General features: G+C 41.8%; 5 protein-coding genes and 1 long non-coding RNA gene across 12 annotated transcripts in view; 1 reads left to right on the top strand and 5 right to left on the bottom strand.

Annotated features, from left to right (window-relative positions):
• Positions 1-17,904: 17,904 nt before the first annotated feature.
• Positions 17,905-25,217, bottom strand: socs9 (suppressor of cytokine signaling 9). Its single transcript, XM_053423591.1, has 2 exons — positions 22,388-25,217; positions 17,905-20,464 (listed from the first exon to the last, which is right to left on the bottom strand). The coding sequence occupies exon 2, from the start codon at positions 20,318-20,320 to the stop codon at positions 18,692-18,694; it is 1,629 nt and encodes a 542-aa protein (XP_053279566.1). The 5' UTR covers positions 20,321-20,464; positions 22,388-25,217; the 3' UTR covers positions 17,905-18,691.
• A 183-nt stretch (positions 25,218-25,400) lies between these two features.
• Positions 25,401-34,516, bottom strand: LOC128440765 (protein Smaug homolog 2). Of its 5 annotated transcripts, XM_053423586.1 has the most exons (14): positions 34,141-34,364; positions 33,481-33,620; positions 32,385-32,913; positions 31,759-32,229; positions 31,320-31,562; positions 31,082-31,191; positions 30,675-30,761; positions 30,109-30,382; positions 29,931-30,016; positions 29,563-29,678; positions 29,213-29,411; positions 28,616-28,742; positions 26,688-26,771; positions 25,401-25,858 (listed from the first exon to the last, which is right to left on the bottom strand). In XM_053423586.1, exons 3-14 carry the CDS (start codon positions 32,578-32,580, stop codon positions 25,830-25,832), a joined length of 2,022 nt encoding a protein of 673 aa, XP_053279561.1. In that variant the 5' UTR covers positions 32,581-32,913; positions 33,481-33,620; positions 34,141-34,364; the 3' UTR covers positions 25,401-25,829. The 5 variants fall into 5 exon arrangements, with proteins under 5 accessions (XP_053279561.1, XP_053279563.1, XP_053279562.1 ...); XM_053423588.1 differs by lacking the exons at positions 33,481-33,620; positions 34,141-34,364 and adding an exon at positions 34,450-34,516; XM_053423587.1 differs by lacking the exons at positions 33,481-33,620; positions 34,141-34,364 and adding an exon at positions 34,375-34,450.
• Positions 34,517-36,576: 2,060 nt separating this feature from the next.
• paf1 (PAF1 homolog, Paf1/RNA polymerase II complex component) lies at positions 36,577-41,675 on the bottom strand. Of its 2 annotated transcripts, none has more exons than XM_053423583.1 (14): positions 41,392-41,675; positions 40,704-40,736; positions 40,507-40,599; positions 39,748-39,869; positions 39,583-39,649; positions 39,400-39,501; positions 39,194-39,299; positions 38,879-38,947; positions 38,604-38,707; positions 38,395-38,511; positions 38,147-38,275; positions 37,800-37,905; positions 37,451-37,532; positions 36,577-37,320 (listed from the first exon to the last, which is right to left on the bottom strand). In XM_053423583.1, the coding sequence occupies exons 1-14, from the start codon at positions 41,436-41,438 to the stop codon at positions 36,860-36,862; spliced, it is 1,638 nt and encodes a 545-aa protein (XP_053279558.1). In that variant the 5' UTR covers positions 41,439-41,675; the 3' UTR covers positions 36,577-36,859. The 2 variants fall into 2 exon arrangements, with proteins under 2 accessions (XP_053279558.1, XP_053279559.1); XM_053423584.1 differs by having other exon boundaries at positions 40,704-40,733.
• Positions 41,676-42,063: 388 nt separating this feature from the next.
• On the bottom strand, positions 42,064-45,427 carry LOC128439937 (uncharacterized). The gene is made up of 4 exons (XR_008338462.1): positions 45,288-45,427; positions 44,014-44,150; positions 43,367-43,411; positions 42,064-43,274 (listed from the first exon to the last, which is right to left on the bottom strand). It is a non-coding gene; the product is annotated as an uncharacterized LOC128439937 (long non-coding RNA).
• A 7,264-nt stretch (positions 45,428-52,691) lies between these two features.
• Positions 52,692-61,753, bottom strand: taok1a (TAO kinase 1a). Of its 2 annotated transcripts, none has more exons than XM_053422549.1 (20): positions 61,443-61,753; positions 58,557-58,772; positions 58,286-58,357; positions 58,096-58,197; positions 57,948-57,993; positions 57,724-57,820; positions 57,508-57,621; positions 57,299-57,390; positions 57,031-57,124; positions 56,829-56,910; positions 56,542-56,709; positions 56,220-56,420; positions 55,988-56,116; positions 55,467-55,703; positions 55,235-55,363; positions 54,888-55,091; positions 54,511-54,750; positions 54,143-54,355; positions 53,790-53,972; positions 52,692-53,536 (listed from the first exon to the last, which is right to left on the bottom strand). In XM_053422549.1, exons 2-20 carry the CDS (start codon positions 58,686-58,688, stop codon positions 53,006-53,008), a joined length of 3,066 nt encoding a protein of 1,021 aa, XP_053278524.1. In that variant the 5' UTR covers positions 58,689-58,772; positions 61,443-61,753; the 3' UTR covers positions 52,692-53,005. The 2 variants fall into 2 exon arrangements, with proteins under 2 accessions (XP_053278524.1, XP_053278523.1); XM_053422548.1 differs by lacking the exon at positions 61,443-61,753 and adding an exon at positions 61,222-61,427.
• Positions 61,754-67,277: 5,524 nt separating this feature from the next.
• Positions 67,278-70,788, top strand: part of tsr1 (TSR1 ribosome maturation factor) — a 7,583-nt gene continuing 4,072 nt past the window's right edge. Inside the window, exons 1-6 of the mRNA XM_053422533.1 lie at positions 67,278-67,453; positions 68,305-68,408; positions 68,493-68,721; positions 69,256-69,390; positions 69,525-69,973; positions 70,362-70,506. Coding sequence (XP_053278508.1) covers positions 67,336-67,453; positions 68,305-68,408; positions 68,493-68,721; positions 69,256-69,390; positions 69,525-69,973; positions 70,362-70,506 — 1,180 coding nt within the window. The 5' untranslated portion in view covers positions 67,278-67,335. The remainder of the gene's footprint in view (positions 67,454-68,304; positions 68,409-68,492; positions 68,722-69,255; positions 69,391-69,524; positions 69,974-70,361; positions 70,507-70,788) is intronic.

Below are 70,788 nucleotides of genomic sequence, written 5' to 3'. Positions count from 1 at the left end.
TGATTCCCCAATTCAATTATGAGAACGCCTTTGCAATGTCATTACCACTGGCTTCCCACTTTATTTACCAAGCCCTGACATGACAGTGATAGTCGGGAATGAGAGTCTCTGCTGAGGAGGAGATGGAGATAACAGGATGATTCATGGTCTTTCAAAAGAGGTCACAGCTTCCTGTGCTTTTTTTTACGACAGGAATTTGGGATTCCCTCAGTGCATGCAGTGAAGGGCAGCGAGCCAAGCGTTCCACTTGGCATACACAATTAGTTGTGGTGAGGATAAGGACCAAACACCTCACCTCGAAAACTCATTATCCCGGACCCCAGTGGTGAAGTCTAGGCTCTCTGATAAGCACAAATGGAAAATGTCTTATTTAGGAAAATGCACACATCCAAAATCTGTAATATTAGGAATTTAATTACTGTCAGACCATGAAACACAACAAATCAACTGTGACGACAAAATACATATGAATGTTTATAAGACTAACCCTGGCAATATGAGTTTAAAAAAAATAAAAATAGGCAAGACACACGTTGTCCAATTAGGATGCTGGAATTCACCTCTAATAAAACAAAGGGATGTGAAGGTTAAACACGAGATGTTCCCTCGTCCGCCCGGTTTCTAATTACTGGGCCAGAGCGAGAGAGAGCCGAGCTCCCGCAGCCGCCTGGTGACTGCAGCAGAAACCAAATCTCCTCTGCCTGTCTATTATAATGAAAGTGACCAGACCCTCAGGTACTGTCAGTGTGTCTGTAGGGGAGGGGGGGGAGTCGAATTCTAAGTTTAACCCACCTTTTCCTCACGAAGCAAACACTGTCTTGATGTCTGGGGAATAAACCAAAGATAGCCATCGGGGTGTGTTGTCGTGTTGACAATGTGTAAATGTGCTGGGGTTGCACTCATGCACATCTTGACACTTGTATTGAATAGACAAGATCATTAATTATGGCTCCATTTTAATAAGCCTGTCACTGCCTCCTGGCTAACAACCTACGTGATGATGAACTGCAGAACAGCTGCATACACCGCCATCATTGGAAAGTGTTGACCAATGGAACGTGATGCTTCTTGTTTGTCACAACTGTTTTACTCCTTACTGTTTTGTTTACCAGAGCGATGCAGACTTCTTTTTTTAATTATTGGAGGGTTTTTTTAAAAGCTTGCAGATACAGTACAGATATTTAACTGCTGCATTGAAATTCAATCTCATCAGATAAACCGAGCACGGCTGGGTTCATGCATCGCAACGTTTTCCAACAGATGTGATCAGTTTCCATTTTGTGGTACACCCACTCACTCATAGAAATCGTATTTGACGCAGTTTTAGTTTGGTTAGAAACAGCTTGCCTCTTACATTTGCTTTTCTTTTTAATTTAATATATGTTAAACTTTTATTTGATTAAACTTTTCATTGAAACAGTCTGGAAAAGTATGAAAGCGGTATTAAAGACAAAAAGAGCAACTAATCCATTCAAGTCATCAGACAACATAAAACCAGATGTTTCCACCGGCACCTTACATGAAGTAGAGCTCTGAAATTAACGCTGAATATCTGAAAGTTGATAAAAAAAATGTGACAATGTGAAAAATATTTCACAACATAACAATACTGTTAATTAACCTGATGTGGTGTAATAGGAATGTGAGAAATGAGAATAAAAGTATTTTTCCTTCAGTAAAATACATTTTTCTTTATGGTTTATTTATGTCCTCCTCAGTAAAACAACATACAACACAATGTGAAATTCACCAAAGCTGAAAACAACAGTTGTTCACTGCTACAGCACCGATTGCTCGATCATGTGGTGAGTTTTGTTTTGCTGAAAATCACACTGTCCAATCTTTCTTCATTTGCTGCTTTGCGCTCGTCCATGCAGAACGGATGCAGCCAAGATATTTTGCACGATGACAACACAAACAAACATGGAGGAGAGCGAGCGTGACACAGAACAGGGGGGAGGGGGGGGTAATTCCAGGAGAAACAGGAGGACGGGAGAAGGAGCAGCCGAGACAAAACGTGGAGCTTGTACCTAAATGTCTGAGACAGACACACACAAGAGATTCAAACACCACTAACCTCTTTTAACACCTTCACAAGAATCATGTCAAACAGCACAGAGAGAGTTGACAGAGGAGAGTACAGTGCAGCCGAGTGCTCAAAACAACGCCCCCACACACACACACACATACAAGCAGAAAAACAGTTTCACAACTACACATTTGCAAAGACAAGGCCCCAATGTGCAGGCTAGAGACAAGGAGTAACATGTGAGTCCTAGTAAAGCTGTGCGCTGATATCTGGATATGATATGGACTCTACTGGGATATGAGATTTTGGTCGTATCACACCTCTAATCCAGTCCAGCAGATAACAGTGTTGTTGGGACGCTGCAACATGCAAATTGTCCACCAAAGACAACACAGATAAGCAGCCAACCTGCCCAGAGGCGGCTGGATATTGAGTCACACTGCCGCTATCCCATTAAACGTTACCTTTTATCTGGAAACCCCCTGCCCTCGTAATTATCCGTAGTTTGGAACTCAAACACGGGCAGAGCGTCCAGTGCTGGCAAACAAAACTCTGAGGGACAGTCAGTGTTTGAATCGTATGAACATTGAGTATAAGATGTACTGAGGGGGCATTCGAGAACTTACACTGATCTAACTTTACAAAGCTCAACAGCACAGTTTCATTTTCTGAAGAGTGATGTTGATTATCAACCATAATGTCTTTACCACAAGTTACCAGATGGTGAAACAATGTGACATGCTCCTGTAGAAGCCTCAAGTTTGTGTGATATCAAATGTGTTTGACGTAGAGGTATTACACTACCCACAATGCTCAGTGATGTCTGTGAATGATGGAGCTCACTGTCACCATGGAGTGTTCACCACAACCGCAAGAATCATCTGGGCTATGATGGGATGTCACGTTATGTTTACCACAGCGCCAACACGGTTTATTTTTATAACAAGTAGCAGGTTTTTATTTAGAGATGAAAAGAGTCAAAGGGATTGAAACTCAAGAAGAGAAGTGTTAGAAGTCGTTGGAACAGGATCATTTGCATCGGTTTTTTGCAATTCGTAGTTTCTCAACACTCAATAATAATTATGTAAACACTCCTCCGCCCTTACCTTTCTTCCACTTTTCAATATTATTAAAATGTTTTGCGATGGTGATTCATCTCGTAGCTGCTCGGCCCGGTTCCAAAATCCCAAATCCTTTCTCCGAGGGGTTTTCTGAGACATCAATGAAGAAAATGAATGGGGGAGCCGTTCCAACAGTGGGCGCTCACTGCAACGCTCAATTAGATGCATCTATAGAGTCTAATGTAAACAAATACAACTGCCACAACGTCTACACTAATTATATGATGAATTGATATGATGTATTTATAGAGTGTTGCTTTAAATATGCGTCATCTCTGTCAATCCAAAGACGTGAAAAAGAGAAAACCCTTGAAATATTATAACATCTATAAGAATGACCTCAACATTAAATATAGAATTTTATTTAAATTCTTGACAATATCCCAAAAGCTGAAGATATAAACTTTCAGAAGATACATGTTAAACCAGAACTTCACCATCTGACACACACACACACACATGCTTACTTAGCCCTCTACTGTACCTAAATATAAGTTTAAAGATGCCGAAGCATAAATATTGAATCCAACTCCAACGCATCACAGCTGCCAGAGAACACAACAGATGAATGGAAGAAACAAAACCCTGACTTCCTGTCGAGGAGATTGATACAGGATGTTCACAACTGACACCCACAGTATCTGTCAGTCACGTCTCACCAATCCACATCAAACTATAAACTCCGGCTCCATTATCCGGCGTAATTCCACATGACTCGTTTAATTCAGTCAGCAACTGGTTTTCAGCTTCGATTTGCCAAAGTGAACAAAAACCTCTCGCTGACTCATAAATAGACAATAAAGTGAACGACTGACAGAGACGTCCATCAGCCGAGCAGCTTGTTGACAGAGAGGATGAGAATAGGAGCCGAAGCACATATCACAATATTGTGTGATGTCACGTCACAATATGATAAAACGTTATAAAAAATGAACGAGGCAATACAGGAGAAAACAAATTTCGGTGTCTCTTCTCTTTCCTGTTATCTTTCAGACATCTTCAGGCGTCAGGTGGGTTTGCAGCCAGCTGTGTGGTGCACTTTCAATTTTTTGGGGCATCAACAAAACTCACTAAATGTAAAAAAAAAAAATTATCTCATAAAAAGCAGAATTCAACAGAACGCTGTGGAAGCCGAGGAAATAATAAATGACATTAATGAAATATGTGAATTTGCAGCCTCCACTCGGCTTGGAAAACAAAAGATGAGGATTCAAGCCGAATACATATATATATATAAATATATATATTTCCATTGTGATCTCCGCGGGATGATTTTTCCCAGTTTGACGTTGGACTCGGTTGATTACATCATCTGGCCGTGGCCTCTTCTTCTGCAGGGCTTTAATGGCCGCCGCCTGGAGAATCAGCTCCGGCAGCTGCTTTTCTTGATGAACCAGCTCCTAACATTTACACAACAGCTGTGGATGGAAATGTGCATTGATCCACGCTTCGTTCTGGTAACTCTGACCCACAGTGTCCATCAACACGCCGCACTCACACAGGCCCGGGTCCTTATCTCCATTTTAAATCAGGCTTTGTGACATAAATGTACGTTTTCATAGCAATAATGAAAACACTGTTAAAACACAATTTGCTTGGAACTACTTTAGACAGTCACATGTTATTAAACAGTAGCACTGCCGGTCACAGGATTTGTTAAAACATTTGACATAATCGTGGTCTTGTGATCATAATATTATTAGTGTCTCCTGTTTTCTAACCTGTTCCTCATTCGTCGTGCTCGTCCTCTCCCTGACCCGACACCTTCAAACCCTGTCAGTCATTTACACTGAACATAGGACGGCGCATATGTCTTCACGTCCCTTTTTGAGGAAGGACATTTTCTGTATTTTCACACTTCACTGCAACAATTGAAGCTCTTGAATCTCAGCCGGCCGTCACATCTGCCCCTCTTTCAGCCGGTAATAACTCCACATCACACACAGCAGCAGAGATCTCTGGGCCTCACTTGTCAAACATGGGAAAAAGCGTGGCCTTGTTGTATGCACATAATCAAGAGGTACAGAATGTCCCGACTTTGCTTTAATTCCTGGCTCAAGGGCAGAATGCCCAACACACTGTGAGCAGCAGTGTGAGATTTAGTCTTGGTATGGTCGGGGAGAACAAGCAAATGAATTTCCTGTCCTCACAGCAGGAGGAGGATTTCTCTCACCGCCTCACGGTGGAAATCACATCTTTCAAAAATGGATTTTGAAGTATAGACTATTGGCACATTTTATTTTTCTCAGCACGACACTGAGAAAGCAACACCTTCTTCTGTTTCTCCCTCTATTCCTCATTTGATTCTGAGCAGCACTGGGTTTTTAGATGGACTGGTTTAGACATGTTCACAGTCTATTCATTATCTTTAAGCCCATTTGTTATTTCTCACTTCTCTGACCTCACGATAAATGCTGCTAAGCGTGCTGTCCTACATTTGGGAGCAGCTGATTGCCGAGAGGAAATATCCTTGGGCGCAGTTGTGTTGCTTTTATTAGAAAGGAGAGTCAACATGCAAACACAATGGCCTTGTAAAAATCCATATGTCTGGATTTTCCTTTGAACGTGATGTTCGTGGAGTCAGCTTCGCCCTCTGCTCGGCTTGTACATTTCAAAAAGGACATGTTAGATGTAAGATGGACAGAGTCACAAACCGTTATAGTTCGCTCACTGATACAATATGGGACAGTCAGTCAGTGGCTGCCCTTCAGCTGCCTGCTGTCAGGTCAGTGTGACTGACTTCTGTCTATCTGAGCAAGTGACAGTCTGACAACGGACATCGATCTTCAACAGAACCTTTGTGTTCTGTTCGTGACGAGGAAATCCCCACAGCCTTAGAGACTAATCACGTGCTCAACTATTTTGAGAAGTCAAAAATAAAGTCGTAAAATAATCAATAATTAAAACCCTGATGGGATTATTAATACAGAAATTTAATTGCCGTTCTTTTGTCAGCTTCTTACAGTCCGGATAGTTTGGTCTATAGATTTGTTCACTACTACCATGCGATACGATTCAATAAGATTATCTGATACGATTAAATAGGATATGAAACGATGCTATATAAGAGAAAATACAATAAGATATGAAACAAAACAAAAAAATGAATATGATGTTGACGCCGGTACAAGTCCATTTAGGTTTTTGCAAAACTTGACATCTGCCCATGAGACCTTGAGCCTTTCAGCTCATGCTGCTCACCATGGTGACAGTGGTTTGCTAAAGGCTTGATGGTTCAGACACTTTCATTGACTGACGACAAACACTCTGTAGAAATATCACTCCTGTTATACAGAACGTATAATGTCGTCTGGCAGCCGGCGACTGGATACAAACACATTATAGAAAATGACTGCCTGTGGCCCGCGCAGCTTTTAAAGACTTTTTAAGACCTGCAGTTTGTACTGAGTCCAACACACACACACAGAATATCTAACACGGCGGCCCTGACAGCTCAATGCACTGCAGCTTAAGAAGAAACACGCTTTTTCAGAAAATACACAGAACAACCAAACAGACATACAAGAAGCGCAGATAAATGCCTTGAGTGTTTCCGGGGGGGGTTCACAAAACTTCTTGTCAGTGGTGTTGAAAAAATAAGCCCAGTGTACGATTTCCCCCTGGAAACAACATCACCTCCTCGTGCACCGTGGAATCGTCCAATCCCACAACTACAACAAAGTCCCCACAACTCTGCGACAGCCACGTCACACCGCACTCATTAAAACCTCTAATACCACACATCATTACACACTTCTCCTCTCCGCTGACCTAACAAGTAAAAACAACACACACAGTGAAAAGGAGTTGGCAGCCTGATTGGAGCTGGATTCGTCTCCCGGTGTCCCGGAGACGCGCCAACACGCCAAGTTATAATGTGATCAAATCTGTTTTTCTTTGTGTTGCCACACCTACTCTGCACAGCACCTGCATACCCCCCCCCCCCCCCGTCTCCACCCCTCTTGGCATTGCCTGGTGCCATTTCCGAAGTTTTTACATGCCAAGAAATCACAAAAATGGTGCATTGCAGGCCCCCCCCCCCCCACCCACAAACAAACCACTAGCTCTGTTCCAGTTCTCTGCAAATTAGGGCACGGTCTAATATAGTAAACGGCTACACAGACCCATTTTCAACATAACGGTGTATACTTTATTAAATAGCTTTTGGGGATATTTTACTCTCCCTCACAAAAACAACAACTACTAGTCCAAGTCCAAGTTCTAATTTGTTCTTCTAAATGTGGCATGTCTTCATTGCACAATTCGGTAACAAGCACAAAATGTAATATTGTGTCTGTCTCCATACGCTCTCGGTTATTGTTGTTACTCTATTTACTGAAAAGGTCACCGCTACGCTTTTACCTCGGCACTGAAAATGAAAGTGTCTACTTCCTTCCCAGTGACTCCTCTCAGTGAGAATTTAATTTGTTTCCAAAACTGCATCTTGACACATAGTGGACAACCAACGGTCACTAATCAAACAATTTACAGACGAGAGGAGAGATGCGAGGGCAACAATGAAGCCCGACCTGTCGTACAAATGTAAATACAGTCAGAGCCACACAGTACAAACTGAGGGAAACAAGTTTCTTCCTATAAACATGGAAGTTCAACATGTTTTTTTTCCACAGAAAAGTATTAATACTAAGTCTAAAGTAAACATACCTGACTGCAAGCAGAGTTTTCCACTTGGGAGGATCGATGACTGAGCTGAACCTTGAACATAAGATCTGATATAACGCGGCTGCCATCCATTATCGGTTTAAACATAAAGATTTATACCACGTACTTTAGTGTGAGGTAGAATATTCTGAAATTAGATTTTCACCAAGTAACTGGTCAAACCAAAGGGCTGCATTTCTGTCCAGATGTTCACGACACAACATTTTGATCAAAACAACAACATCTACAGGAGCCTCAGAAGCTGTTGTAGTAAATTACACAACTCAAAACTTCATTTAGATTTTATTGCCATCTTTGCCGGCGTCAGTGAATCATCAGAAGTGAAAACGGGCGCGACAGCGTCTGACTAGAAACCATCAAACTGATGAAATTAACCGAATCCCGTGGCCTCTACACCAGCTTCCAATTAAATATTGCACAAAATGCAAATACTCCCAAGATATAAATCCTTAGCCTGAATGTATGTACAGTGAATGATAGTCAGTCCCTCACATATACTCTGATCTCCCATATTCTTGATCTATTTTGAATATTCTAAGATTAACATAACCTTTAACACCTTTAGCTTTTCAATTTTTCCTGGGACTTTTTGCTGCAGCCTCATGTTGCCACAGTTTCCCTTCACATACACACATACACACTTATTGTGATGTCTTTATTTTTTTGTGGGTTGAATTATGATTTATATTTACTCTATGATTTATATTTACTCTGTTCATTTATTTAGACAGGGGCCTGTGCCACAAAGTCAGATGAGTTGACCCGTCATCTTCGGGCTTAACTCAGTTTTTCCAATATCACGTAGCTGGATCCCTTTTAAAGCAGGTTACCATGGTGATGTATGCTGCAGGGCCACCTGCTTCAGAGCGAGTTAACTTCAGTGTCTAAGATCAGAAAACCTGAGCCATCATTCCTGCAGGATCCAAGCCTCAATTGTTTCATTCACACTAGAGTGACAAATCATAAAGATAAATATATGTTTTTATAGATCAGTAGAATAGTTTTGGTGGCTCGGGCAGCGAATGGAGGTTAACCACATCCACCTCAGTGTAGCTGCTTGTGATGGACTCGTCTTTAACCTGGAACAAAACAGTTTAAACATTTATAAACACATTTACATTGTTTGTTAACAAGTAATGTACGATTTAAAGTACTATCTTTTATGTAATGTATTATTATTAATAATTATACTGCTGTGTGTGTGTATGTGTAATATTGCATTGTGTATTACCTGGGTGATTACTGGTTCTGATCCTGCAGAAAACCATCACAGTCACTGAGTGTGTGATGATGATGATGAAGATGAAACTCCCATTCAGCAGAAGAGCTGTGATCTAAGTAACATGAAGTGCATGTCAAAATCATTAATAGAAACATGAAGTATGTGTTTAATCTTCCAACCATCACTTCCTTCCTCTTCTGCCACGATGACATCACGATGAGTTTGAACGTGACTTTCAGCAAAAACATTTACTTCATTTTTCAGTTTCCTGATGAAAATACCTTTACACGTAGTTTACCTGAAGTAGAGATGACTGCAGCTGCTCACTGGTTTCAGGAGAGTTTGATGAAGGTGAAGCTGTGAAACAATTACAAACACAACATATATATACATACACACACACACACATTATAACATTATCACCTGGGTAAATGGAGATTATGTAAACTATGATTTGGTGGTGTACAAATAAAATAGATTTGTAGAATCTGAAACAGTTTCTCTACGTTTCCGTAGAAACTCACCGTCTGTGACGATGATCACGAACCTTTGGTCTGAGTTTGAAAAAAGAATTCCCTTCAAACGACACGTGTACTGTCCAGAGTCAGACCTCCTCAGCTGTTTTATTGTCACATTAACAGATGTAAGAGATAGTATAAAAGTTCCTTGTCCATATTCGATGCTGTATCTGCCGCTCTGAGCTGTAACGTTGTTTGTCTCAATGAGAACGTTTCCGTCTTCACACGACTTCCTGCAGAAAAGCTTCTTCACTCCAGAGAAGTGAAATGAGCAGCTAACTGTGATGGATCCTCCTTCAGGTCCAGTCCACACAGGGTCAGTGAGACCGTCCTGCAACAAGGATGCTGAAACATCAACACTCCTCCATGTTAGCAGACGGGACATGGACCAAAGTAAGAAATCAAAGTAGACCTTAAATAAATGATTCTCAAAGATGATTCGGTCTTTTCAGGTCCTTCTTATCTCACTGATGTTTGTTTTATTTAATTTAATTCTTGGAAAGAACTTTGTCACAGGAAATGAGTAAAACATGAGCCGATCACTTCTGCTGATAAACTACAACTTTGAACATGATGTCATGAAACCAAGCAACGAGTGAAAGAGACTGAGGAGATGTAAAGAAACACGTTCAAATCTTATTAACTTCAGAGAAACAAAAGAGTTTTCAAAGAGAAAGTAAAATAAAATGGATCAACTCACTGAGATAGAAGAAGAGGAAGATGAGACGAGCGTTCATGTTTAGGACTGAAGCTTTAACGCTGCTTCACTTCCTTCTTCACAGGAAATCCCTCTAACGGATCTGAAGAAGAAGAACCCGCCCTCGCTTGTTCACGGAGCATTTCACATTCTGTCTTCTGTCACTTACAACTTATTCCTCAAACTGATTCATTGGAATCCTCAAAAAAATGTGATCAAGGTTTATCAAAACGTGAAGAAATTTTCTGAAGATCGAAACAAGCAGGTCACAGTAATCTCTGACCTCTAGAATCCAACCAGTTCATCTGTGAACATATATCTGGACACTAGGGGTCGCCTGCTCAGAGACATAAAAACGTTGCTTCAAAATTTGTCGCCATCTTGTCCGAAGTTCCCCGAAAGAATGTGTGCATTTTGATTTTAAAGACTCAAAAAACACTTAGGATCAATTTAACAAGCCCGTTTAATTTCAAATCAGATTTAAAAAACAACATAAAGTACTGCACACACACACACGCCCGCACACACACACAGACACACACACACACAGACACACACACACACAAAGTTTCCTGCCTGCACGTGTGCTTGTGTGGAGGAAGACAAATAGTCGCCTTAATGACTAACACGTGAAACAATAGACATTCTGCTGTTGTCACACTATATATCGTCACGTCGCACAACTCGACTCGACAGTGCCTGTGTAATTACTCTCTGCAGAGAAGGGGAATAAAAGTTCCTGAGTGCAATCGGTTTAAATCAGTTTACTCTGCACGCTGGGATGTTAAACTGGTTTTCCTTTTTCCCCAGCCTTGATTGAGTGAGCTACCGAAATGAAGTGACGACAGAGGTGTAAAACACTCTCCACGGCCCTGAGTGGCATGTGCTGTGCAAAAGCTCATCAATCGGTGAAAAGAAGAAGGCTGCTTGACATGTGAGCCACGTCAGGGTATTAGGCCGCAGTAAGGTTCAAGCTAATATGTGCCACTCTCTGCTCTGAGCGACGGAGGTGAATTGTAAGATCCTCTCCACCTCGCCTCCCTCAAGCTCCTTCCACCAGAACGTGTCAGTCATGTTGATGAGGTGCCTACCGGAGAGTGAGGCCTACTCCGAGGTAATAACTAGGCCTAAAGCTACCGCAGGCTCCGAGGAGGCAGGCGGCTCATACAGGAAATCTAAATTTAAAACGCACCGCTGACATTTACCTTTGTTTCGGAGCCAGTCATGTTAGCTGCCTGTCACCGCGGCTCCCGCTAACGTGGGAAGAATGAGGTTTTTTTATGGTGACATTACCAAATGTAGACTGGGCCATTTATCTGCATTTGGATGCCAGTGCAGCGTTTAACATGGAAAGAGCTTCATTTTACACATCGCATGGTTATTTTATACCAGGCGGGTAAACAGAAGATAATTACACTAATGCTGGGGGCGAGGACCACATGATGGAATGAGGCAGATGAACCATCAGCAGCTAAAAATGATCCCCAACAACAATCTATAACCCGGAGTGCAACACAAAATGTGACCGCACTTCAACAATTAATAATCATGATGCTGATCAACAAGACAAGTGGCTCCAAATGCCGCACACACACACATGCACACGCACGCACGCACGCGCGCGCACGCACGCACACACACACACACACACACACACACACACACACACACACACACACACACACACACACACACACAAACACACACATTAGATTAAAAAAAATGATTATATCACAAGTACAGGTATTTGTAAAGCGGATCAGAATTATCTGAGTGGGTTTCTGATCATCTCACTAGTACTTCAGAGTCTCATCATCTAAAATGTCCATCATGCAGCTTTGTGAGTCTGTGTCGAATACTTTTCCTGTTTCCCACAGACTGAGACATTAGTGTGGAATCTACACAACAATCCAGTCCATTATATATGAGGGACCCAGCAACCATTACTCCCACCATCTTGTGTCTTCTTGTACCACACTTAGCTTGTCCCCGGTGTCTTGTCTCCATAGTTTAATGGGACAGTTGTCCAGCTGTTCACCCGAACGTCCTCGTCCTGCTTACTGGTCAAGAATGAGCATTGGGAATTTTTGTCGTTGCTTCTAATGTCAATTTAAAGAATGAAAATGTATATTTTGTTAATAGGCAGTTTATTGTCCAATCGAAAACATCAACATCTTTTAAAAGATATCTCCAGACACCCTGAAGGTTTCCCCCGTAGAGTAGGTAGAAAAACCTGGAGTGAAAACACTGACAGAATACAACAAAAACATGTTTCACCGACAGAGAACAGTTACTTATGCCCCACTTAATCTGACATGTTGAATATCAGGCCTCAAATTTACTTATCATTTCATATCCAGTCGTTTCACACCATGATACAAAAGCTGCTCTGATCTGTAACCAAACAACAATTGTAAAACAGTGTTTACATTATTATGGACACATGTAAAAAGCTCACCATCTGCCTGCAGAGGAGGACGATTGATGAATAGATTCAAACAGGGTAAATGGTAAATTAGTGCCGACAGATTTCTGAGGATTAGATCAGATCTGCTGTTATGGAAATATGGTTGTGATATCTGTGTTATTTAAATATTGTATATTTTTGTGTTTTATGACAAACCAGCCCAACTAACAGGCCCGTTCCCAGCAGCTCCTGCGTCATTTGACATTTTGTTGTAAAATCTGAAGCACGACTGTAGATAAACACGCGACAAGAGGAATAACTTTGCCTGCATTAATGCAGCATGACCTGAAATATGAAGTCAAACTACACTGTCACCTGCTTTATTTGACAAAATGAAACATGATACGTGTCATTTCCTTTACCTGAGTGATTCAAAAAATAAGTAGAAGAGGATTTTTTCACCTCTCAGACAATTTGACAGGAAAAGCAGAGGTTTCATTAATGAAGCTAATGGTGACTTAATTCCTTTCAGCGGCTTTGATCCGACTTGTGTGCACGTTGGCTCACTGTCACGGCTTATTCTTAATTGAACCGTTGCTAATGCCATTAGCAACACCTGGGCTTCTGCTACTGACAAGTTGAAACGCTGCCTGAAATAAATCCACACATTTATCTCCAATACATTGAATTTGATATAAGAAATGAGTTTGTATTAATATATTAATGTAAATCCATGTTTAGGAGGCTGATATTTATGAGTGTAATTTGGTGCAGATCCAATTACAAACCTGGATCCAGTTAAATGTGGAGGAACATGCTCCTCTGAGTCACGTTCCAATTCTGATGAATTCTGATAAGTCTATGGTTGAAACAGCAGATGGCAGCCATTACAGTAAAGGGACGTATGAGTTATAAATAAGACTCCTGAACGTGGTTCCTTAAAGAATGCATCGACTTTAATGAAGTAAAAAAAAGCAAACAAATACTAGCAGCATGTCACGGTGGACTAATTTGCAAAGGACGATTCATTTGCATGAAAACTGGGAGCGTGAGTGTAACCGAGGGGATCTGTTCTGGTTTGTGTGATCTGCGTGGAGTCCAGATCGTTTAGGTTCCCGCGCTCCACCAACACGTTAAACCTGCAAATTAAACTTGCTCACTCTGACAGAATGTTAAAGGGATAGAAAATGAATACCTGGGAGAAAGACAAATCTCAGGTGCCCGTTGTGAGGAACGACTCTTACAACAACCGGCTGCCAAGGTCCACACGCTCCTTTCTCATTTGTAAGTTTTCACCGGGCGCACACACCGGTCAATGCAACTGTTGTGCAACAGCATAATTAGCCACAGAGAGCAGAAGTTGTGTAGTTTAATTTATCACTTCTGCAATTATAAATGTTCCCTTGTATCAATGATGCATGGCCATTTTAACCAGTCATTGTGACTGCATCTCATAATTAACCATTCTTCTCAAAGCAAACATTGCTTATCTATAATTATATCTGTGGCTCCATTATAGACTGTGCGAGCAAACACACTGATGCACATTACAACTATATGTGTCAAATTACAGGATATGTTAATTTGCAAAAGCTTCATGAATCATCAGGCGTCATTATCGGTCCACTGTATGTCCCAGTGTTATTTCCAGGCAGTTGGTTAATGACTTCCTGGGCTGAGGCCTGGGATCCGGGCTTCGGTTTGTGTGTGTGTCATTTACACCGCAATCCCATCAATCAGGGTTTGTATCACTGGCTAAACTGTGGCACGCCCAACACCCCCATTATTCCATCAACAACCTGTCAGTGTGGACGAGAGGGATAAACACAGGCAGCGGAAGGTGACACGCGGATCCAAATGAGAAAAGCTGCAGCGAAGGCCTCGTTCGAGATTCCAGGGAGAACTTCTGGATTGTAAACAGGAGGCAGAGAGGAAATGTGTTGTCAAAGGCTTTTGCTTCCAGGGAAACAAACATCAGACGAAGGCGACACACTAGGTGACAATGTACCTCCTGGGGGGGATTGAGACACTTTTAAAAACTGAGAACTTGAACACCTCGGGAGGGACTTTCTGGGTTTCTGACAAGAGGTGCTCCGTTTGAAATGGCGCGACATGAAATAGACAACGATGTTCCCCTTCATGTTCAAGGTGGGAACAATTCTGTGGGATTCATTTACTGACCAGAAATAACTCCCTGTCCGCCGCAGTGTTTCCCTCTGTCACAGAAACGTGTTCCTCCTCTGTGGGTGGATGAGAAGGAATCAGGTCTGGCTGCATACATCTTGCAGGAATTTTCAAAAACACTTTGAAAAGCCCTCCCCTGGATATAATGTCCTAGATACACATGGCACATCTCACGGTGGATGAGTGAACCATCTATATGGGTCTGTGCACAGCCGCCAAAAAGCACAGACTGTCACTGTGCATGTTCTCACTCGCAAATAATCCACGTCGAGCCCTTTTTACAGCATTTGTTGGATTATGAGCGGCAGATTATTTTTTGCAAAGTAATTGTCCCCCAGGTGTTAAGAACATTCCAATCGTATTCTCCACCCTCATGGGGCTGAACTGTAGAGATTAGGCTCAGAGAAATATCTCCCTCAATGGAAGAGAGTGTGTGTGGGGGGGAGAGATCCAGACAGGCACAAACACACTGAGCAGGAGTAACCAATCAGCTTTCTGCTTTGCTCGAGCACGATGTCCTCAGGGCCCATTGATCCAGTCAGAGAACGGCCCTAGTTTCTCTCTCTCTCGCCCCCCCCCTCCACCCAGGACCTGTAATACCTGCATGATGAGAGCCACCGAGCTGCCATCTACAGCCGCACTCAATCCCTCCATCTCCAGGCGCCGAGAGCACAAACAGGCCTGAGACCAGCCACTGGAAAAAGAACCCAGCGCAGCTCTTTACAGCCACCTGCTGTGCTGCACGTAACACAACAATCTGCACGGACTCAAACACTCAATGTCCGTGAGTGCTGTTTGTTATGAGATATGACCAACATGCATAATTAACGAGATGCTTCATCATATATTGAACTTGTTAACACTTTTATTTAACAAGTCTTTTCCACATATCGTTGGAGGGGAATTGTCCAAACAGTTTAGGTTGTTTAGTCGTGTTGAGTTTACACAGTTGAGGATCTCCAGAGAAACACTGGGAGAAACCAAACCACATATTCATTCATTACTGATGAAATATTAATCACTCTGTTCTCCGTGTATGTGTTTGATGGTTACTGGTAGAAAAATGTGCTCATCTGATCTGCTGTGCTCTCAAACCCTCTGTAGGTTCCACTTGATTGGAAATTATCGATTGGAAATGTGCCATTTAAACCAATACTTAGCACCAAATTACACATTAGTCACGTGTAAGCTTGCATATAAATTAGTTTGTCACCCTTAAAACAATTACAGGAAAACCCCGGCACATAAATATATTCTTGTATGTTTATCTGCCATAAAACACCAGATTGTGTTGCGGTGGAAAATACAAGACAAAAGCCTTTAACTGTCACGGGAATGAAGATGCATGTGCAGAAGGTTCATAGCGTCGACAACACTTGTGTATGCATGACAGGTCAAATGTCTTCCAACACACATAGCACTGTTCTATACTTTGGATTTTATACTGACTTAATTAAGTACACAAAAGGTCAAAGGTCTGGACTTTGCATTTTCGGATGCAGACTTTAACGCTGCCTTGGAACGGCTGTTTAAATTATAGCATCTTCATTAGTGGCGGAGCGAACTGTCATGAATAATTTGCATCCGGCAAATCAAATCACCCGTCTCGAGGAGGAGAAGCCGTATCGGAGCGGTTCAGGGGGCGACTGGGGATCCATTCTCTACGCTTTCTTATTAACACCGGAGCGCTCTTCTTTTGTGATTATTACTTACTGCATACAACAATTAGCTGCCTGGTCTCTCTTGTGTGTTTCCATTAGTACAAAGATGCCGCTCACACACAGCAGTGCATGACTCGTCTGCACAGGTAAATGTTGCAGCTAATCTGTGGAATAAGTCCTTGATAATAAGGTGAATTAAAGTCTGTCTGGCGTGAAGTGTTTGACTCATTTGTGGCACGTTGGTTTTGTTTGCACATTCAGACATGCAGATCTGACTTGTCTTCATTTTAGGAGATTGACAGTGCTTGTGTAGAATAGGCCCCATTTGCAATGTTGACATAATTATTCTGTTTAAATATAAATGTTTGTCTTTGTAAAGTAATACAATTATTTTCTCTTTGCATTGGTAGAATTTGAGTGTTGACATATTTTTTTCCATTGATATATTTAAAAATAAATATATTTACTTCTGACAATGAGGTTTTGTTTTCGTTCATTTGTCTGTTTGTTCACAGGAACACACACAAACTGTGGGGTGGATTGGTGGAATGATGCATTATGGGTCAGGGAAGAACCACATTCAGTTTTTGGGAGGATCCCCCCCCCAACTTTCGTTAACAAAGCAAGAAATGGAGGTTTTCTATAATTCAGTGACATGTTTAGGGGGCTGATATTTATGGGTTTGTGCGATTCAGTACAAATTCCAATGAAAATTCGGACCTAGTGAATTTTAATGTGGTTTCGATTTGGGACCGTTGGGCCTTGGTGGAGGTTTACGCTTTCTGATACCATTCTAGTTTGTTATGTACATGCACAGACACAGGTATATTATGCATTATATCATAAGCTATAAGGTGCACTATATCCTATACTCCCACATATTCAATTTTAAGCATTTGCCTCGGGTTCATAGACTTGCATTTACAGCAGTACCTCTCCTCAGAGCCTTTAGGGTTTCAGCCTGGGTCTGATTCATCTCTTCAAATCTTTTCAGATCTTACAGGCTTTTTTGCTGTGTAGCTGACTTAATGTCAAGCTCCAGAAAAAGCCTACATACATTCTATGTCCCATCATATTCCTCTTAAAAATCAAGATTCACCACTGCTAATATACTACGACAATGTTACTGAACTGCTGGAATGAAAGATTAGTGTGTTCACCCCCCCCCCCCCCCCTTCTTTAAAGCACAACAGGGAGTAAAGCAACAACATTCTTTAAGGATCTGGGTCTTCCCGCTACAATTACATAAAAAAATTAAAAAAAGAAGTCAGACCAAATCTCTGGACCGGGGACGAGTACATCAAAAACAGCACTGCAGACAGATTTTCAGTCAAATAAGATCCATCAATGTGTGTGCTCCATCATTTACATTCTACAACTGCTTCACCTTCACATTTGATCCTTTAATTCCAAACTAATGAAGTCCGCCGGCACTCGGCGTGTGTGCGGTTCAACCTCCGGAGAAACAACAGATGGTTTTTAGATGAAGGGGAAGAACAAAGCGACCAAATGATGTAGAATCGGAACATATGGCATTCATTTACTACTGGTTGTGCAATATCACTTTGAAGTTTTCCCTGCAATGAAACTATGACACTGAACAATAAGCGTCCTCATGACTTCAGTGTGTGACAAATATCTATTCTGGATCAAACCTTCTCTTTCATTGTAAGAGCAGATAGGACATGGATCTACATCTAACCAATTATAGAAATTCCTAGGATCGCTGTGGTTAATGATTTACACTTCCTCACCTCAGTAACAAATAGGAAACCTTGTCTGTGTGTGATCCGTCTTCCCAGCATGTGACTGATGAACAACTCTATTATTTTAATCATCTCCGTTTCCACTAAGACACATTCCCCCGCCGTCTGATAATAAAGCTGATTTAGTCGCACTTGAGAACACAGATGATGAGAGGGTAGTTCTCTGAGCACCGCGGATCTAAATACAACGGTTTAATCTGAGCATTAAGAACATGGAGCGTGAAAGATCAGTCAGATTACTCCTCATCAGTGTAGTTCACACAATTGTTAAGACATGTACAGCAGGGATAAAATAAATATGAACAGTGCAGTGTAGGTTAAAACAGCCATAGAGCCAAGAACACTATTCAGTTCAATAAAGAGAGACCTGTGTTAAAAATGTATTTGTCTCTTCTGTTGTCCTTCATTCCCACCAGGTGTCCATTCGCCGTACACGTACTCTCTGCTTATAGTGGTATTCTTTCAGGTGCTTTTTCAAAGTATTTGGAATGGGAAGCATGTTAATGCCATCGTAGGTGTTACAGCTGCTTATGGCCGCTCGGCAGATGTGCTGCAGGCTGAAGGGCTGTGTGCGGTGGATGGGGTTGGAAAGCAGGGGCTCGAAGAACATGCACGAGTTGGGGTCCTTGTAGTGCTCCAGCAATCCTGTAACTGTGGAAGCGTGGAAGACACTGGGGTCGTGCACGTCGAAACTGAAATTGTGGTTCCACTGTTCGATGCGTGCGTGGAGCGAGCGGCCGTAGCGGCGGAAGCTGACAGAGAAGAGGTAATCCTCCTGGGCAGAGTCCCGCAGGAGGAAAGTGCCCTCGGGCTTTCCCTCCAGCAGTGTCTCTGCCTCATAGCGGTCCATCACCCCCCAGTAACATGGGAGGTTGGTAATTTGCAGCAGGTCTGGAACTAAACAGTGAATGTAATCAATCTGAGTGTGAATGCGGTAGCCATCTTCCGATGTTTGTGGTTCAGTCTGAGGAAGGACGGCTTTGGAGGGCATGTTGGTCGCTGCAACCTCTGGTTCAACCACAGGGTCAGGGATGGTCTCACTGGTGGGGACAGAGGCCGATGCTGAGGCCGAGGCCACCACCTCGTCCAGAGTGTCCAGACAGCTCTGAAGCAGGAGCTGGTGCTGCTGCTGTCTTTGGAGAAGAAGCTGCTGTTGCTGCTGAGCGGAGGCTCTGTCAGCCCCTGCTAACTCATTCATACCGTGAGCCAGCTTAGGGCCATGCTTGTAGAGAGGGTTAATTTGGGCCGTCACCTCAAATGTGTGAATCTCTGCATTGGGGGGTGGCTCAACACCTTGCTCAATGCTAATTCGCCTGCGCTCTCTCAACCTATCGTCTACGTCCTCCACCACAGCAGCCATGGCTGCAGGTGGGGCACTGCACACGACTGCAGCATCCACCACGGGGGGCTGGGTGATGGGGGCTGTGTGCTGCTTAATGAGATACCACTTCTGAGCCAGCTCAGACCCTACAGGAAAAGGGCAGTCATCCAACATCAACTCACTGAGATGGATCTTACGCCTTGAGGAGGCACAGGCGGCTGATGATGATGATGATAGAGCCTGTGGAGCTGGTGCTGCTGCACTGTGCGTCTTTATTGGGAAACACTGCCCCATTGCATCTTGGATTTTTTGCCGGAGAGTGCGACTGCTGCTCGAGCCTCTGCTGTCACCTTCACTTGACGCAGACGACTCACTGGCAGAGCCGATGGTTTCCAGTCCCGGCCTAGCTGCTATACATTCTTGTCCTAGTGGAGAGGCGGTGACGTCCAATCCCGGCAATCTCCAGCTCTCCCTCAGGGAACAGGAAGATTGGTCACTGCTCTCCAGGTCACTTAACAGCTCACCATACTCAAAGCCATCGCTGACAGGTCGCTCAGCAGGTGATTCATGGCAGGCAAGGCCCTTTTTCTTGGCCTTTCCACCTTTCCTTCCTGTATCCCGTCTTTCCTCTGACCGGCTCTGTCTCACCTTGGGACGAGCCCCCCTCTCTCGATCCTTCCCTCGGTTCCCTGAATCATTTGGTAGTGACATGATGGATTATGGGGTGAAATGGCAACTGTTGCACCGCTCCAGAGAGTTGCCAAAGGATGACTTATTAGCAAAAAGTTTCCCATCCACATCCCTGGTCTGAGAGGCCATTATCGTTGTCCATGCATTGTGGACATACAGATTAACCTGCAAGACAAAATGAGATGATGCTTAAAGCCGGCAGATTGTTTCCCCCCCCCCGTCAAAATAATTCTATTGTTAAAACTGTTTCAGAGATGTTCATTTAAGAGACGTAACTTAATCATTTTCATGTTTATATTTATATTAATATGAAAGATATACAGAGAGTGGTCATAACAATAAACATACCCAGCAGGTCATGTGACCGGCCATGTTAATCTAACTTGTTCTATCAAGAAGATGGAACCTCGTGTGATGTAGTTGTTTTAAGTGAGCGAACATGCTTTCACTGGATTTGAAAGATTCCATGTCTCCTGATGTATTATTAGTATGATGCCATCAGACATAGAATGGGGGAGGGGGGGAAGAAAGTGGACAACAGCCCGACAACTCATTGAGGATACTGGTTGATTTGTACTGGTTTTCAATAGTAATCTACAGCTGATGAGATTGAACTGTGTGGGGTCAGTAGTCAACAGGACACGTGCTATGCATGAGGCAAGTTTGGAGCACTTGCTAATGACTAATGTCTTAATTATGGAACAACAATGCATGCTGAGTTAATTTTTTTCTGTCAGATTGATTGAGTGAATGCTTTGAGGGACCTGGTTCCCCAAGGAGCTGTTCTGGACAACCTCCTGTTATCAGGGACATGTATTGTCCCGCGTGTGCTCAGCTTGTAAAGGAAAACATGTCAAACCTATATTGTTCTATGAGAGTTTATTCAGAGAGTGTGGGTCACGTTGAATGGACACTGAACTAAAACTTTGCATAGTCAAATTGTTTCAACGATACATGATCCATTATAAGGCTCATAATCCACCTCGGCCTACATAGAATTATCTTTGCAACCGGGTCATTTAAGTGTATTAAAGTGCAGAAATATATATTTAAAAATAATCTAGTACAGTTTGCAGTTCTCACCATGAGGTTGGCTAACAGACATACTAGTTTTCCCTTAAGGAACCGTAACTACCATGTACTTTTTGAAATATCGTTAGCAGTTTAATAAAAGGGGAAGTTCATGGGGTCGAGAACTAATCTAGCTTCAGCACTCTGAGATGTTTTAAGGTTGGTTTTAGCTTTCCTGGGCTTTTCGTGGACATGATACATTTATGACAATGAACATCTGGAGTTTGTTCACATGGGCTGAACCATAAACAACAACAAATAACAGAGAACATGAGTCACAATTAGGGTCTGAACATCCAGTTCCATAAACAAATCATTGTCTCATAACTTTAGGAGAAAACATATCTCTGCGTGACAGTTTAACTTTCAGGTTTAAATTACTTACGTCCATTGTTATTCCCTAAAGCAAAGTATATACTACTTTTCTTTTTAACTCCACATCTGAAAGTCAGACACACAGAAGTTACAGTTCATCTAATAAGTTGTTGTGTCTCTATGTAACATTAACTGTGGAAGTATGTTTAGAGCATTTCTCAACGTTAAATTACGTTTAATCTGTAATTTCACACACTGACAAAAGCCAGTAGCCCGCTATGGTAGTTAGCTTTGTGATGTAAAAAAGTTCAGATGATAAGAACTAAAGCTTTTTTTAAATGTCAAACCTTTTTGACTCTGAAAAGACTTCGATGTCTGTACAAGCAGCGAGTTAAAAATGTCTGATAAGGATCTGAGTAAAAGAGATGACGCTCAGTCCCAAATCCCATAATGTAGAGTGGAGGCTCATTAAAAGTAGATACTTTCAACCGTGAAGCTAGCTGGAGCTATATGCTTACTAAATGCAGATGTCAGGTTATTCAGATACACAAACGAGTCAAAAACACCATTCACAGCGAACGACAACACTGGCGTTAGCGTCGCTAGCAAGCAGCTGTTTACGGCGGACGAGCTAAGTTAGCTAACCACATGCTAACTTGGGTACTTTCACCCTGTAGACAGGACACGTCGCGTTGTACTCACACTTCCTCGCGTCGAGCTTCATCAACGACGTCTTCTGTGAACATCCGGTCGCGGCTGGTGTCAAAGTTTGCGGACGAAGTAGCTTTTTGTTTCCTCTCGGACGAACTAATGAGCGCTAACAAGGCGGCTAGCTCCCGTTAGCTTGACAGATGAACCGCCGCGGTGCGACCCGGATGTATACAAGCAATGGGGGGAGGGAATGGAGAGATGGAGGGATGGAGAGGAATAGAAACGTGTGAAGAAAGTAAGTAAACAGCGACAACGCACAAGTGGAAGTTGCAAAAGAACTGAACCTCTTTATTTGGACTGTCATCGATCAGACGGATGCTGCACTTCAGACCATTCACACACGTGAGAGACAGTAAAAAAGAGTGTTAAGCATGGGATGCAAAAGGTTTCATAAAATATTAGAAAATGTCCAGGGGGGAGGGGGGTGGAGTCATCAGAATTAAATATAAATTGTACAAGACAAATATAAGCAATGGAGCCACAGTTCAGTTTAGTTCAATTATTATTGTTATTAAGCCTGGCAGGGACATTAAAGGTTCAGTGTGTAGATTTTAGTGACATCTGGGGGTGAAGTTGGATGTTGCAGCTGAATACACCTGACCTCAACCTCTACAGGTGTTTAGTTTGTCCTGTAAAAAACATGGCGTCCTCCGTAGAGAGGACCCGCTCCCGATGTAAATATGAAGTATTTAAATAAAAAGGGCCCATTCTAGGGTAAAGAAAACAATTTGTACAATTTAGATGAAACACACTCGGGTAAAACATCACTAGGATTATGTTATCAATTTCTGCCAATAGATCCCTTTCACCTGGATCTTACACACTGAGCCTTTAACAACATGATCTGTGGGTAGAAGTCTCCATGTGACACAGGCGCTGTACCGCCTTGTGGGTGCTTGGTATGTAAAAATACACCAGGCTGAACGCGTGAAGTGCATTGCCCCCCTCCCCCCACAACTCATCTCACAACCCATTGGAATGTAAACATGGAGTAAACATTATTCCTTGGCCTGTTATTAGTGTTCAGTTTACTCATAATCACATCGTTGGTGGCTCAGATAAGCATCGTCATCCCCTGCTGCATCTTCATTATGCACAGACACCAGCAGAACTCTGCCCCATGGTACCTCTGTCTATTTTCTGTAATGTGTAGACTGCCCAAGGCTTCAGAGGCCATGATAAGGATGATCTGAGCGACTTGTTAACACAGTTGCTATGCAGTATAGTGAAGAGTTAAAAAATAAGATCTTAAAGTTGTCAGCGTTGCAAACCCGCTGCAGTCCTCTTTGGGCATGAGTGCGATGCTTTTAGTAAGTCAGATCTATCCGAGAGCCTGCTCTGAAGAAATTCATGACTAGACTACTGCTCAAGACCGTTTTATCAACTTGTCGAGGATACTGGAGCTCTGCATTTCAGGCACCACATGAACAGTTTAAAGAGGACATGACAGCGAACAGCTCAGTCACAAGGTCAAGAAAGCTCATTCTCTCTCGTCACTGCATGACCAGAAAAGCAGGCGTTATGTGCCCCATACGGTTATCACTTTAAAAATCTACCGAGACTCATATGGCGCCCTTGGATTGGTGGGTAGAAGGGCTTTTGTTTTCAGGCTCTACCCAGCCAGCTCCTGTGTGAGAAGGCTTCAGTTCTTTAATGCGTTACATAGTGAGACAATGGAGAATTCATGACATCACTTAACATGAATCGGGCATTATCCCAGAGCGATGTAAACAGTGACATTTAGGCGATATAAACATACAACATTAGTTGCAAGACTTCTTGCTCTCTAGCTGTAGGTGACACTGGGCGCCATCAACCACCATGTCCTCTATCTACAACAGTGCTGTATTAGTGTGGCAAAACATGCGATTATAGAAAATAAGCATAAGTTATCAATATCACGGGAGAGTAAAAAATACATTTGGAAAAGATATCTGTAAATAACCTTTTTTTCTTTTTTACTAGACCGACCTATGGCTCTGCTGAAATAAAAATGTGAATGGTTATCCCTGCCTTATGATGTAACCAAAAGTGATCCAAACGTTGAGACCATATTACACATACATGCACCTCCGCTCTGCCACATTCAAAGACAGAGGCTGTATAAGACCGTTTCTTGATTCAACACTGATACCACATGATAATGTTTGGGTTCTGAGACTGAACCACACAGAGACACAAACAGAAAATATGGACATCGTCAAGCACCTTGAAAAGTATGATTCATCAAATCATCACGTTGGCCGTTGGAGGAAGAGGGCGCTGTGAGGCTGAGGGCGCTGCGCTCCCGAGCATCTATTACAGGATCAAGCTTCATTTTCCAAAGCCAATCATAAAGAGGCCAGAGGGTTGAAATGAGTTTCGTTTAGTTTTCTCACTCGGCATTTGAGTGTAGATTGAAAACACTCTCCCCTCATTCCCTTTAACAATTCAATATCAAATCAGCTCTTTGCACAGTACAAACCACACCGGCCCTTATTCACCGCTCTGGGATTCCTCGGCACAAAATGAGATTCATCATCATTTACGTAGTAGGGCATAAAATGACAGAGACAAATTGCAGCTGGCATTAAGTCTTCAAACTGCTGTTCTTTTTTTTTTTAAACAAAATTGAACCATTCTGCTGCACTTCACTACAAAGATCCTTTTCAAATTAACCATCGTACAACCGTTCTCTTTGGCTTTGTAGAAGTTTGGAGGAGGACAGTCACTTCTACTTTGACTACCTGTTCAGGGAGGATGACCAAAACAACGGGTATGCCAACAGTTGAATTACAAGCTTTTGTCTCCATCCTTCAACTTCACTTGAGAAGAGGAAAGGAACCTTAGTTTCAACCAACACAAGCTCTCACTAGCACTGGTTACAGAACAGTTAAGGTGGCTAGGAAGTGTATTGGTGTCTGAATATCAACACCCGTCTGCCAGTTGAGTGGATTTTTGGGCCAATTCCAGTTTAGTGCCTAATATCACAGATAATTTAATATAAGTGCCTTACTCCTGGCTAGACATTGTCTGATTTACACGTTATGCAGTGTGTTCTGGATAGAACCCCTTGCTCCATGGCAGGAGAAAAAAGAAAAGTAACTCATAGGGCAGAAACCCTTTAAGACAGCACCAATCGACCGTTTTTCTCTCAGACCGTGGCAAACTGACCCTCTGCACGTCATGTCACAGTCCTGCAGGTGACACGGAGCAGATTGCACAGTTAACCTTTGTTTGCTCTGTCCTGCAATATAATAATCATCTGTATTCCATTTTTAATAAACTTAGTTGTATATAATAAAGTACAAAAATATTAGAGAACATATACACAGTTTTTTGTCATTTTGTAGTGACTGCTTTGCCTGGTTTTCTTAAGCATACGTATATCTTTGTGCTGGGTGACGAGGAACTGAACAGGCCTCAGATGAAGTGTATTTTTCCTTTCTTCTCTTCATATTGTTGATGTCCGGTCCGTTCCATCTGCGGAGGAGATTCAAAAGAAATCATTTTCAGGACATATACAATCATGAAATATACAGCGCCACACATTGATCCTTAAAGAGGTGGCGCGGCTTATTTTGCTCTTGTCCCACAGACAGACAAAGTTATTGATGCTTTCTTATGTGTCCATTAATCTTTACATTCATTGCCTTTCATACATATTTATGGTGCCTGCCATTGAACTTAACATCTTATATTTATTAGATACATCTCTGGATGAGTAGTGGCTCCTGAAAAAAAACCCACTTAACTATGCCCAAAATAGGAAATTTTCTTATCCATCATGGCTGTTCAGTGTTTCACATTAATTATCTAGACTCTGGCAGCCCACCGTAATTTAACAACTGACCAATCAGCCAATGTTACCTGCCTTCTAGACCATTCTGATTCAACATGCCGAGCTGTGTCCTGCAGTACAACATTGTTCTAATATGTCATCCGAGTGTGTAAGAGCACCTGATGGAACACAATACAACATCAACTGTCTCTGGGAAAGGAAGGAGAACAGTTCTTTCTCCACAAGAGGAACCTGGCTGTGACTTGCTGAATGGTCTTGTATAATTATGATATTCAATATTAATACCCAAAACTAATGATATGAATAATGAAAGTCAACAGTTTGCTTGAGGGAAGTCTTGTGTGTGAATTATTTAGTATGTATAACTTTCCCTGATGGACAGTCTATTAATAGAATCCCCTCATTGGTGAGATATAACACATAATAAGGTGTTGTTGTTGTGTAGTTGATAGTTTAGTGAGGTTTACTAGCCAGTGGCATTTTTAGTGCCAGGCTGCTGAGCACACTTACCCCCTAAGGCATGCTCTGTCATACTGAGGCACAATGACTCCAGCGTGGGGTTGATCTCCAGGTCAGCACCTGGAACTTGGCATTCTGGGGGAAATGAGTGAAAACATTTTAGTCTGAAGAATGCTTGAGGTTGATCTTACACGAAATATCGCAATAAAGTCTGCATTTTCATACTTAATTTATGACAACCATATTTTTCTAATTATCCTAATAGGATTCATTCGCCAATTTCACCTCGAAAAAGGACAGTTTCGATAATATATAAACAAATGATCTGGTTTAAGGGGAAAAAACAACCCGTGTGTGTGTTAAAGAATCATTCTGGTAATGTGATGTTCAGATCATTTGTTCAATGTTGAGATAATTTGTTCGATGATAAAAATAGGAAGAAGAAGAACAAGGTGACTGATACTAAAAGCACAGAGTAGCTGGCTATATATGTAGCCAAACAAACATACAAATACTCAGCATAATTGATGTTCTGCCACTAAGAGTCAACCAAAACTAATGGAGCTGACAAATGGCTTAAAAACTACAACCAACTGTAAACATCTATTAAATACTGGCCAGCCATGGGTACACTCACTCAACCCTTAGCCCTTTTTACTGTGTATTGATAACTGTAATCTGTTTAATTGGAAGAAGAAATATTCCTGAAATGTAATAAACATTAACAACAAAGATAGTGATATCTTTAAGATAGTGTTTGAGTGTCTGGTATATGACCCAGCTGACATGTAACTTGCTTACAAACCACTATGTGAACACTCGAGACGTATTCTGTTGTCAAGCGTAAAGTGAAATCTGTCTCAAGTGGACTCAGACATGGTACCTAATAGTGGTTCTGAGGAGGGACAGAGTGGGAATGAGCTTGAAAATGAAAGCACAGGACACAGACCAGTGACGACCATTTGGGTGTAAAGTTTGACCTTTGACAGATTTTTATATTCAGCTGCAAGTCTGTGCAGTGATGTGAGGAGTGATGCCTTGACAGTTTTAAATTGGTTTTCTTTGAAGGGCCCACAGGAACACACTGTTAAACTCTATTCTTTTGTTTAATGTGATATCTGAACATGTACATATGTACGACGACTTTTTCTACAATATGTTACAATGAACCTAGAAAACGTGAGACACTCTCCATCTCTAAAAGAAGATATTCTAAGATGACCTGAAGTGAAGGTCTATGACCGATTTAATAAAATTCAACTAAAAATTCAAATCCATTCATGATTGCAGCAGTTCATATTAAAAGTCAGACAGGTGGCGGCATATTTAATTTTGTGTGAAGTAAAATCAAACAGCTAAATAACACACTCGACAGGGTGGACACAGCATCTTGTGTTGACATCTTGTCATTTCAGTTCCATTGACTGAAGCAAGGTTTGCTGAGAAAAGGTGAAATAAGATAACAATTTATCAGAGGTAGCTCTGTTGGTAAAGACACCATTTTAGTGGTCACTGCATTAAATCAGAGAGGTTGATGGCCTCCAAGGTCTTAAGGGTTTCTTTTGAGTATAAAAAATTAATTTATAACATTTATACTACTGTTACTTTAAAACCGGGATAATCTTTTCAACTGGACTGAGATTTCCATATTACATTTACAAAAACAACCGTATGAAATAACTATAGTCCCTTTAAAACATTGACATTTATAACAATGTGGGGCTGGTCAGTTAAATTAGTCTTAAGTCTATGAAACTTTTCTAGTTTAGCTTTAAATGATAATATTCCTCTGAAATTAAAAGGAGCCGTAGATAAGCGGCGTGTCTGTAATTTCTTTTGTGGTGTAATGTTAACATGAGATTGTGGAATGAAAGACTGACAGAGTATATCAAAATGTAAATACAGCCAGCCACAGACTGTGGGTTCGAGCATACACACATATTAATGAAGAATAAAAAAGTCTTGACATCACACAGTACCTTGCTGCTGGAACATGAGCATGGTTTGTGGGGAGGTGTGGACAGGAAGTGAGTGGGTCCGCTGCACAGTGCTGCGACTCTGACTTGGCATGCTGTTACTGCCCCCGGGGTTGGCAAACCACAGGTTCTATAGAGGAAAACACAAGTTCTTGTTACTTAAATCCCATTCACTCTGGGAGGTAGACGTGGATTGTTTACCTTTCAGCTAAATCGTTAAATTAAACTGTTCAAACTAAGATAATGACTTGATTTATAACAACATATAATGCCTAACCCCTGCTGACTTGTTTACGGATTAAAATACCAATGCCTATTGTTTTGTCATTTATTTTCCCTAAAGAGCAAATATTTACTAAGGTGTATTGTTTGAGTAAATAGCTTCAGCTATAGTTAAAAGAGAAACTTCATGTATGGAGTCGGGTTGAATTATAATAAATAAATGTAATCAGCTTTGAGTGTTTTCTATCAACTTTAAAAGTAATGAACCTTATATGACTGATAAATCCATTTTGTCCACAACATAAGGCTTCGTGTTAACTTAAGTTTTATGTCATAACATTGTATTAATAATGCCCATCCAATGGCAGAAGTACTAACTTGTCTACCCTGGCCTGCCAGCACAGGATTAGTGAGTGTGTGGCGTGGAGATGCTCCGCCAATCCCACCAGGAGTCAGAAGACTTATGCGACCAGCTGGGAGTCCACGAGGGGTCATCGGGAACGGCCTTTGCCCTCGTCGCCCTACACCTCCACTCACAGAGCCGGCTGTGGGGAGGGAGTTGGACCCATACGTCCAACTGGAGCAATAACAAAACAAAAGCCACATGCATTAGAAGTCGATGAGTGAAGAAAACTGCAGAAGTAAGTTAGAATTCAGCTGGTGTGAAATCTAACTGCTACAGACGGAGATCAAAGATAAAAGACGACAGAGTCTCAAGAGGGGCTCACCCTTTCTGTCGGTACACAGGCATGTCCAGCATAGCTTTGCGAGGGAAGAGGCGGAGCAATTTGAGGACCTGCTGTTTCCAGGAGACCAGCCTCTTCTTCTGAGTTTCTGTAAAAGCCTGACACACAGAGCAAGAGACAGCAGAAGAAAACAGGCATCAGATATTCAATGTTTCAAAAGATGCTTCTCATATTTGTAATTTTTTAAACTATAGATTATTCTCTGTCCCTAACTATTTATTAACATTTGCCTTCGTGATTATTTTATTTCAGGTGTATAATTTTGGAACTGTGAGATATTTTTAACGCTGTACACAAATCACTTTAACATATTCAGCATATGAAAAATAAACTTGATATGCAGTTCTTACCTCATGTGTTAGACACTTCTCGATGAGCTGAAGGTAGCAGCTGATATTCTCCTCATCTGGCCTGGACACCAGCAGCTGGGTGCACACTGACAAACAGAAGACAGGATTTAGATATTCATGTTCACAGAGTTCATTTTGTGGTGGGAATGTAAAAAAAACAACATCATCATATTCTTACCTTTGCCCATGACACGGGTGAACTGTCCAGCAATGTCGCCGTCTGAGATAGGTGTGGCTCCGGAGTCTCCATCGCAGGGAGGGGGGTTGTGGGACTGGAAGCCCTCTGAGCCTGGCTCTTTATCACCTCCTGTTTTTGAGGCTTCTGAAGGGGAGGAGGTGGTTTCTAAGGTAGGCTGTGTTGCACTGGGTGGGAAGTAGGCCTTAATGGGTGTGGTGACGATCTGCTGCAGCTCCTGAAGGGCGTTACGAAGGTTCCCCCCTTCCAAAATATCCTGACAAGGGATGAAACATCAGTCTCACAAGCTGTGTAAAGCTTTAGGTTTAAGGATGATGTTGTAAGTAGAGAGTAACACATCCAAAGTGTAAATCTGGATTAAAGCTTTAAGAGCAAACATTGCTCCGCAGAAATATCTTCAAAGTAACTGCATGTCTACCAGCTGCACTCGGTCTGCTTCGGTGCCAACGGAAGAACGGGGGTTTCCCAATGCAAAAGTCACATGACCATCAATGAGCACATATATTTTTATCAGCACAATGACGAGAGCAACATGCCATTTGAATTACCTTTTCTAAAGACTTGAGCACACTCTGCCTCTCTCGCAGCTTCTGGATACTCAAGGCAATCTTATGCCGCGCTCCTTTGGTGACCATCTGAAAAGAAGAGACAGAAAAACAACAAAATGGCAGGAGAAGCAGGCAAGTCATGTCTTGTGTGAACGGGGCAATTTATACAGTTACTAAATAACGAAGCTAATCACCATCTGTTTCATTAAAGCCAAGGGGCAGAGGCAAAATCACAGCATTTATATGTGTGACTAGCTTGATATAACTGTAGGGTGCATTGCTTAATTTCATGCCTCATTGAGAGTTGATGTATCATCAGGTTTGAGGACAGTAATGTTCACAGCTGATAAGGGGGGTGGAATAACCAAAGCCCTGAGCCAGTGTACGTAAAAGGGAAATTTACCAACCTGTGACTCAAGGTGATGCTCTGTGAGAATCATCATCTCATCATAGGTCATCTGGGAGAAAAGCGATGCATATTTATGAAGGCGGAGACTTTTCAGCCACCCCGGAACATCTACAGCAAACACATACAAAGTAATGTTAGGTTTCAGGTTATATCACCACAGATGTTGGCTCTGCACGGCTTTCGGCAGAGCCAAATGACACGAGTGCCCTTAGCTCTGGTAGGTAATGAACTTTGACCTTTCATGCCACTGCCATCCTCCTGGAAAGTGTTGCGAGCGGAGCCCTGATCTTCTGTCTGCTCGCTGCCTGACGAGGCCACACTGCTTTGGGGTGACAGAGGTGCGTGATCTGTTGGCATAAAGCTCTGTCGCCCTCCTATGTCATCGTGGCTAACCCACTCAGTGCCACAAGCCTGTGGACTGGAAGGAATAACGGACATGGACTTCTTCAGAGGGCTGGGCTGCATCTGCCCACCCAGACCTGACAAGGGAAACAGTCCAGTTAAGATGAATAATGAAAAATTTGTACGTTTTTGGTAAAAGGATATGTTAATAACGTTCTTGGACCTTCAAAAATATGTCCTCACTGGTTTCATGTATACACTAATCCCAAGTTCATCAATCTCTTTGTTTTTCCCCCAGATTTGTAAAAGGAAAAGACGAATGACAAACATTACCTGTGTTATTGCTGTTGATGGGAGAGGACATCCCGCCTGGGAATGACATGTGTCCATTCTGGCCTGCAGGAGATGTGCTGGATGATGGGGACTTTTCTTGCCAAGCAAGGCCAGGCTCCATAGCCTCAGCTGAGCTGGGCCACTCATCTGAGCCCTGGCGTGGGTGGTAGGGACTGGATTGAGGCCGAGGCGCGTATCCACTTGATAGGTGTTCCTCCAGGTGGTTTAGCCACATGGCCAGAGAGGTACGGTCATCCAGTGTGGTCGCAGGGTGGATGAGAGCATAGGAAAGCAGCTGTCTGCTTTCTTCCACAAACAGACTACTCTCGATGGTGTGACTCAACACCTTCTGCAGCAGCTTCATGTACTCACATTTGGCCTCACTGTTGCGTGGCTGCAGCAGAGGCAGATGAGACAGCAGCAAGGAAACCACTTTCTCCTTTGGCTCCTGGTGCCACTGGCTGACAATCGCTAATGACAAAGGGAAAAGAGATTTATTATCAATTAATCTTTTATTACTGATTAACCTTCTGAAGATTAGCCTTCTTACATTTTTGAAAAAGATATACGCATTTTAACTGTTTCACACTAGCCGACAGCACATGATAAAAAAATCTATTAACTACCTGCATTGTTGGCTTCAGCCTCAAGGATGTGGATCTCTGTGCAGTCTGCCAGCCAGTGTTCAAGGCAGATGTGTAAGAAGCGAGCCTGGGTGCGGGACACCCTCTTCAGGAGGGACAACAGTGCCACCGTCTGTTCACACTCATTCCAGCCTTTAAACCAATCTGTGAGGATACCTACTTGGTCTCGGAACATCATGGCGTGTCTCCTCAGTAAGGAGAGCAGGAATGTGTGGGTGTGGAGGGGGCTACTGAAAAGACTGCTCTCTCAAACACAGACAGGATCAGTCTCGCCCCGCACAGCGGGGTCGTACTTGCAACAGTCCTGGGATCCCCTCAGACTGGACCGAGGGGCCCTCACATGGTTCAGGTGCAGAAAGAACTGTAGACAGGTGAATTCACCGGCCGTGTGAATTACTGGGACGTTGTCTTATGAAGGGAAACTGGAAATGTGTCAATTGTGGCTCTTATTGACACAAACAGGAAATGTCCTCTTTCACTCTTGTATGTTCCGGATCACATCATCCATGCCCTGTTAAAAACACAGAAAAGAGAAAACTTACAAATGACAAATGTAACTAAAATTTTCTAAATCTTAGTCAGCCTTATACTTTAGTATACATCAATTTCAAATGTATGAAGCTTTCCTAATTTAAGCGATGACTGCCTCGGCCTATTAAGCTGATCCTCCGCACCAGTGGCTAAGTATTGGAATTGGCTCTTCCTTTCCATAACAGTTGTGTTGATATATAAGGACACTTTCTGCCTCAAAGCTGCACCGGTCTGGAGCTTTAGTTTGATGATGGAGACAGATCATTGGCTTCAGTAGGGGGAAAACTGGACTGACAGTTTTAAATTCATTTGAAGGTTCCTGGAAAATAAACTAACAGGACATTATAGCACACACAGCCAAAATAAAATGAAGTGACTGCTAAAATCAATTAAGATACGTAAAGAATGGAACATAACTAGGTTTTAATCTGCCCATTGTTAATTGTTGTGCATCTGATACGTTAACAACACAATGTCCAAGGTAATGTAAGGATAATTTGATGTGAGAGATGACTGATTAAGTGTATAACTTCACAGAGACTCTTACCAGTCCCGTTCATGCTGCTTGAGTCATAATAGGACAATTAATCGCAGGAGGTGTGAAAAACACGTTATCAACAAAAGATTAAAGTCGAGTCCAGACCACCAACACTGGGAGTAACGCTTATCTCGTATAATTCAAATGAGCTGCAGACCAAAAAGAACAAGGGCAAGTCATCGGTGACCTACATTTACAACAGGTCGTTATTGTGAAGTTTATCAGGCGACGTTAACATGTCAGAACTACGAGCTCCACCACTGCGCACGGTGACACCTGTAACATTGAGAGCTAAGCTGCGGATTTAACAGCAAACACGAGTGTCTGGCTACGAGCTGCGATCGGCTCCCTGTTGTTGTGGAGATCCCTGCGAGGTGTATTAACTTCACACAGGCTAACATCACACCCGGCAGCCTAGCATTAGTTAGCCGCTAGCCACAGTTAGCTCGGTCGGCCTAGTCAATGATGAGGGATTCGGGATTTGTAACGTTTTTCCGTGGATAGCTGTTGCTGCCCCCTTTTTCTCCGCCTCGGACTTCCAGCTTAGCGGCACCAACAGGGAGGTTCGAACGCGGTTTAAATCGAGCCCGTGTTGCAGCTCGTTCGCCGCAGAAAGTTGTAAGAAAACACGACTTACGATGAAAGCAGGCGGAAAGGTTTGTTGTTTACCTTTGTCAGTTGTCACTGGTTAGCGGGCTAGGCTACAGTGCTAGCGCTCAGCTCGCTCGACGACAGGGCAGGGATAGCTAAGTGCTATCGCTAGCTCCTTAGCTAGCGAGTTCTTTTTTGCTAATAGATGCAATAACGTTAGCTCAGCTGAAAGAAGCGCAGATCGGTCCCCGGACGTGCGGCTCCTCACGGGGCTTCCTCCACGGCTGCGGGCCCCCGCGGCTCCCGACTCACCATGCTGAAGAACACGCGTGGAAAAATGTTTATTGCAATACAGAAAATAAAGAGTGAACGCCTGGAGAAACCTACTTCGATTTTAAGTTGACGTAAGACGTGGGCACGACGTCACACGTCTGGAGGGAACGTCATGTTCTGTCCCGCCCACAGTCTGGAAAATATAAAGCTTCGTTTTAAACAGCGACAAGTAAACACGTGTGTTTTGTGTAGTGAAATATACACATTTTCATTTAAATAAACGTGAAAAGAATGATTTACATTTTTTATTTATTTCTAACATGTAAAAAAAAAAGAGAAATTATACATCAATAAAATATCAAACGCTTAATTATGGAATCTACATATTGGTAAAGGAGTGACAAGAAGAATAAACTTAAATAATCTCACCCTTTCTCAATAAACAGCATATTTATGTATTTTGGATTATAAAACGTAGATGCAAGGTTGGATGGGCTGTGTTTTTTTTCCGTTTAGGTTTTCCTTTTCCATTTTATAAATAATTATTTGTATTTTTTGTTTAGCATTTATTTATTTTCATATATATTAATAGATAAATAGTGGTATGGATAATTATTACACCATTTCAGCTTCAGATATGGATCTGTTTAAGTTAAATTGCAGCAGTCTCTTCTGTCAGACTGGCATTTACAGGTTTAGCTTTTTTCCTGCATGTGTTATCCAAGCTTTAAAAGATGGTCGCACTGTTTCACACCTAAAAACATAAAGATTGCATCATCTTGTGGGGTCAAAAAATGGAAGCACCTGTAAAGCAGGTTTGTCCCCTGGTCATTCCCCTTGTTGTTGTAAGGAGCAGAGAGTGAGAGAGGCTGTCTGTCACTTGTCAACAAGCTGGTGTCCCTCCGAAGACAGGAGGGAAGAGACAAGAATGGTGGGTGAAACTGAAGCAGTTATTGGAAATATTTCTGCTTGTGTGTTGAAATTTGATGAATTTGATGAACTATCATTCAAACATACTTGTGTGTACTTCTTTCTACACAAGTCGACCATCGCCTGCTCTCTTTCATGCAGCAAACTAAATTCTTGCATGTTGCAGTACAAACGTTTCCTGCCCTCAATATATATTGCATCTCAATGGAAAACTTGAGAGCGGAATTCCCTGAGCAAGAACCCAGATATCAGAATAATGATTGTCTCATTGTATTGTATTATATCATATATACATAGATATATGTATATATATGATGCATATTTTGCAAATATTGTGTTTATAGTATGAGCAGTGTATAAAAATGGATGTAGATTCTGGGTTGCCACTCAATTTGACCATATTTTGAGTGGACAACAGTTCACATACATCATCTACTGCTACGTCATGCCAAAGATGATGATGGGGTGTCTTACCCTCTGTGTTTCATACTCTTCTCCCCAGAGAGTAAGTTATAGTCTTCGAGAGGTAATGAGTAAAAACCCAAGACAGTTAAACGGAGAAAGACTTGTTTTTACAATTTGAAGGACGGATGACATTATGACTTTGGCATCAGATGTATTTGTTGTGTTTGACTGGAAAAATGAAAGAATTCCCTGTGAAAATGTCAATTTCTTATAAGCATCCGCATATGGTTTACGATGGCAGCTGTCAAATCTTCAAGAATCAAAATGGTAATTAAAAAAAAGTGACCGGTCTTATGACATTTAATGACAAAATATATCACTAAACTTAATTTAGTAAGAACATTATCTCCATCTACAGAGCTCTGTACATTTCATGCTCTGCAATCAAAAGACCTAGAGGAATCTTTTGATATTTTTCTAAACCTGCAAGACACAAAAATATAAGAATCACCTTAAAATGACTGACTCTATAAATCTTGTTGAACTTAAGAGACAACAAATATCCACACCTATTTTGCCTGTCATTCATACTTTTAATGTTATCTCTGCTTGGGATATTCTCTGCTATACTCCCAAGATAGTTGAAACAAGAGACCACGATGACTTCACTGAAGAATGGCTGAGGGACCAAATGAGTCGTTATCATTGAAAATACATTCCCCAACCTCTCGTTCAACATCAGCTAGGATTGGCTCTTCTAACCAAAGTCTGAACTGAACATCAGCTAAACAAATCATATTTAATATCTTTCAAAAATGAAAAACAAACAGTGATTTTCTTCCTAGAATAAAATAATCCCTGAACAGATTTGCCATTTGTATGCAGTATTGTAAAAGAAAAACAACCTTTTCTTACAAAATGACACCTGCAATTTATTTTCAGTTTCAAGTTGTAACGCATTACCACATTGACAAGTCTGAGAGAATAAAGAAATATTCACACGATTTGACAGAGAAAAACACAGGGATGGTACACATATACCAAATGGTGCTGGGGATAAATCTAAAAAATTGGAGTGAACAGAGAGGTCTCCGGTCCAAAGCCAATGTGCATCTTGCTCACAAATTTCATTGGGGAGTTGTGATCATAAGTGTTTGTTGCTGAATATACAGAACAGACAGAATAGGCCTTATTCACTGTCACTGGCATCACTGGAGTCTGAGCCTCTCTCACTTCCACTCCCGCTCTGAGCCCGGGTATCTGAATGGTCACTGCTGCGGTCGCTGTGTGCTGGAGACGCACTGCGACTCCGGCTGCCCCCCCTGTTCACTCCTTCGTCCTCACTCCCGCTGCCCTCTTCCCCGCTGCTCCGGGCTGAGTTCTTAGGCTCGTTGTCGTCGTTATCCTCGCTCTCATCGTCACTGCCAAAGATCTCTTCCTCGTCCCGCAGCTCTCTGTTCCTCTCCTCGCCGCTTTCACTTCCACTGCCGCTAGGTTTCCTCTTTCTCTTCTCTTTGTCCTCATCCTCTTCTCTCTTTTCTTCTTCTTCTACTACGACTACTCTGATCGGTTCCGGCTCTTCCTCCTCCCTCTCAGATTCACTACCAGAGTTCTCTGCTTCACTGCCGCTGCCCTTCTCTTTATCATCACCTGGAGAAAACAATGCAAACACAACACAGCACAGGTGGTGAGTGATTTAGCAGAAACAATGACAACATTAGTAGAGTAGGTAGACAGTTCAGTAAAAATCCAGTTATAGGGAGCATAAAACAAAACTGACCAGAGTCCTGCATGTCTATGTCTTTGTCCAGGTCTTCTTCATCTTCTGGCTCATGGTTCTCCAGCTGAGCTTTACGTGCATCCTGAGAATCACAATAAGGGGATCATCAGTCATCACAAAACAAGGATCAATACAAAATTAAAGTTAAAGCTAAATATCAAATAATTGATCACTTTTTTTATGCTGAGTTTTACTGTAAAGCATCATTAAATATGAATTTAAAATACAATTATAATGAGGGGACCAAACTACACCTCAGATGCATCTTTACATGTTCCAAGCCTTAAAAAAAACCATGTGAAAGTGTATTGTCGATAAAAATGAAGAGGAAAACGTTGAGCACACTCACCTGAGCCTCAAGCTCTTTCTCGTTCATGTCTCTGTGCTTACAAACCAGCACAGCGTTTGTGTTGGACTGAGATCCAGCCTTTGCTCTCCTCTTGCTCAGACGCACCCTGCAGGAGAGAAGACAGGCTGTCAGACAACAAGGCCAAACAGCTTCTCTTGAAAGCTCCATAAATCATTGGGGATAGTCCTGTTTGTTTTGTGTTTTACGGTTTGACATCATCAACAGGCACCTCTACGTGTACTCGTTTGATCCAAACACCTCAGCTGGATTTACTACTACAAAAACACAATTTCCCTTTCACCTTGTTGGGGTGCAACAACAACTCTCTTCTCTGATCAATGATTTACCTCGTCTCAAGCTCATTGTAGTAAACACCATCTCCATCTCTGAAGATAAAGAAGTAGTTCTCCTCATAACCCTTGCTGGCTTTGTTCTTGACATTCCAGTTGTACTCCCTGGCAATCTTGTAATCATATCTGAAACACAGAAAACCACATACATTTTGCAGACATGTTAAAGATGGCAAATTCACAAGATTGTTTTAAAATGCATCAAAAAAGATCCAGGATTTTCCAGAAGCAACATCTCTACTTACAGATCCTCAGGAGAGTAATCCAGGCCCTCATCAACGTCTCTCTTGCGCTTGCGAAGTGTGTCCTCATTGGGCAGGAAGTAAGCCACGAATTGATTTCCTTCTTCATCCATCATACCTCTGTATTCAAGAGACAAGAAACGTGCATTATTATATCAGAAATACTTGCGCTGTAGAACCAAACATCCACACGATGGATAATATGTAGGCACCTGATCATGGCCTGAGACATCATTTCCACTCCTGCTGGTGCGGTCATGTCTTTAGGTGCAGGATCAGAGTCAAAGATGACCTGAGCACATGGATTGATCCACATCTGAGGAGAGAAACAAAAGCAATATTAATGAAGCTCATAAGGGTGCCCAGGGAATTGCCAGTTTGGTACATTTTCCCCTCACAACATATCCCCTGCCACAGTGCATATGGTATTCAATTTGAAAGCATCCACACCGACTCCATATGTGGAACTGTTAAGAAGATAGCTCACCTTGAAGTCAGGGAACACAGGTAGTACCTCCACAGGAGTGACTCTGGGTTTACTGTAGTGCTGAGCAATCTGAGGAGAACAAACAAAGCCTTTTAATTACCAACCCATACGTGTTGACCACTTTGGATAATGTCCCGATTTGTATCTGACAGGTAAACATTACAAACAGTTTTGTACTGTACAGAGCAGCTCTACAGCAAAAGCTTTTGAGAAAAACGTATTTTTCCTCCCAATATTTGTATAGGCAGATATTGTTGCTTGAGTTATACAAGATTTAAAAAAAGATTTATCCAACCTCAGAATATCTTCACTTACAGATTTCGATGCATCCTCAAACGTCTTCTCAATAGCAGAAATCTGGCTGTCTCTGTCTTTGTAAATCTCTTCTTCTGTAAACTGTTGTTTGACAGACACACCGATCCTAAACACAACACATATCCAGATTAAATACACCGATTTATAATGGCCATCTTTCTACTGTGTAAGTGGATCTAAGTTAAAAATCCAAAAAAATAACTTACTTGACTTCCACTTTCTCATTGCAAACACCATATCTGTTAAACTCTGTAGAAATATACTCGGTCTTTCTCATCCACGGGACCACTTTGGCGTGCTGCTGTGACCTTTGATAGAGAAAACAAAATCAAACCAAAGTATCCACATGAATTTACAATATTGTCAAGTCGGCAATTAAGTAGACTTACCTCTTCGAACTGGATGGAGCCTGAATGTCCTCCTCCAAGAGTTTTTCATCAGCAGGATCCAACAATACTATCAATTCAAAAGATTGGTTCAGTCTACACACACGCATTTAAAAAAGATAGTCTTCCGGTAAGAAAATAGCTTTGTGATCCCAGCTGAAGACTTACTGTTGGGGTCAATGCGGTATGTGTCTGGGTTGATGAGATCAATGGTGACCCCCAGGTCTGGCTCAGTCAGGAGCTCGTGCTTGTGTTGTTTCTCTAGAGAAGTGGCTTTGTACTGTACGAACCTGCCACAGCAAACAGACAAATGGAGGAATTGTGTCTGGGTATTTAAGACCTCATTCAGACCTAGTGTTTACATATTTCCTGAGTGATCCCACCACAAGTGGACAGCTCAAAAAACAGGTGTGAATGCACCCAATGTATCTTGAATGCGTCTTGACATCTGATCTGTCACACCACATTCAGAGGTGGTCTGGGATGGATCTGGCCCCCCCTACTCAGCTGTTGTCTCTGACACCCTACAGTTTTACAAAGACTCAAAAGTACTTTTACTCTTCTAAGTAGGCTTGCATTGCTTTTTGAAAACTGACAACTACACAAAATATGTTTGTTTTTTTTAACATTAAATTACTGCTGCGTGCTTTGCATGGATTCACTCAGCACCCTCCTGACTCTCTCCCCCTCTTCAATCTCTAATGCTGATACACAAAGACATCAATACTCAGACAGCATAAAAGCAGTATCATTTGACCATTATACACAGAAATTATTTACATGTTTATTTGTATATAGAGCTGACTACTTGTGATAAAATCTCATAGGAAAGATGTTAATTCCAGGTCTGGACACGGCCTTAATGTTTAATTCATCCCCCAAATGTTTCCTTGGTGCACGTGGAGACAGGTGATTGACTGTATTTACCTGTGCTGATCAAACGGATATGTGATGAACTTGGGATCAAAAGGGATGTCGGGCAAGCTGTTGCAGTACTTCACTCGACAGACGACTCCTGACCTGTCCCGGGCACAGAAAGAAAGTCGTTTGCACATGCCTCAGTAAAATGACAGTTTGTGTTGCTGCACGTGACGTAAACACAAAGCAGTGTCAAATCCACTCACCTCTCTGGGACAGTTCTGTGTGAGGACGGCCTGCTGAGAGAAAAAACAGCCACATGTCAAATCTTCAACCAACACTCATGATCTACTGCTTGATTGAGATCTTGTGGAACTGTTGTATCCAGGCGTTTATTAAATGGTGTTTTCGTGTAAGAAAGCTAAAAGTGATGGCAGACTTGTTGCATTTAATTATATTAGGTTGTGATACTGTATCTATTAATATGGTCACTGAGTGTGTTATTATATTGCTGCTCTTGACATATCGGGTGTATTCACGTTTGTCTGTACGTATCAGGGAAATGCACCTTCTTGTTTTCTGTTTACGTTTCCTCCCAGATGTTCGCTCCGTTGCTGTTAGCACTCGGGCTGGCTAACCCTGGCTAGCTTACACTAACTCTACCTACCACTAACATAAGTTCAGCCACTTTATTTGAATCCAATGAGAAACGGTACAATGGCAGTAACTAGTTCTCCGAAGACAAACAATGTGGTTATTGGCTAACGGTTTAGCCCAAGTTAACTTGACGTTGCGCGTGCTTGTTTATCTCGCTAACTAGCAGTGTTAGCTAGCATTGCGCGCGACCAAACACACGCTACAGAGTCAAGGCTGGTTTAGCTTTAGTGTTTATTTGGATTGTGAACCGCAGATTAGGACAGTTAGTAAATTAGCTAGTTAGTTAGTTAAACTTACCTGTGCCCGTCTTCTCGTTGAGATTGTGTTTGAATCGTTGGAGCCATTTTATTTTTAATAACAAAGCGCTCGCAGCTGAAAACAAAATTATCTGTTTGCGCAAATAATCAACACAAACTCGCCTGATCTCAAACTAAATAGCTGATCCGAGTCAAGCTAAACTCCGCAGCTAATTCCTTCCTCGATCACAATGCATCTTAATTCAGTCCTGGAAGAACCGGAAGACCCACAGCTCTAAACGTGGATCTGCTATTTGGTGAGCGCCCCCTACTAGTCCGGCATTTGAAGCGATATTGTGTAGATTCTTCTTCTTGGATTTAGGCAGACGAGACGGTTCAATGGCCTGTTGCTGCCCCCTACTGTTTGTTATCAGTGCTCTTTATGATTACTCGTGTGTGTTTATATTGTCCAATGCTATGCAGACAGTCGGTTTCATTCATTCTGGTCCAGTGGTGCAGGTTTAGCAGATTGCACAGAGTAGAAATGTTCCTCCAGTTGTTCCCAGGTCTCTCAATGGTTTCCTGCACTGGATGAGGATCAGTTTTACTGTTTCTGAGAAATCCAGAGTCCATTCATAATTCCCAACTCTGTTGTCTATTCACCAAAAGCATGCGTTTAAAAATACTTCAAATGTTTGTCTCAGTTACAATAAGAGATCAAAACTATCAGCAGTTTTTTTTAAAGCAAAGGCTTTAATGAACAGAGGACGAGATGGAATAGAAAAAAAGATAAGACAGACAATATTTCAGGCTTGCAAAGCGATACATATTTATAAGTATTTTAAAAAATACTTGTATTTCATTAAATGGATATGGCATTGACAAATTGTTTCCATTAAATGATACATATGGGGGTTACACTCTCATCCCCACTATTATTTTCCACAATAACACAAATCTAGTTTGCTCCTCTTTGACATAAAATTCCTTGGATCAGATTCCACGGCTTTCAGTCTTATCTCCTTATTTTCATTAGCACACTTGCCGTGGAGATTGCTCAGTTATCACCTGAGCTCAGTGTAGAATGACAACAGAGCAAAATCCATCCACAAATAAAAAACCAGATGTCTCTGGAAGCTCTGGAAAATCTAAAATAGAAATATTGCATCTGTTAATAATGAGCCTTCAAGCTCAAATAATGATCCTCCTGATGCCGTTTGATTTAGTATAGATGAGATCATGGTGTCAAAATTATAAAAATCCTTGAACAATAAACAACTCTTCACAATAATCTTTGCTCTAGGTCCTGACTTACATGAAAAACCCAAGTACATGACTCCACCACCAAAACAATAAGCTCCTTGTTAAGCGTGCATCATCACACATGCACCAAAATATCAGAAAACTGCCGGCAACATTCATACGCCTCATTTATAACAGATTCACTGCAATCTGACGGTTAAAACACAAATTATTGTAAGTTGCTTTGGATAAAAGCGTCAGCTCAATGAAATGTAAAGTAAATATAGCTGCAGACAGTTACAACTGTCATTGCATAGAAGGGTAGTGTGATCAAAATATCATCTCAGTATTACTCTTCAAATGGAGTTCATGAAATGAAAGGACAATGTGATGAACTTTGTATTGCATTTTCTTCGACATTATTTTGCTTCTCGAAAAACCTGAAAGTGAAAATGTTACAATTGGTGGAGGTGACACATTAATCACTGCGGAGCTTCCTGTTCACAGTTGTGCCTTGAGTCATGCTGCACTTCACCACCTATTTTTTTTTTAAGTGGGCCAACATTACTTATGTTAACAAGGGCTGTGCAAAGCAGTGTGATATGTTCCCCTGTCACATAACAGCAGCACCCCCTCCATTACGTGTCTTCCAGTTGACAGCTTGATCTTTTCCTGACTCAGTCTCTGTCTGCATCCGTGTGTCTACTCATTGGAAAGAGAAAAGAGATCAGACCAGGCACACACAGCTCAGATTTCAAAATAAAATATTATAAGGTCAGAGGAAATGTTCATACCTGCTTAACATGTATATCAGTTGTCCAGGATCCTCTGCGAAAACCCTGCAACATTCAAAGAAGGGTTCCATTAAAAAATGATGCTCACTAACCCATGAACTCAACAGTGATTCCGTAATGGACATTGTCCATTAGGTTTTAAGTGTTTTTCCATCCTTCGGTTCATGACAGGACTTGAGGACCCTTAAGGTCTAATTTTGGGCCTTATCAAGGAAATAGATGATGTGTTGCCTTGTCGTGCGTCTCATTCTCCTCTGCCAGCGGAGGTAAGTTATTATTGGGGGAAAGAACACATCGATCACAGGCTGTCTTTGCCTCTAACTGATGGTGATCCAGTCTAACTTGTGTCACAAAGCAGATTGTCACCTGGGTGGGTTATCTCCAGCCCTGGGTTTTCCAATCCAGCTACAGGTGCATTCATGTGAAACTGTCAGGCATGTTAATTACAGGACACACTATCAGCAGCGTGAATGAAACGCTTCAATTGAGTGACAGAAGAAATACTGTAGTCACCTAATTAAATGGAATAAAGCTGTAGAAACACTTCAAGTTGTCTAAGAAAAATAACACTAAAAAGATACAAACAAGTGTGAGAATTACTATAAATAACAATTAGTTTTCCACAACCATAGCAACACAAGTCGTACCCATCTCCCCAGTGGTAAAACCCCCGGTCCTGGTAGAACATGGACAGAAACAGCCACACGCTTATTGTCTCCACCCAGAAGATAACAAACAGGAACCATAGGGACGACAGCAGGACTTCACACAACATCCTGGAGCTCTGTGAGGACAACACACAAACACACACACAGTAGACACTTAAATTGGTTGGCTGAGGAGAGAATGTAAATATGTCCACTAGCAGAGGCATTGCTATTATATTCATGCAATCTCTTTCATGCATCTGGTAGAATTAAAGCGGTTTGAGAAATTTGATTCCTACATAATCCTGCTTTGAACAACTTATTGACGCATGTACGCGGAAAGGGAAAATCACAAATGATAACATCACTTTACATATGACCTGGTCTGATGTCATCTGTCCTTGTCTTTTTCTACGTCACCTTAAATATGTCCTTCTTCCTCAAATATGTGTAACGTCTATAGAAAAAGGCGCTATCAAAATTTAAGTTATTGTTATTATTATTATTATAGTCTATCAACATATAATATAAGCATTTTTAATATCTCTTATATCACAACACAGACTTCCTGCTCTCTCTCATGTGACTGAATCAACCAATGAGAAGCCAGAAAGGCCTCAGACTGGTAAATGTAAATAAGCTGCAGAGGCAGATTCAACACATCATTCCTCCTGTTCTTATGATGCTAGAGTAAAGATTTAAATGTGTATGTTTTGTACCGGAGCACAAGATGTTAAATGCTGCAACACGTCACTAATTTAAACCTGATGTTTGAAAAACTTTGCTACCGTCCACTTTGTGTTTTTAATTTAGCTGTTAAAGGAGAGTTAGCATATCAGTGTCGAGACATTCAAGTTAAATGTCGACGTTTAATGCATCAACAACACGGAACTTTACTTTAATCAGCGACGTTGTTGTATGAAAGGTAAAATAATCCGGTGATAACTTAGCTCTCTAGTTAAAGTCGACACACAAGTAGCAGTGCTAAGCAGCTAGCTAGCTAGCTAACAGCTAATTGTGCTGAATCCTCTTGTGTGTTAGTTTGAGGGCAAAATCATAACGTATTGTTTTTAACATTATTACTGATCACATTTAAACATTTAATCAACGCATCGCTAAAGTAACGATCTCAAAGTTTGAAACGACGCGTTTGGAGCAGATGAAAACACTGGTGCTGAATCCAGCTGTTAACATTTCATCTGTAATAACATACTAAAGGTTGTCTGTTCAGAGGCAAGTGCTGTGAAATAAAAGGTCGATTCCTCTTTACTCACTCAAGTCAAAAGATTATCGAGACGACATTCCTGCTCCACGCTGCTTAAAGCCAAACATTCACTTTGTTTACAAAGATCATCACAAGTCACGTTGCGTGTGTTTCCGCTTCTGGGACCTGTCGGTGACAAGCTCTGGTCCGCGGCCCCTCAGGCGTCCGGACACTCTCCTTTGAGGCCACAGACTCATTCTGCTCCAGGGGACCTGCTGATGTCCTGCAGAGGGACTTATATCTCAGACTTTCTCACCGGGGTCGATGGCACTTCTGTACTTTTTGCCCGATCACCATTTGATTTACACTTACAAATATAAAATCCTTGAACCAGAAATAAACTCTTCACGATTATCTTTGCTCTAGGTCCAGACCTGAACATGACTCCACCAGCAAAACAATAAGCTCCTTGTTCAGAGTGCATCATCACACATGCACCAAAATATCTGATAACTGCCAGCAACAGATTGATTGCTATCTATTGGTTAAAACACAAATATAGCTGCAGACGGCAACAACTGTGGCTGCGTAGAACGGTAGTGGGATGAAAATATCATCTCAGTGCAAGTTCTTCAAATGGACTTTAAGAAATGAATGAACTCGCGACATCCTTTTGCTTCCCAAAAAAAATTAAAGTGAAAATATAAATGTTACAATGGTTGAGGTGACATATTAATCATTGTGGATCTTCCTGAACATAGTGGTGTGTATATGTCTTTTTTTTTTACATATAAATTGTTTTTTATTTATTCTTGCACGAACACAACACAGCAAATTCCTTCTATGCGTGAACCGGCTGGGCAATAAACACAGATTTGGATTACAACACTTGACCACTGCAAAAAAGTGGAGTCGACAGTTTGTGGGGATGGGAGCCGGCAGAGCAGAACACGTGATCCCTACGGCGTAATGAATACGTTACCTCCTGCCTCTGCCTGTGGTTCCAACTCTCAACTAAATAAAGCAAAGAATGTGTTGCTGTTATGCTGCGGCGTTGTGCGTGTGTGAACTGCAGAGAATGTCCGGGGGTCACGGAGTTCCACCGCAGAAAAGCAACTTATGTGAGAACACGAATGTCTGGTTGGGAGCATTGGGACTTTCTGCAGCATGTGAGGGTTAGGGGTAAGAAGATCCTCCAGAGGATTCACAGCAAGCGAGTGGGCACACTGATGAGGTTTCTATTATGAGACTGATGCAAAAAAAACTCACTGGACATTCTCCAGAGTTGACGTCTGATAACGTCTCTAAGCATTAACACATTATTGTGTAGGAGACACTAGCAAATGAGGTGCAGAACACACACACAGACACAAGGCAATTTATACTAAAATTACTTTATTACAGCTGATTTCTGTTCAATATCCCTCTGCCAACACAATAGTAAATATACAAACATAATAGTAAATTTGATCCTATTCTTATTCTGCTTTGTGAATCTTTTTACACAATTTAAATCCACTTTTAGTACTTTACCATCTCTTATGTAACATCTTCATAATCTCTCCGACATTTAACAAGTTCCACCATCTATACATTTTAATACAGGTTATGAGTTGTAGTGGTAATGTGCCAAAGAAGAATACTGACACCTTCAAAGAAATGCAATCTCTTTTCATTATTCGCCTGTCACCACATCATCTGTTCAAGCCTTTTTTTTTACTTTGGGCACAAGACGTGAAGCAACTTGCTTTTTGCCATGTTTCATACGTTTCATGCCTTCCGCCCAATGCTGGGTACGACCATGGAGATGAGACAATGCAGTGGTATCTGGGCTTGGCAACTCGGGTATGGCACAGTGTTTGACCATAGAAAGGATCGCCATGTTCAGTTGCTGATTCTCATTCAGTATCCCATATGCTTACAGTCAGTAGGACTAAATTTGACATCAAAGTATCAGTAAAATAAAAAAAAGTTTAAACAACAAATAAAATCCAGGTTGGTGGGGAGGGTCTTATTACTGACGATGATTGACAACAATATCCAGACTCCCTCACACACACACACACACACACACACAACACTGACAAAAGTGAACAAAACTTGTGCATAAAAACTTAAAGTTGGCATGTGTGGGAGGTTTGTTGGGCCCGATATTGAACGTCTTAGCCTTGGCTTTTGACTTGATGTAAGATTCCAATAATGATAAGCATATCCCCTTTTATAGAATATCAATAAATCAGAAAAGAAATTATGAATTAAACCTGCTGTGTTGCGGTAGCTGGAACAAGTCACTTGGCTTTCAAGAATACAAATTATGGATTTTGGGACCAAACCATATACAAGATGATATAATGCATATTTTCTAGGTAGGGTATATACACACACGGTAAAACTGAAATCCCATCGATTTAACAAAGAGACCCCAACATTTGTGTGTCCTTAAACGTGATAGGAATATATCAGAGTGTGCCATTGAGAAAGAGCCAGCCTCGGAAATAATGGCTCTGAATCCGAGTGGAATGGGGACAAATTGGTCAAATGTTTGCAGAGTGTGTGTGTGGGGGGGGGTTGTGTATGTATGTATGTGTATGTATCTCCACATACAACTTATGTGAGAACACGGATGTCTGGTTGGGAGCATTGGGACTTTCTGCAGCATTTGAGGGTTAGGGGTAAGAAGATCCTCCAGAGGATTCACAGCAAGCGAGTGGGCACACTGATGAGGTTTCTATTATGCGACTGATGCAAAAAAACCTCACTGGACATTCTCCAGAGTTGACGTCTGATAACGGCTCTAAGCATTAACACATTATTGTGTAGGAGACACTAGCAAATGAGGTGCAGAACACACACACAGACACAAGGCAATTTATACTAAAATTACTTTATTACAGCTGATTTCTGTTCAATATCCCTCTGCCAACACAATAGTAAATATACAAACATAATAGTAAATTTGATCCTATTCTTATTCTGCTTTGTGAATCTTTTTACACAATTTAAATCCACTTTTAGTACTTTACCATCTCTTATGTAACATCTTCATAATCTCTCCGACATTCAACAAGTTCCACCATCTATACATTTTAATACAGGTTATGAGTTGTAGTGGTAATGTGCCAAAGAAGAATACTGACACCTTCAAAGAAATGCAATCTCTTTTCATTATTCGCCTGTCACCACATCATCTGTTCAAGCCTTTTTTTTTTACTTTGGGCACGAGACGTGAAGCAACTTGCTTTTTGCCATGTTTCATACGTTTCATGCCTTCCGCCCAATGCTGGGTACGACCATGGAGATGAGACAATGCAGTGGTATCTGGGCTTGGCAACTCGGGTATGGCACAGTGTTTGACCATAGAAAGGATCGCCATGTTCAGTTGCTGATTCTCATTCAGTATCCCATATGCTTACAGTCAGTAGGACTAAATTTGACATCAAAGTATCAGTAAAATAAAAAAAAGTTTAAACAACAAATAAAATCCAGGTTGGTGGGGAGGGTCTTATTACTGACGATGATTGACAACAATATCCAGACTCCCTCACACACACACACACACACACAACACTGACAAAAGTGAACAAAACTTGTGCATAAAAACTTAAAGTTGGCATGTGTGGGAGGTTTGTTGGGCCCGACATTGAACGTCTTAGCCTTGGCTTTTGACTTGATGTAAGATTCCAATAATGATAAGCATATCCCCTTTTATAGAATATCAATAAATCAGAAAAGAAATTATGAATTAAACCTGCTGTGTTGCGGTAGCTGGAACAAGTCACTTGGCTTTCAAGAATACAAATTATGGATTTTGGGACCAAACCATATACAAGATGATATAATGCATATTTTCTAGGTAGGGTATATACACACACTGTAAAACTGAAATCCCATCGATTTAACAAAGAGACCCCAACATTTTTGTGTCCTTAAACGTGATAGGAATATATCAGAGTGTGCCATTGAGAAAGAGCCAGCCTCGGAAATAATGGCTCTGAATCCGAGTGGAATGGGGACAAATTTGTCAAATGTTTGCAGAGTGTGTGTGTGGGGGGGGGTTGTGTATGTATGTATGTGTATGTATCTCCACATACAACTTATGTGAGAACACGGATGTCTGGTTGGGAGCATTGGGACTTTCTGCAGCATTTGAGGGTTAGGGGTAAGAAGATCCTCCAGAGGATTCACAGCAAGCGAGTGGGCACACTGATGAGGTTTCTATTATGCGACTGATGCAAAAAAACCTCACTGGACATTCTCCAGAGTTGACGTCTGATAACGGCTCTAAGCATTAACACATTATTGTGTAGGAGACACTAGCAAATGAGGTGCAGAACACACACACAGACACAAGGCAATTTATACTAAAATTACTTTATTACAGCTGATTTCTGTTCAATATCCCTCTCTCAACACAATAGTAAATATACAAACATAATAGTAAATTTGATCCTATTCTTATTCTGCTTTGTGAATCTTTTTACACAATTTAAATCCACTTTTAGTACTTTACCATCTCTTATGTAACATCTTCATAATCTCTCCGACATTCAACAAGTTCCACCATCTATACATTTTAATACAGGTTATGAGTTGTAGTGGTAATGTGCCAAAGAAGAATACTGACACCTTCAAAGAAATGCAATCTCTTTTCATTATTCGCCTGTCACCACATCATCTGTTCAAGCCTTTTTTTTTTACTTTGGGCACGAGACGTGAAGCAACTTGCTTTTTGCCATGTTTCATACGTTTCATGCCTTCCGCCCAATGCTGGGTACGACCATGGAGATGAGACAATGCAGTGGTATCTGGGCTTGGCAACTCGGGTATGGCACAGTGTTTGACCATAGAAAGGATCGCCATGTTCAGTTGCTGATTCTCATTCAGTATCCCATATGCTTACAGTCAGTAGGACTAAATTTGACATCAAAGTATCAGTAAAATAAAAAAAAGTTTAAACAACAAATAAAATCCAGGTTGGTGGGGAGGGTCTTATTACTGACGATGATTGACAACAATATCCAGACTCCCTCACACACACACACACACACACAACACTGACTAAAGTGAACAAAACTTGTGCATAAAAACTTAAAGTTGGCATGTGTGGGAGGTTTGTTGGGCCCGACATTGAACGTCTTAGCCTTGGCTTTTGACTTGATGTAAGATTCCAATAATGATAAGCATATCCCCTTTTATAGAATATCAATAAATCAGAAAAGAAATTATGAATTAAACCTGCTGTGTTGCGGTAGCTGGAACAAGTCACTTGGCTTTCAAGAATACAAATTATGGATTTTGGGACCAAACCATATACAAGATGATATAATGCATATTTTCTAGGTAGGGTATATACACACACTGTAAAACTGAAATCCCATCGATTTAACAAAGAGACCCCAACATTTTTGTGTCCTTAAACGTGATAGGAATATATCAGAGTGTGCCATTGAGAAAGAGCCAGCCTCGGAAATAATGGCTCTGAATCCGAGTGGAATGGGGACAAATTGGTCAAATGTTTGCAGAGTGTGTGGGGGGGTTAGAGAACGGCCGTTTGTGGCATTTAGAGGAGATGACAGCAAACACATGCATATGAGGCATTTTGATTCTGTACACAAGACCAAGAATATCTTCCAATGTATATATATCCAGACAATTCAACACCACTTGAACTTTTAGAGTGAAAGGTTTGCTAATATCACCATGTTCTGTCAGTTAAATAGTTAGTTTACAAATTATTTTCTTAAAATGTGAGTTTAGTCTTTAAATGTTTTCTTTGATAAAATATACACATATGAACATTTACTTCCAGCTTTGTGATTCGGGGTGGGGTGGGGTGGGGGGAGCATATATCCTTAATATCCATGGATAAGTATTCTTAAAGACCTTTTCTGTATGGAAATGGAAAACCTCACTTGAACGGGGAGACTGTTAAAAGGTTAGAGGGGCACCTGACTGAGCCAGTGATATGTCATCAACCAGAGAGAAAGGAGTTTATTCAAATAGGAACAGTTACAGCTATCAAAGGAATACCCAAGTGCTTTTGCCACATTTATTTGGTACATGGCCGTTTTTCCAGCGTGCGTGTTGACCCCGATTTTACTTCTACACGAATACACTACCATAACATATCATGCGTGTGAGTGCATTATTCAATCACCCTTGTTCCTGGGCTCTGCTGAGATGGTGTGGCATCAATAACATAGGACCCATAACATTTTTTGTGTTACTTAAATAAGCCCCAACATTGTTTTTAACAGTGTTGTAGTTTCTTTGTAGTGGCGAGCCTGCTGTCATGGTCATGACAATTCCTTACGCTTCCTGCCTGCACATAATGAACTCTTCAGTTAACTCAGCTCAGTTTGTTTAATGGAAACTGGAACCAAAACATTTCTTAGAAGCATCCTCCCATCTTCTATTTGCAGAGGAGATAACCAACAACAGCTTACACTCAAACACATTCAGAACACAGTAAAAGCCGCAGAACTAGAAAAAAATGTTGTCACTCATACTGCACTGTCTGCTATCATACACTGGGCTTTTGTCCAAATATGGAAAATTGCCCCTAAAAAAAAAACCTCACAGCACAGGTTAGCTTGACTCCTTAACTTAACAGCGTACGTACCAACAAAACACACACCCACCAGGTGCTTGGCGAAGAGTCTAACGTTAACTCTACATATATTTAGCCGTATAAAGTGCTTTGAAAAAGGCAGCAGTTTTAAAAAGGCACTAAAAAAAAAAAAAAAAATCGACAGGTCAATATTAGGATTGTTGTGAAGGCAAATTTGTCTTTCCCCCCCAACCACACAATAACTCAACATGTACAACCACATTCTCTGTAATGCAGGGGTGTACAAGTTACACCTACATTACAGTTACTGATATGCACGGATAATTTTCTCAAAAATGATTAAGGCTTAAACCAACTCCACTGCATCCACAGTGAACACAAGAACCTGGCAAATCTATCTAGGACCTCTGGACTTAAAATCACTTGTGTTAAAACAGACTGATGAAGTATTAAACTATAAACAACTGGGACTAATTTAAATCAAAGGTTTAAAAAAGGCACTGTAATAGTGTAGCATAAGCCTAGTTTACAGTTAAGATTAGTTTTTGTGGCTTTAAATGAGTTAAATCTCATTTTGGCCTATGATCAGGAGATCAAGTGAATTAAAAAACTAGGATATAAAACTGAGTCGTCCAACTTATCACAATGACCATTACAGCAGGCTCGTATTTCAACAGCAACACCAAAAAACACAGAGCGATGTTTGCTGCAGTTCTCACCAGCATCAGAGGATCGGCCAGTGTATAAATTAAAATGAATAGGGTAATTCGAGGAGGGAGGTACTAAACAAAACTGTGATTGTTTGATACACCACATTTCTAAAGACATAGTTAACACATGTCAAAGACTTTTTAACAGTGTTTCATGTGCAAAATGAGAGCAATGGCTGTTAATAGCATAACACATATTCCATAGGAGAGAGCTGTAAATAAAAACAAAAAGGGAGTATTATGTGTTGACACTCAAACTGCTTATATAACATAGAATTTAAGGATCTGTATGTGTGCCGATAAACTGCCGTGTGGACGGGCTGTGCCTTTTCCAGCCCTTTTGACCTGAGCAACATTTATTTAATCACACATCCACATCTGTACATGGGAGAAATGGAGGGGTGTCACAGAGAGAGACAGAGCAGCGGAGCTCAGCCAATACCCTGCTGCGTTTGTTGGATTCTATCGTCTCCACACTCAATGCTGACTCCATAGCTGACGGGGGATCTATGTGTAGGAGAGGTGTGACCCGTTAGATATTTGAGACGTGACACTGGTACTCCTGCTCATTGCCTGCTCACTGCGTCCCCCTGAGGGTGTCCTCCCCATTGCTTGGGGGCTGTTCTGTACACCTGCACTGCTGCGGGACACCAGGGATCCTGCTGACGGGTGGCCCCACGGTGATGGACTCCCACCTCCCTGCCCCCAGCCCTGCTGCATAGATGCCCCTCCTGGACTGGAGTGATAAGAGTGAATGCTGCCTTGGTGGCTTGAACCTGCGCCTGAACTGCCACTGCCCCAGTGTGGCCCTTGAGAGCTCCCAGATTGGTGGTACTGATGATGATGACTCCAGCCGCCTGAAGCCCCAGGAAAGCTGTTGCTGAGGGCCTCAGGGGAGATGTTTGATAGCACCATGTTGCTGAAGCCCAGGCGCATACTCTCCGAGTCAAAAGCCTCAATTTCTCGGGCTTGACGTTCCAGCAAGCTCCGGATTCGCTCCAAGCGTTCATTCTGCAAGGACAGCATCTCCTCCTCAATCTATGGAAAACAAGAATGTTGTTAACAACATCGTCCATAGTGGTTTTTTCACAGCAGACATTTTGACTGGTCACAGTATAACTTCTTTTAGACATTCACTGGACACTGAGGTTCCTCTGTATTTTCTCCAGATTAACCTAAAAGCTGTGATTGAGTAGTTGGTTTTCAAAACATTTTAAACTTAAATCCTTCGTACAACTATTGTGTCAGACCAGTGTTAATCACCAGATCAGAATAAAGAATAGGAAGCAACCTTCTGTTCGAGCAGGGCCCTCCTGATTGACACTCTCTGTTCCAGGTCCTTCCTCTCGCGTTCATGCTGGGCATCTGTCTGCATCTTGATTTTGCTCTGGTAGGCGTTGAGAAGCTCCAGCTCCTGCTGTAGCTGCATTCGAAGGGCTTGGCACTGAGCCTCCTGAGTCTCATCCAGACGGAGCTGAAGACAGAGACACTTAACGTAAGGGTCCAGGGAATATAATTCAACCACTAATTATTGTGAAATATCCTCTAAAAAGGGAGCAAAATGCAAAATAACACGGTGCATTCATGGTAATTGTCTTTCTACACAATATTAAAAGTCCAAATTCCTGGCAAAGCAAGACTAACCGCCTGAGTTGAGAGCATCTCATTGATGGAGTGGTCATACTGCTCAGCCAAGATGGCGAGTTTGCGGTGCTGCTCCTGCTTTAGCCGTTTAAGGACGGCCTTGTGCTCGGACTTTGGCGTGTTCTCCAACAGATGGTTCCGTAGTGCTTTGTACTGTCTGGTCTGGATCTTACAGGTGTCCTGGAACTGCTTCTTGATCTGTAGCTCTTTGGACTATGTTGAAGAGAAAAAAGGACAAAATTGTGTTTTTCTTCATATTCAAACATCGAACAACACGAATACAAACACTAATTTTCAATATTATCATCATCATTCAAATAAGCTTGTCTATTCAATGTAAATGAACATGCTCAGAAGCTTATTCTAACCTTGAGGCTCTTGGGTTGCTGGCGAACCTCCATGACATGTTTGCGTCGAAGTTCCCTCTCCCTTCTCTTGTTGTACTCCTGCTGATTGTGGAGTTCGGTCTGGTGCTGCAGGCGGATCAGCTCGGCCCTCGTCTTCTGGATGTTGTTGAGCTGGCGGAACTCTAGCTCTTGCATTGACTCGTGGTGGCGGAGAAGCATGGCATGTTCCAAGTCCTTCTGGGTCTGACGCTTGTTTAGTTCCTTATTATTGTAGCCAATGCAAGGACAAAAAGGAAACAACAAAAGAGATAAGGAGGGGCAAATTGAAATTGTTGAGGAACTTATCTATTTTTGTGAGATTTGAAATTCATCAGTACAATGTAGGACAGAGAACTGACCTCTCGTACTAAGTCCTGTTCAACATTGTGGCGAGCAATCAAGATCCTCCGTTTGAACCGGCGGCACTCCAGTTCCAGGTACTGCCTCTGTCTGCGCTGTAGATTGGCCTCCTCCTCTGCTTGGAAGTGTTGGAAGTTTTCTTTCTGCTTGGACAGCCACTCCTGTTTTTCTTTTTTGGGTGTTGACTGGTTTTCATTCAGCTCCTAAAAAGGGCAGAAAGAGCACAGGTTAGTGAGAGAACTATTTTCAAAGAACTGATTAGTATTTATTAGCTATCAGTAAATTAGCTGAAAGACATGCTTACACAGGGCACTATATAAAGCAACAATGCAAATGGTTTCTCTACCTCTTTAAGTTGCTCCTTGCGAAGTTTGTACTCCCGTTTTTGGGATTCGAGGAAGCTGTTGAGCTCTTTCTTCTGCTGACTCTGGATATGCTGCTGGAACTTCTTTTCATCATTGCTAACGGTTTTTGCCTGTTTGAGAAATACATACATTCAATCAACATGATCTATTGCCTAGTATGAGCCACAGCAAATTACAAATTTTAGTGAAGACATAAATAAGCTGAGCCAATACATCTTTCTCCATCGATGCCTGGTGCTTCTTGACGAGTTTCTCCATCTCCTGGGCAAAGCTATTCCTCTGATTCTCCAGCTCCTTGTCCAGTCGGAGTCTGTGCTCATCCATCTCAGCCTTCAGCTTGTTTTCCAGAGCCATCAGCTGCTTCTGGTGCTGCCGTCTCATGCGCTTGTAGCCCAATATCTGCTCCCTTAACTCAGAATCCTGCTCGTGCTCTTTAATCTGGCGAGTGAGCTGCCATAGACAAGACAAAGAATTTCATTTATATTATTGCTGGTTGGGTGTTTTTGAGAGAACAACATTAAAGAGAAGCAACATAAAGTCCATCCAAATGTATAAAAGTTTCAAGCAGGATCACGGCAATCATTTTCATTCTATACATAATTGAATTACTTCTTTCAAACCTTACAGCATTCAATGACTACAAGGAACAACCCAATGAACATTTTCAGTGGGTATGTGAGCAGTTGTTAACCATCTTCTTATTTAAATTGCAGCTATAATGACTGTGTTTTTACCACTGAGGCTGTACGTATTGTGGCAAAGTGCTCGCGGTTTCGTTTTGGCCGTGGAGTTTGTGCAGGTGGCGACTGTTGCTCAGTTGGCCGGGTGTTAGGTTCAGACTCTTGATTATACGCCTCTTCATCCTGAAGGGGACACAAAAGGCACAAGAGGAACAATCAATTAAAACAAACAACTACTATAACCAATTATAAACAGGTTAAACAGGCCAGGACCTGGACTTCTTACCGGTTTGAGGTGTATGACAGAGCTGTTGGACATGACTGTGTGGTCTCCCTCCATGTCAACCTCACTCTTGTCATCACCTGCATCTGTTAGACTGTTGACGGAGCTGCTTTGGGAACTGGCACTGATTGACATACTGGGGATTGATTGGTTGCTCCCGACGCTGTTCACGGTACCTGTCCTACCCACATTGTGTTCTGGCTCCTAAAAATAGGACACATAGCAGACAGTGAGACGGTTACAACAAGGCTGTCTGATAACATCTGTTTAAACACTGACAGCCTCGCTAAACTGGAGATGCAGGTTAGAAAAAGTCGAGACAGACCTCGTCTTCATCTTGTGCCTCAGTTGTGGGGCCATTGTGGGCTTCCTGGAACAAGAGCTTCTTCATTTTGCGATACTGCAGATTGTCCAGCTCCCGCACTGCATCCTTTGTCCGATTTATCAGGTCCATTAAAACCGATTCTGGTCGTTCACGCTGGACAAATGCATGCTGGGGGAAGGACACAGAATACACCTCTTGCATTAAAATCCTGAATTCTACTGTGTCTATAAGGGTAAGCCGTTAATCATAACATACCTGAATAGAATTAGAATAGTTTTGATTCATACCTTTAACAGCTCCTCGGAGTTGGGCCTATCCTGGGGAAATTTCTGAAGGCATGAGTCTACAAAGTTTCGGAAATAATCCGTCCTAAAATTGAGAGATGAAATTTCGGCAAATTTATACAATTGTTTCTATACTTTGTTGTATTCAGTCTTAAGGATTTAAGAAACAAGAAATCAGCTGATAAAATTTGTATTCTTAACTCACCATTCACTAGACAGCAGCATGGGGCTCTCATTCTGTGCTATATGGTATAAGGCACTCATTGCATTCATGTTGAACAGTGGAGGTTTTCTCTCAGCTGCAGGTTACACAGAGGAGTCGGATAAGAAGAACATTTTTAATTATGAGACAATGAGGATCAACATGTATCAATATTTAACATATTAAAGGAGCAAAACTCTCACTGGCTGTGAGATGTTAGTAAAATCATAGATACATGTGGATGCAAGGAATACAAAAACAGTGACTGTACCTAATTCAATGCAGGTTATTCCCAAAGACCAAATGTCCACCTTTCCATCGTATTGACCCTCGTCCATAGCTAGAATGACTTCTGGGGCCATCCTGAGAAAACAAACACACACAGCACAATCAAAATAAGTAAATTGAAATTTAACAAAAAAATATTTTCAAACGCTCTGCAAGGAAACTTTAATATACTTATATCATTTTGTCGCGTACCAATATGGAGTCCCCACAAAGGAGTTGGCAGGACAGGCAATGGAGGCAGAACCAAAATCTGCCAGTTTAACCTGCCCTGGCTCTGTCAGCAAGATGTTTCCTGCTTTGATATCTCTGTCAAACACAGAACAACAACATGTTAAAGCTGCAAACAATAGACAGTTGGCTTGAGGGCACTTTATGCCAAGCACGCGCCTAAACACTCGAGACACTCACCGGTGGATCAAGTTATGGGAGTGAAGATAAGCCAACCCTTGAAGAGCACCATGGGTAATTGCAGCTATTTCAACTTCTTGCAGAGGTTTCTTGTGAACTGGAGGGGAACATTCACAGACAGTGATGTAAATCCAGAGAGAGGTAACAAGGTTTACATTGAAAAGGGAGTCTACCCTCTCAAGTCATGCAGCAAAGATCACAAGTTTAAACGATTTTCAACTCACCTTCCAACAAATCCGAGGCAGAGCCGAGACAATACTCCATAACCAGCTGCAAGGAAATAAAGAGGGGTCTGTGTGAATGCATTTTCTTTTACCTGGCAGTATGTACAACAGTGTGTCCGTCATCACTGACACTCGTGGTGAATCTTACCCAGGCTGTGTGCTCTCGCAGGTAACATCCTTTATACTCTATGCTGTTTGGGTGTTGTATGCTCTGCAAGAATTTCACCTCCTTGATTATGTCTTGCCATTTCTGTGAAAACAGTTAAAAGCAGAGCAATATATTAACAACTGACATAATAAACATGGTTACAACGACCTATTAACATGAGATAGCATACCTCAGTGGACTGCTTTCCACTATAGGACATCTTCTTGATGGCCACCACCTCAGTTGTCCGTGAATCACGTGCCTGAGTAATGAGCAACATTACAATTAAGTGGGATTGTCACCTTCATTATATCAATGATGATGATCTCATTGCCACAGACATCATGATAACACAATCTGCTGCTTTTACAGCACAAGTCTCAGTTAGCTGGCTGACATAAAAGCCATCAACGCTTTTAACTGCTGAGGCAGACTTGAACCTTATATTGAGAAATACTCACAAAATACACTGCACCGAAGCTTCCATGTCCGATCTCGCGCAGATCTGTGAAGAGCTTTTCCGGGTCCTCCTTGTAGAAGAGTTCAGCTACGTCGGGGTCCTTCAGGCTCCCCGCCCGACTGCTGTTGGGCATAATGGGGAGTTGGGGGGCGACAGCGACTTGAAAGCCCCCACCGATGTCTCATCTGCAGGACAGTGGTCTCATATGTGTTCAGAGCTAAAAAGCACAAGGGGAAGCAAAAATGAGTACAGTGAAGGAGATACAGCAACAGCAGAGTGGTACAATGTGCTCCATAAGTGGTGTCTGGATGTTTTGGAGCAAGATGATCACATTTTCTACCTTAGCATGTTACGGTTTATGTTATATGTAATATTCAAGTATAACTTCAGGTCTGTGAAAGTTCATGCTTGCAACAACAGAGTCTATTAACGACAGCGAGAGGAGGCGACAACACCGACTGAACCATGATGTCAGGTGCAAACGTGGAGAACGGGCAGTTAGAAATCCATAAGTAGCAACAGATAAGTCTCCTGTTTCCATAGTAACAGCAACTCCAGCGAGGAAAGTAGTGGGCTGCGTCCTAACAACCTCCCCTCACACCTTCAGTGACTGGTATGTGGACAGATAGATGTGTTGAGGATACAAAGAACCAGCTCGAACAAAGAAACCAAGGTAACAACACACTGCTTCAGTGGGAGACGGATGCCGACTCTGAAAGGAAGCATTCCAGTGACAAGACTACTTGTTAAACCTGTAAGCACTTGGTAAACACAGATTCTTTAACATACCAAACATTAGCCATGTAACCTTCCTTCAAGTGATCAAGAGTGAGTTCACCAATATATAAAAAAACCCAACAAATTGCCAATAAAGAAACTCACAGCCACATCTAAATCTAATGCAGATTCACCATAAAAACTTAATGTAGTAGGTAATCAATCAAAAAATACAATAAGCACCTGTCATTGCGAAATATTTTCCTTTGAGTGTTTAAAAAATACTAAGAATATAATCTAGGGCTCCCTACATGAAACAAGTCAATATCATCATCGATAACACTAGGAATTTAAGAAAATTATTTTATTTCCCCCTTTAAACTCACAGAAATTCACAAAACATACCTTGTGTCAACAAATTCACCATCAGACTGAAATTGTTTAACCATTTGCTGCCTATAAAAAAAATTGTTTGTTACACAACTCCCCTGCTGTAATACAGATGTAGACTGTAAAAGATCACTGAGGAAAGTTTACTGAGTACATGCGGCTCAGATGATCCGCTGCAAACAGATGCAGAGCTGACGCTGGAGTCACAAGACTTCTTTCCCAGCCTGGGAGAATCAGCCCCCAGTTGAAGCAGACGTCTTTTGTCTCACAACAACACTGAACAACTCACAATTCCACAGAGATGCAGGCACGGCCGTGAAATAAAGCCTCATTACCATGTGGGACTGTGTGCCTCTTTATTGCCATTGTTCGGCACTACATTGTCGCTCTTGAATGAGCTTTGTTGTCATATGTCATGATGGCATTTTCGACCATGGACACGTGAGCACAAAAGTGAGTGATGACAACTGATACCTTCATAAAAAACACCCTTTGCGTTCCAGCTAGCACACACACACACACAAGAAGAATGCAGCAAGACAGGACAACAAAGCTGGAGGGCTGGAATTCCCAATGTATGCCCTCATTGCTCTGCATTTCTCAGCATTTCCTGTTCGCTGTGGGGAGGTAGGACTGGGCCTTGGGGAGCATTTGATGATTATATGTCTCTTTGCTTCACAACAGTGACATTTCCTCAGTCGTGCAATGCAGATTTGGACACAGTCAAATACAGGTTTAGTACTTCCATATCATTCAGATGACTTGTCCTTCAAAGCCATCAGTGATGTAGGATCAGTTCAGCCATTCCCTGAAAAACTGGATCTCACTGTGACACCCAACTGTGTTTCCTCAATCTTTTAACCAGCCCTGTCACAAGCTCAAAACCAATCGACAACAAGCCTAAGTAGGTTTATGAACATTGATAAAGTGGGAATCAGGCCTAACCAACGTGAGGGCAGATAGACACACATTAACACAATAGCCTGACAAATCCACACCACCATAAACTGATCAGAGTCTCGCCTGAGATCAAACCCACCCACCCAACCACCACTGTCATATGGAGGGAAGCAGCCCAGCCTTACCTGCTGCGTCTCATCCCACCTTACCTGTTGGCTGGCTAACTCTTCGCTGGAGTTACCACACGAGTGGGATTACCCGGAGCTCTTAGTGGGGATTTAGTAGAAAGTTGTCACTTTCCAGCAGCTGCCTCCAGTCGCTGTCACACAACAGAGCTAAACTTACACGGCCCCCCCCTACCACTGAAACGTGAAAGACCCCACAACACCACTGAAACGTGCGCACACAAGCCCCAACTGGACCCAGCGTTCCCTGGAAGTGCTAGCCTCACAGCAAAAGTTGACGCTAGCTAGGCTAAGTTACGTGTCATATGATGAAACCACCCGGGCAACACGCACACGACCCGGGGACGTGGATAACCGAGCGAATCGTGGGGAGTTAAACCGACCTCATGGGCCATTTCCCCCGAAACTGCCACATTAGCGGGCTAACCTGTGCGATGTTTGCTAGGTTAGCTTAGCCAGCTAGCTGAGACTCACCCTCCCTTGACAGGCCAGGTTTCAGCGCCTCGGATAATGTCGGTAATTCAAGACAGTTCGGGGGTTATGAGAGTCTTCCGCCCGTTTCATGCCCGCCCCGACACACGCTGGATCCTTTGCGGGGTTTTGGTCGCTGTCAGTCGGCTACAGCGCACTGGAGTCGTTAATTATCACAGCTTTTAAAAAAAAAAAAAAAAAAAAAAAAAAAAAAAGATCCCCACCCTTGAAGTATCTGGGGAGCCGGAGTAGTCGAGTCCCACTCCCAGGCAGGTCCAAAGATGGCTGCCGAGCGCTCCGCCGCCGCCGCCGCCTCCCTTCGTGGAAACACGTCGGGGGAGAATGTGAGGGAAGTTCAAACCGCGCAGAAACACCCATAAACAGGGCGAGGAAGGCTCCGCGGGGTCCTCGTAAAACAAGGTAGGCTGAAGCTAGCAGGCCGCCATGTTAACTTAGTTGTTTAGATTCGCTGTAACTCCGCTCCGAGGTCCGTCCTCCCTCCACATTCTGTGAACAGCAGTTCCGCCCTGACTGTGGCAGTAAACTCTCTCTGACCCAACATCCAGAGGCGGGGACACCGGACTATACATTTAAAATAACGCTTAAACTATACATGAAAATCAATGCTGGACTCTTATGAATGTTATTTTTATTCACATGTTTTCTCTGTCCATTATGTTTATTATTTTTATTTAAATTCCTGACTGATCCATGGAATATGTGACATAAAAAACACTTCACCTTTCAAAAGATAAATACTTGCCTGTAAACATTGACTTTTCATAAAAAGCTTGTTCAACTGTATTACCGAACACAAAAGGTTCATATCTATAAAAGAACAATGAGACACAAACAACAGCGTGCAAATATAATTGTAGCAGCTCACAAATCCAAATTTATTATCAAGGCCTTTGTTCCAGTGTTTCCAGGAACAAGAGCAATATTTCCAGTCACTGTGTCGAGGCTCAGTTAAGACCATCAAGATAACATTTGTAGAATCAGTTAATCGACTCAGGAAGTTGACAGCGTGGAAAGTAGGAACATTACAGAAGAAGATTCTAAAGAAAGATTCTAAAGGCATCATTAAAGGCCGCCCTCGTCAAAAATACGTGTAATTTGTTTATTTAGCTATTAATACTCTAAACATTAGCAGCTACATTTTTTGTTGATCAACATATTGTTCAAGAAGACCCTGATTTTGGGGGAAATATATGAAAATGCAGGTGATCATTCTCCTTCTACCACCTCCACTGAGTCCCGGGACCGAGTGGCCTTCAGTGTGTCCAGTCTCATCCTGTCAGCAGTTAAGATGACAAAATGTTATCAGAGGTCTTCGGGTGCAACCAATAATACCTGAGGCTCCTTATCAAATATACTCTGATATACTCTGGTCCTTCTTATAAAGTTTTTGTATATGTTTGGGCATGTAATGTTGTTTGGTCTGTTATTTGCACGTCTCTTTCTGCCTGTAATGTACTTAATTTATCAACACTGGACAGGAAATCTGGCATGTACATGGTTACTCTCAATTTCCCCCCCCCCCAGCAGTGATTCACCCACAGTGTCTGAATGAGGTATCACAGGCTGTTCCTTCCTGTAGCTGTTCTACTTAACTAGCACCTCTGCTCCCATGTCGACCACATGCACCTTATAAATATCTCACTCTGGCTATCAAGTAATTTAACTGTGCTATAGTCATTTTCTGTCAGTGCAATTTCAATATGATATGTACACTACCATTACACTATATATATTCTGTTGATTTATCTTATGTTACATTCACTTGCACTTTCAATTGAACAGTTCATCTCCTTCTTAGCCATCATCAATGATACAAATGAATTTAGTGTTGTATTTGATTTTTTGCTTGTGTAAGTATTGAAGGAAAAATTGACTTACTGCTTTAATGTTTATGAAAATGTGACATTTGTATTCACCGGCACCAACGACATCTTGTAACAGATATAACTTTATTTACTTAATCTTTGCAATAAAAGATCCATCAACTCATGTTGTTGTCCTGCAGTGGTTCATAACACAATTCAAACACACCGTCATTTTCACAGGATAATACTCTACTTCCATGGTCACCACCAGGGAATTCACCAGTACAAGTGCATGTATTCTACTGTTGGTTCCACTGGAACATAGTTATGTGACCTGCCCTGGGGATCCTTGAAAGTAGTCTTTGTTGTTGAGGGGCCACAGAATGAATCTCAAGGCCTTCCACTGTATTTTCCTGACGATTCAAAGCAGAAAGATCACAAGCATCTCAAACCACATGGCACAACTGATCTTCAGATCAAGACGTTTCAATAATAAACATTAAATTCTTCCAAATATCGGGGACATTTCCTTTCCTGATTATCTGCTGCATTAAAGCTGGTGATCTGAGGCTGAGGTGCAAGAAGGTTACTTACATCATACTTGCGGGCTCCTCCATCAGCAGACAGAGGGTATGCCATGTTCTCCCTTCAGGCAGGGCATGATAGTCAGCTATTGTTTACTAATAGATTCTCTGCTGGTGTGTCTGTGCATGATGTAACAGTGTACAGAAGAAACCCCTGTGGCCAGCCCTTCAAGTTCAGCCTCCCTCTTCATCTGCATGGTAACAGGCTGCACAATGGGCCTTCTTTCACAGAACACATGTGGTCACGTCAAGGTAGGAAAGGCACAGGTGTAAATAATGAAATGAATTATTGTGACTTCTGACCAGAACAGAGCCATTGTTAGTCAGGAACACCTGGGGGGGGTGGTTTCCTACCATGACAAAAGGCACAGCTCCTGGGGTTTTAGGGCTTTTGGATCTATTTAAAAGAATCCTCTTCAGATGATGCCACATGTGACTGCTTCTGCATGTGAGTTGCACAACTTGGAGCTTCTCCACGAAGAATGAAGATCCTGACGGCAGAAAATGTGTCTGTTTCGGGCGCACAATATAGCCGCTAACCAAACTGCATAACAGAAAACCGAAGATGTTGAATATGTAAGGCTTTGACTGCAAATCCATCCATTATCTATACTGTTAATCCTTTGAGGGGCGAGGATCCCTGTTGACGGAGGGTGGGTACATCCTAGACAGGTCATCATGTGTTTTGCACGACCGACATGGATACAAAAAAAACATTCACACTCACACTTATAAATGTGAAGTCTTCAGAATCAGAATCAGAATTATTTTTATTGCCATGTATATTTGCACATACAGAAAATTGCCTTGGTGTGGTTGGTGCACTGTACAAACAACAATATAAAAACAACAATAAAAAAACAATAGAACAATATATACAGTAAGAGAGTTATGGGCACGTGCGGTTCTAAGGTGCAGAGATTGGTGATAGTGCCGATAATATATAGTTATAAATTATGTGCGGGGGGGGGGACAGCAGAGTCAGTGTGATGCAGGGGGCTTGTTTGTGAGCCCCACTGCCATATGGAAAAAACTGTTCAGATGACGCGAGGTTTTAGTCACTTAACCTTAACCAATCTGAATGTCTTTGAACTGCAGGAGTACCTGGAGAAATCCAACGCACATAAACCTGGCCCAAACCAGAAACCTTCTTGCTGTGAGGCTCAAATTCCAGTGTAATAAGCACAATTTACCCTTGATGGAATGATAATGTCAGTAATGACAATTAAAGGAAAGAGAAGTCTTGCTTCATATGACTCATTACATTTTAGAATTTCCTCTTATTCATCTTTTACCCGATGTTCTGGTTGACCTTTAAAGTTCTTTACACCACTAATCTCCCATTACATACTGTATTTTTAAGGCTACCAAGAAATAAAGTAAAAGATGAGTCATTCATTAAACTTCATCTACAATGGAAATTGCGTGACCAGTATTTTAACTGAAATCCTGGCCACAATTAGATAATCAAAGCAGAACTTTTTAACTGGTGAGAGCTTAGATTAATGTGCTAAGTAAGAGTTCATATCTGACAAATCTTACGTTTCCTTACTAGAAAAAGGGGTGAGATGTGTTTGCAGGTAGTAGCCACAGTATTTATGAACACTGGTGGCTGTTCTCAGGCTTCCTCACAGTATTAAAATAAAACAATGGGATCCATTAAATAAAAAAATGCTGCCCTGGTAGGAACCTGTTCTCTGAATGAATAGGTGGCAGCTCATGCTCAGTTTAGATCCAAGTTCGTTGCATCAGGAGCTTCTTTAGTCTCTTTTCCTGCCTCCATCTCTACCTCTCCTTCTTACCTCTTATGTGTGAAGAAAAGCTCCCCACTCTTTGGTTGCATTGATAGAGGATGAATCATTTGAGACGTTTGCATAACTTAATATCAGAGGATGAGTCATCTTTTCATAGGTGGGTTTGTACGAGTGTGGAAACGATCTCGCAACAAACATGTACAAATATAGTAATTAATCATTTTAAGAACTGCATTTTTAATTTCATCATACCAAATAAAAAATTGTCAATGTGCCTTTCCCCAACTTTACAGTCTTACATGTTTTCATTCATTTCAAACAAGGAAATAAGAGACATTTTACAAACAATTGAAAAAATAAAAGTATTAACAAACAAACAAATGAAACACTTAATGATTTAATCTACATATTCAAAAAGGTGCAAGAAGTACAAACTTAATTAATCTTATCCCTTCTCTGAGGGTCATTCATTAATAATTATCTTATTCTTAACCTTCTACCTATATATCTATAAATATGTTGTTTAAATTTTCAAATACTGCAGATTGCAAGTACCTGGACTTTTCTTCTGTAGTCAATTTGGTTTGCACAACAATGCCACCTGGGGGAATGTGCACCCCAGGATCTGTAGTCTCAACATCTTTCTCTGGAAACCAATCAACTACACAAGTTCTTACTGATAAGAGGCAGAGACATGTCTTCATCACAAAGAATATTTTATTAACATCTCAAAACAATATAATAGGGCCTGGAACTGAAAGGGAGATACAAGATTAATAGGCACAAATATTCTTTGATGCAAACAGGATTAAAATCTAACTTTATTTCATTACTCCAAAATCTCTATAACAAATCTCTTAAAAGTATAAAAGCCAGACTACAAAACAAAATGTGAGCTGAGGCCACATGTGGAGAGGCGGTGTAACCAAACGAGTGTCCAGGGCTGCCACCAGTTACTCACAATGCAACAACGGTGCACACAACTTATCCCAGTGCTCCCACTCACATGCGTTACGTGGGGGACCTCACCTGAGTGCCAAGCCTCCCAGCAGTGCGGCACTCAGCTGCATTGAAACAAAAACTAATTTAGAAATTAGGAATAGAACCATAAACAATACATCTATAAACAACAACCAATAATGGTGTAACCCAACCGTCCAAACGAACAAAGATTACAATTCTAACAAAATAAACAACTAAATGTTGCCAAAAGGAATAAAACCGATATTAACTCAAACAGAAACAAACATAATGGCAGCAGGTGAACCTAAGACAAAGAAAACCATTAGTCAGGCTGACCATGGTGCAGAAAAACACATTTAATATGGAGGCCACCACTACCCACCTCCTCCAGTATGGTGCCTTGGCACGTGTCTCTCACAGCCAGGACAACCGGGCCCATGCAGGCTGTACTGGAGGCTGTACATTTAGTTTGCATGCCACAGACAAATGAGCATGGAAGGGGAGAGAGTCACTTCGGCCACATACCAGTATAGCCAGCAACCACTAGCTACAACCACAGCAAAGAGAAGGACTGAGACTCACAAGTTCCTTATATAGTCTGTCTGATTAAAGGAGGAGACAAGGCTGGGGCTGCGTTCAGAACTGCAACACACATAGACTGTATTTATGAAGGCTGCACACTATGTTCTCCCACAGTGAGGATTCTTCCCCACCACATCCGATATACAGTATCTACTCTCATCTGGTGCAGCTTATCATATACGTGTATGAGTGAGGTTCTGTATCTCTTTGTCTGTGCAACATATTTAAACGTATTAAGTAAACGCTTTGTGATGATGTAATATTCATTCAAGTCAAATCATGTGCAAGGTATCAAGACGCTCCCAAATTACACCCCGGGCCTTTATTTTGAAGGGGGTGGGAAACTCACCGGTAACCCCGGAAGCAGGAAGTGAATTGTCTGGGCTTTCCTCCCCACATGGCAGAAAAATGTCTGCTACTGAGGAAAAACAACAAGGCCACAGAGCCGGCGGTTACAAACAGAAGAACAAGGGACACAAACATGGCAAGCACCGAACGAAAGGGGAAGTCGATAGAGAAAACAAAGGTGAGTGGGTTAGAGCGGGTCGCGAACAGCTGATGTTAGCTGTGTTGTGTTAGCATGTGGCCGCGGCTCTGCAGACACACGTGTTGACTTCTGGGTAGCGATCACGTACCCTCGGTTGTCACATGTGAATCTGGGCGTGAAAACGGGACCTTTTAATGGATTTAGTCACATTTTATAGACTTAATCTAAAGCGTTTAAAGCAAAACTTTACATCCATGCACCTCAGTCAACTAATAATTGAATTTAAATCACCTGATGACATATTATACATGCTATGCCAGACTTTGAATTAGCACCATGACGACTAAACGAAACAATCACGCAATGACATACTAATGTTAAACTTCTGTGATGTTATAGTTTGAATGAATACTTACTTATTACTGGCTGGATATGAAACATTGCAGTTAACAAACCTTTGAGGATCCCAATGAGCAGAACTGTGTGTATTACAGAAGGGAGCAGCTGCAAATGAGACAAATGAGTTAAAACCATTCAGATTTTAAAGAGCAAATCATTCACAACTATTGTCAGAAATGCTGTAAGTTCACAGGGAAATATTTGTGCACCAAATCTGAACTCAACTGTCTATGAAGTTATTTTTAAAAGATTATGTGTAAGAAACATAAACCATCCCTCTCTTTCATGGTTGGTTGTTGGGGAAGAACCATTGTAATGCAATCTGCTACAGAATTATAAACTAAATCAACTCAATGCGACTAAGAACATTTTCTAATTATAATCTTCTTAAATTAAAGGCAGCCCTTGTTGCGGTGGACTGCACTAAACTCTATCCATTTTTTTCATTGTAACATCAGTCAAAACTTGCTTTGTGTTGATCTGTCCCACAGGCAGAGTGTCGGTGACAGCTCTTACCAAGAAACAGAGGAAGGAGCAGAGGAAGATGGACAGAAGACACAAAGCCAACCAGCTACGCCGGAACAAGAAAGACATGGTATTATTTTATTTCACACAAGGATCAGTTTTGCTTGACTTGCAGATCGCTGCTGCAGAGATTTCACATACGTCCACTGTTTAGGTCCTGACAGAGAAGCGGCGGCTCGGCAGCAGGGACGGCCCTCCTCATCTGGTCGCTGTGGTGTCTCTTCACGCTGGTGTGGACGCCGGTGCTGTCACCAAACTGCTGCGTGGAGAGGGCGCCGGCGGACTTCTTCATCAGGAGCAGTGTATCACCGGAATCACTGACAGCTTTGGACTGATTCTGCCCCGGTTTAAACAAAGGTTCACGTTTCTGAGTTACAGCACAGGTCAGTATTGCGTGAACAACACTATTGTTGAAATAAATTAAATGAATGCTGTTATGTCCAGCACAAATATTGTTTTATAATAGATATACACTAATTTGTATTCATATTTAGTATGTGGATATATAAAAAAAATGACTTACTCAATGCCAGCATATTTCTCTTTTTGCATATTTTAAGAGCAATGCTGTGTAATACCTAATTTATACAACAAATACATTTTTCACTTAAGTTACAAACGTATGAACTTCAGGTCGCGCATCACTGGGAATATAAGAGAATATCTTTAAACTCAAACAATAACACAGTCACACTGGTAATCAAATCAAATGTTTCCCTGTTTAACACAGTGAAATGTGAAAGAAAGTGATTAAGTTGGATATATTGGCAATATTCAATTTTAAATGAATGTAAAATCTTATTACAGGGCAATTTTTAACAGAGATTTAGAGATTGTACGGTGTCACATACCTTGTTGTACTACTTTTGTATTAGATGAACATTTACTGAAGCTTGTCTCATTGTTTCCTTTGACAGCCGACATGCACTCCCTGCTGGATGTGGTAAAGATTGCAGATAGTCTTCTCTTTGTTCTGGACTCCACTGAAGGATGGGACAGCTATGGAGAGTACTGCCTCTCCTGCCTGTTTGCCCAGGGCCTCCCCAGCCATGGTGGGTATCTATACCTGAACAACCTGGAGCCTTCAGACTCCACCGTTGACACTGAGATAGAGTTTATTCATAATTTGAATGTTGTACACTTTCTCAACCCATGTCTTCTCTTTCTCTGAATTGGTTCCATATAGCCTTGGTGTGTCAAGGTGTGTTCGATCTCCCCATGAAGAAGAAGATTGACTCGAGGAGAGCTTTGTCAAAGATCACAGAGGTCCGTTTCCCCGACACCCGTCTCTTTGCTCTGGATTCAGAGCAGGATGGCATTTTACTTCTCAGACACCTGGGCACTCAGAGACAGAGGAAGCTCGGTTACCGCTCCAGACGATCACATATGTTGGGTCAGAATATCACCTTCACACCGAACAGCCCTGCTGAGGGTACAGTTGGAAACACCGGCCTGGGAACTCTCTGTGTCTCTGGGTATGTCCGTGGTCGTCCTCTACGGGTTGACAGACTGGTGCACATCTGTGGACATGGAGACTTTCAGCTCAGTCAGATTGACGCACCACAAGATCCTCTTCCCCTCATATTCACCTCCAGACCAGTGAAGCTGGGCAAGGGAGGAGACATAAACATGCTGGTAAGAGCTTTTACTTCATCAAATCTCTTATATTTTCAACTGTACAGCTGTAATTGGCTAGAAATAAGATGTTTCTTCAAATTTATTATATTATTTGTTAGGTAATCCATCGAATAAATGCTAAAGAATAAATTATCCAAACACAGGAATTGTCTCTTTTCACATAAAACAGTCTTAAGTTTGTACCATAAGTTGACACCTCACATAAGAAGAGGTAGTTTGTTCAACCATGTCTCTTTATGCTGTTTCTCATTCTTGAGAAAAATTTAATATCACTTTTCCTGTTGTGTATGAATGAGAAGGGTGGCTCACTGTCAGATGGCAAAATTAATTCAGTAATGTAAAAGCCCTCAATGTAGTTTAAATGAGTCGTCTGTGTCTCCCACAGGATTCGATTGAAGACGAGGCTCCGGTGCGGGTGCTCATGAAAGCCGACCCCTCCAGCAGGGAGAGTCTTCAGAACGAGGCGGACGTGGATCCCATGGACGGAGAGCAGACGTGGCCAACGGAGACGGAGCTGCTGGAAGCTGAAGGTGCAGACACAGAATTATATGTATTACATGATGCAGTCGGTGTAGGAGTTGAAGAAGGTTCAACTATACAAAACGATTGAGTATAGTCAGACGCACTTTTTAGTGAGAGGTCCGGTTGTTCTGCGTATTAACACCCAATTGTAACAGGTGATCTTGAGAATCCTTCAACTGACTGGAAACTGGTTTTGAACGAGATTTGATAATAAACACAAACAATGAGTCAAATAAGAAACTTTACAAAGGTCTTATATGAGTAAAAAGAAAAAACACATGATGCGATAC

The sequence above is a fragment of the Pleuronectes platessa genome, chromosome 5 (assembly GCF_947347685.1).
Source record: "Pleuronectes platessa chromosome 5, fPlePla1.1, whole genome shotgun sequence".
Classification (NCBI taxonomy): Eukaryota; Metazoa; Chordata; class Actinopteri; order Pleuronectiformes; family Pleuronectidae; genus Pleuronectes; species Pleuronectes platessa.
This window is presented reverse-complemented; position numbering and strand designations above follow the sequence as displayed.

What these genes read in the sequence shown, in the direction of transcription:
- socs9 (XM_053423591.1), bottom strand. Translation starts at nt 20,320, where the DNA reads ATGTCACTACCAAATGATTCAGGGAACCGAGGGAAGGATCGAGAGAGG.
- LOC128440765 (XM_053423588.1), bottom strand. Translation starts at nt 32,580, where the DNA reads ATGATGTTCCGAGACCAAGTAGGTATCCTCACAGATTGGTTTAAAGGC. An exon ending in CATCAACAGCAATAACACAG is followed by an intron (nt 31,563 to 31,758) that starts GTAATGTTTGTC and finishes TTCCCTTGTCAG; the next exon opens with GTCTGGGTGGGCAGATGCAG. An exon ending in CACCCGTGTCATGGGCAAAG is followed by an intron (nt 30,017 to 30,108) that starts GTAAGAATATGA and finishes TCTGTTTGTCAG; the next exon opens with TGTGCACCCAGCTGCTGGTG.
- paf1 (XM_053423583.1), bottom strand. Translation starts at nt 41,438, where the DNA reads ATGGCTCCAACGATTCAAACACAATCTCAACGAGAAGACGGGCACAG. An exon ending in TTGAGGATGCATCGAAATCT is followed by an intron (nt 38,948 to 39,193) that starts GTAAGTGAAGAT and finishes TGTTCTCCTCAG; the next exon opens with ATTGCTCAGCACTACAGTAA. An exon ending in GATTACTCTCCTGAGGATCT is followed by an intron (nt 38,276 to 38,394) that starts GTAAGTAGAGAT and finishes TCTGTGTTTCAG; the next exon opens with ATATGATTACAAGATTGCCA.
- taok1a (XM_053422549.1), bottom strand. Translation starts at nt 58,688, where the DNA reads ATGCCCAACAGCAGTCGGGCGGGGAGCCTGAAGGACCCCGACGTAGCT. An exon ending in AGCAACCCAAGAGCCTCAAG is followed by an intron (nt 54,356 to 54,510) that starts GTTAGAATAAGC and finishes TCTTCAACATAG; the next exon opens with TCCAAAGAGCTACAGATCAA. An exon ending in GGGCCCTGCTCGAACAGAAG is followed by an intron (nt 53,537 to 53,789) that starts GTTGCTTCCTAT and finishes TGTTTTCCATAG; the next exon opens with ATTGAGGAGGAGATGCTGTC.